At 44.7% G+C, this 72,089-nt stretch overlaps 3 protein-coding genes and 1 pseudogene across 3 annotated transcripts in view; all 4 read left to right on the top strand.

The window, feature by feature from the left end:
* Positions 1-1,218, top strand: part of LOC123076568 (uncharacterized) — a 9,122-nt gene extending 7,904 nt beyond the window's left edge. Inside the window, exons 10-12 of the mRNA XM_044498743.1 lie at positions 1-257; positions 358-593; positions 729-1,218. The exon at positions 1-257 is cut by the window's left edge and continues 107 nt beyond it. Coding sequence (XP_044354678.1) covers positions 1-257; positions 358-593; positions 729-1,034 — 799 coding nt within the window. The 3' untranslated portion in view covers positions 1,035-1,218. The remainder of the gene's footprint in view (positions 258-357; positions 594-728) is intronic.
* Positions 1,219-7,978: 6,760 nt separating this feature from the next.
* On the top strand, positions 7,979-13,991 carry LOC123076569 (B3 domain-containing protein Os03g0619600). Its single transcript, XM_044498744.1, has 9 exons — positions 7,979-8,081; positions 8,449-8,540; positions 8,953-9,027; positions 9,581-9,670; positions 9,779-10,238; positions 10,309-10,508; positions 12,681-13,014; positions 13,106-13,317; positions 13,421-13,991. The coding sequence occupies exons 1-9, from the start codon at positions 7,979-7,981 to the stop codon at positions 13,709-13,711; spliced, it is 1,857 nt and encodes a 618-aa protein (XP_044354679.1). The 3' UTR covers positions 13,712-13,991.
* Positions 13,992-19,605: 5,614 nt separating this feature from the next.
* On the top strand, positions 19,606-21,238 carry LOC123080648 (glucan endo-1,3-beta-glucosidase GII). The gene is made up of 2 exons (XM_044503575.1): positions 19,606-19,730; positions 20,125-21,238. The coding sequence occupies exons 1-2, from the start codon at positions 19,658-19,660 to the stop codon at positions 21,057-21,059; spliced, it is 1,008 nt and encodes a 335-aa protein (XP_044359510.1). The 5' UTR covers positions 19,606-19,657; the 3' UTR covers positions 21,060-21,238.
* Positions 21,239-30,661: 9,423 nt separating this feature from the next.
* Positions 30,662-32,148, top strand: LOC123080650 (B3 domain-containing protein Os03g0619600-like; annotated as a pseudogene).
* Positions 32,149-72,089: the final 39,941 nt, after the last annotated feature.

A 72,089-nucleotide genomic window follows, 5' to 3' on the forward strand; every position in this document is an offset into this window, starting at 1 on the left:
GCCATCTGGCTCGACTGATGCTGGTCGGCGCAACCTTTCTTTGGGCGACTTTGTTGGTGACAATCGCATTAGGGAGGGCGATATCTGCCTCTTTGATCCAATGACAAATGCTAAGCAGAAAAGATTCACAATGACAGTCCACATCCTTGGCAAATTGAGTAGTGGTCATTCCACTGGAAGAACAACTGACATTGGCTCTAATCGTGGAAGGAGAAGCACCAAGATGGGCAGTGTTAAGACCAAACCACCTATCAATGGTATGTCAACGCACCACTAAGATGTTGCCACTTCTAGGATGCATGTGTCACACTTCAGTTCATGTTATAATATGTTTGATTCATGTGAAAATTTGTACAGGTGAGGAGTACTCTTCACAACATGAAGAGTGTGGTGTATCTGATAATTCTGAAGAATGTTCTGAGCCTCCCTTCATGTTGCCTCACAGATCTTGTCTAACACCAGCACAGGAGAACAAAGTACTGGAGAAAATTAAAGACATTGAGTCAGACTCAGAATTGCCCTTTTATGTTGCTATCATGGGCAAGATCAATGTATGTCGGGGCAGCAGCCATTACATTGACCCTCCCATCCTGGTAAGTTCAGGGACACCATTTTGTGTCACAGCCTGTCAGTTCCTCGAGTCCATCAGCATCATTTGATAAGATAAATAGGAAGAAAAATTCCCCAAGTACATTCTAATATTTTCCCCTTGTTATGTATGTAAACAGAACTTTGGGTTTCGGTATGCGGCTAGGTATCTTGGCGAGAAGTTTGCTGCTGGCCATCATGGTGGCAAGTGTAATGCAATCAACTTAGTACTTCAGCGGGAGGGGAAGAGCAGACCATGGCCTACCAAGCTGCGATATACACATGTCATGCGAGCCTCGAGCCAGCAGATGAGGGTTATCAAAGGATGGCCGTCTTTCGCCCGCGACAACCGCCTGCGGGAGGGGGACCTCTGCCTCTTCAAGCTGATGGAGAACGAGGAGCAGTTGACGATGATGGTCTACATCATTCGCCGTGAGAAATGTTAGCCTGAAAGCATGTCTTGCATGCTTGCTGCTATGATGATTTTGAACTTTGGGACTGCAAAACTGTGTGTGGTAGTGTGTCTTATCTGCAAAAGGGGGAGCAGTACATCAAGAAACTTATATGTTCATCATTAGACCATTATATTGTTGGTTTCTTAGTTCTGTGAGGACTTTGTTAATTTGAGAGTAATTTGGAGGGCTCAAGTTTAAACAACCTGTGATGTGTTGCCAATTGCTGATGTTTGAAGGCACTGTTTTTGAATGTGGGTTCTCTCCAGCAGCATACAAGATACTGTGCTGGGGTGAAACCGGGAATGGGTGCCATGAAAGAATTGTGGCACACTAGAGTGCCTGTATCTTTAAAGTATGACTCTATTTAGTTTCAACCAATTGAGACGTGATCATGCATGCAGGCGAAAAAGTTTCTTTTCAGCAAGGATGCAGGCATCAATCAGCTATATAGCATATCCAGCAGAACCCTGAAACAGTTTTGAGGGGCTTTGGTGAGGGGGCATTGACAAGGCCACGTTGGCGGCTCGTTCTGACGGCACGCCTCGTCGTTCAGTAGTCTCAGAATCTCAATGTAATTTTTATTATGCTTGAGATGCTTTGTACTTCCGCTAAACATTTAAAATATATCTTACCCTTTTTGTTAAAGAAAACCTAGCATGCTGGCGCCCCCGGCTCCACCCACTCCTATGTGCTCCACGGCCTGCCCCTCCCCCTCCAGCGCAAGCCGTGCCGACGAGCTCGGCTTGCTAGACTCCAACCCGTCGCCCTCCGATTAGTCCTGCCATGGCTCCCCCACCTATCGACAGGTGTTGTGCGGCTCCCCTTAGTCCTTGCCCGAGACCTTGCTTAATTTGAGATCCAATGGAAGAGCAGGCCGCCGCGCATGATCAAGAGGGCTAGGAGATTGTTCTTAGCCGCCGCAGCCGTATGCAGCGTCCATGATGCTCTAATCCGTGAGGAGCCCGGTGATGGTACAGCCGCGCCCGCCGCAACGCGATGTGGAGGACGATCTCATCCACGTCGACCGTGTCGCGTAGAAACGAATCTCAGCAGTCATCGGTGATGGATCCGCCACAGGACGTGGCACTGCTGCTTAGTAGGATCGAAAGGGGAGGCGGGGAGAGGAGGTGAGAGAGTGGAGTGCAGTGTTGACTTCGATTTATGGTTCATCCGGAGTGGGATTATTTGTGAGGGCTGGCTGCGCCAGGGTGGGCCGGTCCGACGTGGTGGACGCGCTTGGACCTGTCCGGCTTTCCCGGATTTGGCAGAGTTTGAGGGTCCGTCGGCCCAGACGTCTGCGGCCGGTCTGGGAAGCCCGATTGGGTCACGTTTTTGTGACTGGACTTGGTAAGTTGGAGGAGTCCGACTATAAAGTATAGTTTTTTTTTTCACGGAGGCATGCCTCATTTGGGAGTTCGGCACAGGCCCTAAATTGTGATGGCCCGGCCCTGCACCGCATGCGGCCGTAAGTTAGTGAAAATTGTCAAATCTGATCCTTCTTCAAAATTTTAACAATGAACCTGATTTCAAAATTTCTCAGAAAATGACTTATTTGCACGAGGCCCCGGCCCGTGGTGCCATGCTGTGTAGCATAGCATGGTGCCCCAGGCCGAGACGTCATGCAGATGTGTCTATTTGATGAAAAAGGATCTTCTCTCCCGCGCTTTATATGTAAAGCAACCATCACCATAACATCCGAGCAAATCGATACAGATGCTCCATCACTGCACACAACACATACAGGCAGCGACACATCACCCTAACGACTACCAAGCATCCTAAAGATGCATGAAGAAGAACCGCATGAGCCGACGGAGACCATCACCAAGATGAGCGGTCCACCGAGGAGAGGTGAGACGGACAACAAGACGATGCCTTCAAGAAGGTCACGACCATTGATAGCCACCACCATCTGATCCTGAAGATCATGTTTTCACCCAGAGCATCATGAAAAGGAGTGGGAAACACCGCGACGGAGCTGTAGGTTGGACAAAGACGTCCACGAAAGCCACCACCGTCGCCCAGTACACGGACTCGGCAAGTGATGGACACCGGTGCTCATACCCCTCTATCGCATCCCAGCTCCGCCAACCACCCGCAGCCATGACGCCATAGTCATAGATAGCCACAAGGGAGCCCTCCCGCGCTGTGCACCAGGGTCTCGCCGCCAGAGCCCGACCGGGCAACGGGCGCACACATTGAACCGCTACCGCACTGGCCCCCCGCCAGCGAGCCACGACAAGGGAGGCCCTCCGCGACCCGCAGCACCAGGGGCGGATATGGACACGCCACCGCGAAGGAACAGCCGCCACCACCAACCTCCAGCTTGCACCACCGCCATGCCACCCGTCGCACGGTCGCCATGCCACCGTCGCCGGCCAACTCCAGAGCGCCGCTGCACTGCAGTGCCTGGCACCGAGCGTCGCATCCTGGCCAGAGACTTTTGGCATGGGTCGCATCCCCCGCACGAGGAAACGAAGGAGCCAGCCGCCGGCGGCGACGACCGGGCTTCGCCCGTTCGCGCCCCTGGTGGCGGTGAGGGGAGCAGGCTCGGCGACGACACTAGTGTCGGCCTCCCGGACGCTCGCGGGAGGAGGGGAAAGCGAGGTGTGTCGGGCATTTTGGATCCAATGAAAAATCAGATGTGGCCATTTTATGATACTAGCACAAATGCCCGTGCTTTGCAACGGGGTATAGCAAGTTTATATGACACCCTAAAAATTATCAACAACTATCGTCAACATAAATATACAGATCCTCTGCTATCCAACCTCGACTGGATAAACCTGTAGTGGTAGATAGTTTAACATGCGCTACATTACATATTCTGTCAGAAGTATAGCACCACAAACATCATAAGTGATCCAAGTTTTCACATGCACAAGTGCAAAAGACTGTAAAAGTGTATCCTTTAACCATACAAAAATTCCAGGGATGTAAAATTTAGAAGCTGCGACAGATTGACACTCACCTGCTGTTTTCAGCAAAAAAATGTTCTACAAGATATGCATAGGAACCTTCCATATGGATAGGGCACTTTGATCAATACTCTCAACTGCGACTGGAAGATATAGTATTCTTTACATACGTTAGGTATTTTTAAGTTAATGCAACCAATTTACAAGCCCTGTAAATCAAGTCCTTCTGTTTCTTCCATCAAGCCTTGTGTGCAATAATATGAGCGCATGAAACTCCATCGTCTATCGGTATTATACAATAAGCATAGCATAACCCGTGGTTGCAACAATATGAGCACATGCAACTCTCTCTTCATTTATCACCAACAAGATAAAAGCCTGGCACATAATGATCTGGTCTTCAAATATTAAAAATAAGTTATATTTTTTAAATTAAACAATTGAATTTTACATTCTAGTGAATGAAGCAGGATAAACTATGGCGAATGAAAGAAATTAAGCTGGAATCATGCTCATAAAAATTGTATAAAATAATATATGCAGATCATCCTCTTCCCTACGAGAAAAAACACTCTCATGAGATTTTTGAAGCTCTGTTCTCCTTGTCTCTCTCTCTCTCTCCCTAGTTTTTCCTCCAGCCCAGCTGAGCCTACCAGCGCCTGCCGGCCCATCTCCTAACCAAAGCCCGCGTAAACCCTTCTAAACCTAGCTGCACAGGAGCCATCACTCCATCCCCTCACAGCCACTCGATCCCAACTCTTTGCCTCAAAAAAAAAAACTCGATCCCAACTCTCTCTCCCTCCCGGTCCCCTTTGACGACTCTCTCCCTCACCCCGATCTCCTTTCGCGCCGCTGAGGTGGGGGCTCGATCCCGAGCGCCCGTCCGTCGCTCCTGCCGGCGTCCGTCGTCGCCAGACAGACCCCGCTGCCTCTTCTTCCCTTCCTGCCGCCGAGGACGGGGCTGGATCTCGTGAGCGCCCATCCGCCGCTCCTGCTGGCGTCCCTCGCCGCCGGCCGACGGGACGGATGGACCCCGCCGCCTCTTCTTCCCTTCCTCTCCGCCTGCTCGCTCCTCCAACCGGCCGTCCAGCACGCCGTCATCTTCTTGCAGCGGCACCGCCGTTCTCTGCTCCCTGGCGCTCTTTCCCGCACGCCATCTCCACCTCTTGCCCCGCCGTCTGCTGCCTACGTCGCCGACCTCCTCGTGTATCTCCTGTGAACGAGCGGCACAATTTTTTTTTTATATTACGATTTTGTTTATATAAATCGTAAAAGCGTATTATGACATAAGAAGAAAGCGTATTGTGACGATGAACCCGACAAAGTCAATCTGTGCTTTATTATTAGGGAGAGATATATTTTTAAAACCGGTCTATTTTGTCCTAAATTAAAAAAAAAGGCCCAAATCTGTCAATTTTCACCGCGAGTTGCTCCTCCCCTGCCAGCCGACGCAAGCATTCCACCTGCCGCACCTACATCAACACTCTGACTGCTTCCCCTCCGGCCGCTCGGATGATCGGCGGCGGGATAGACGCTGGGTGTCGTGCTCTCCGTCCTGGGCCCGCCGGCCTCGGATGCATCAGCCGTGAGGGCAGGGATCTCGCTTCCATCCCGACCCCGCGCTAGCTCGTCGTGCCCCCGTCCCCATCCCAGTGACTCCAAACGGTGATGATTCGGCTGCGCTGGGGCATCGTGGATAGGGACGGTCGACGGGGAGGGCCAAGGGTGGAAGCAGAGTCATGCGCGGTGGGCATTCGCATCCTCTTCCTTGTATTTTTTTCTTCTCCCCCTACCGGTATGTCCATGGTGGATTATCTCATAGTAATATAACTGTAGATTGGTTCTGGCTGGAATCCTTGCATAATACTAGTGGAATCTTCCGGATTGCAGGCAATGACACCCAGTAGCCGGAGTATGTGACTAGAAATTATTCACTGGTTCTATTACGGTATTAGCTGGTACTTGTCACTGCTTTAGTCCATAATTGGATAATATGGGAGGCAATTATATGCATCTTTTCGAGAAAAATAATCAACAATAATACTATTCATCATCCAGGGTGCAGAATAAGTTATTCTTCATCCTAAGTAACTTTACGGTCGTTTCATAAATAAATTACATTCGGAATACAAATAGTTATATTCATATTGGTTCACTACATAAAATTTGGCATAAGAAAACAAAAATATAGGTCATAAGACCAGAAAAGTTGCATTTTATGTATATTTTACACCATGTTTTTACATTTGTAATTTTACGTTACAAAAAATATTTTTACGGCGACTATATGTTTTCTTACGGATTTTCTTTACGTATGAAATAAGAAAAAATTTACAGAACATAAAGTTACGGTGCATTGATATTAAATTATAGGGGATGAAGAATAATATATCATATCATGCTCAATTAACAGTTGGACTCTGGATTATATAACTGCTGGTAATGTCTTGGTTGTGTACACAGTGATTTTCATTAGCTACCTTAGCAGGATGTAAACATCCGGAATCGGTTCTTACCATGATGCTTTCTAGATACAACTAATGAAGCTAGACACATCTTCTGAAACATGTTAGAATATAAATGAGTCAGCGGCATGTATTGATTGATGCAGAGATTAGAAGTTTAATCTCCTTTTCAAAAAAGAAGACACCTGCAATATCCTTTCAATCCGGAGTAGTTTTCTTAGAAAAAGAGGAAACACCTCCGGCCTCTGCATCTGGGCGATGCATATGGCCATTTTATTTATTATTCACAAAGACCTTATAAAGTAATATAACAGTAAGCCCGAGGCCACTATCTAGACGACACCTGTCGCTACTCCTATCGTCTTGATGAAGGTATGCCGAATATCCAGGCCAAAATACCAAACAGACATCGCACGAAAGCCTAACATCTAACGCCAGATGCCCCATCCAAGCCACATAGGCGGGACTGGGTAACACTCCGGTCCGGCGCACTCTCAGTGAATACCACATACACACACGCTACAAAGGGCCGTCACCTCCGTCTTCCATCGATCCATCCTCAAAGCATAAACTGACGCATCGACCTTGTCAGGCCTCTTTGCCATTGACGCCACCACGATGCCAGACAACGTTGACCTCCTGCGCGTGTCCATCACCACACATCTGACGCCAAGCCTCCACTGCTCAATGCGGCTGAGAACCGCCGCCATGAATATGTAGAAAGAAACACCGCTCCACCGAAGAAGCCGTCCGTTGGTCCCTCGAGCCCGAGTGCATCTCCAAGAATGCCGCCCCCAAGGGGGTAACGACACATGATTGCCGCGTCATCCGATCAACTAATCTAGGGTTTCCCCCGGAGGTATTGGGTGGGATTGGGAGCTTCACCTCGATGATGTCTTCATGAAGGAAACGATATTAAGGGCATGGTCATCACCGGCTCCGGCCAACGACCGAAGACTAAGTTTTCACCGTCCCAAGAAAACCACCTGACAACCTGTGCACTGTCTCGACCGCCTTCAAAGCCCCACATCTAGCCGCCTAGATCCGCGACCAACCGCAACAGCAATGCCACCGTAGGAGCCCTGGCGCACCGGCCACTGCCTGAGTGTGCCACCACTGGAGCCTGGGAGGAGGGCTCCCACCCCACCTCGCCAAACCGCGAGAGCCGCCGAGATGGATCCTGCACGCTCGTCACCGTCTCTGATCTGAACCAATCCATAGCAAAAACCACGAGATCGCCAACGCAGATCCGCCTTGGACAGGGACTGCACCACGCCATGCCGCCGCGGGAAGCCTGAGCTTCACCCGCCACAACCTTCCAGGACCGCCGCCCTGGGATCCAGCCGCCACCGACAGGCCGAGCCGCCGACCACTGCGACCAAGGCCGCCATGACCCTGCGAGCCCACCGAGCAGCCGGCGCCACCAGATCTTCCTCAAAGCCTAGCAGCTCCGCCGCCTCCGCCCAGCACCACGCCGCCACCTTGCGCCGTCGCCCGAGACGAACAGCAGCGCCGCCGCGACGCAGATCAGGGAAGGAAACGGCCCGACGCCATGGGTGACCGCCTCACCCGATCTGGCGCGGGAGGCAAGAGGGCCTCCGCCGCCGCCATCAGCCGCCCGGGGAGGGGGAGGATGGACGAGCCCGATGGCGGGGGTTAGGGTTTCCGCCCGAGCGGCCGTAGCTGGGGGCGACGCGGGGGGGGGGGGGGGGGGCTGCTTGTCAAATCAATCTGGAGTAATGTAAAAGTAACATTATATATAGTTGAAAACAGACAAGAAATATGCTACTTTTCACCCGTGAGCAAGCTACTTTTTCACTGACTTGTCTGAGATTCTCTCCACTTTTTTGGTAAAGAATATCGGGAAGACGAAGAGTGAGAATAGAATCTCTCTGAGTTGTCTGAGATTCTCTGAGTCGTCTTGGGAATATGAGAGGCCGAAATGCAGCGCAGGCTCAAATGACAGCTCTATACTGTTGGCCTGTGTGTGGCCTTGCAGTCCCTGGACGCTCTCTCCATAAGCAAGACCGGACCAGCATTCCCTTCTACTACAGCGCAGCAACCAGCTTCTTCTGGCAGTGACTCTCTTTGTTTGCAAGTTATTCATATCCTCTGTTCGTCCACATCTGCATGGAGCAGTAGTATTTGTTTTTTTAGTTTCATTGTTGTTTTGCTTTCTTTTTATTTCTGCTGGTTTTCAGAAGCTGGTTGGTAGGATATACAAAGCAGTCATGTTGTACTACCATGATATGAGTTTCAGAAACTGAATGTTCTATGATTGTTTACCATCAGTGTTTCTTTTCTGTTCTAAGAGATATCAGCGGTTGATTCATATTAGATCTGCATTTTATCCCCCTAGTAGCATCACAAATGGAGCCTAGTAGTCAATAGATCCAGTCAGAAAATTATTTTCCCTATGATAGATTTGCATTTTTTGCATACTCTCTCATGTAGTACATGGTAACCATGGTTCGACAGCACCAGCTCTGATTGAGCACACTGTTCATATTTGTTCGTCTTGTACAGCCGGGAGCGGACAAGACAGGGTGGGAGCGCCACCACGTACGAGGACAGAGGAAGACGACCGTCGAGGCGACGCAGGTAACTCAGTTGTAAAATATCTCCATGTCTGGCAGATTTTGCACTATCCAATTCATGCTGCTGCCCAAATCCAGCATGGAGTCTATATATGCTGTCAAAATCAAGCTCATGCCTGAAACATTTAAGTTTGCATATATTCAGAGTGCACACAAACACAATGGTCAGTTGCATTTGCATATGCGCATAACTTTCACTTGCAGATCCAGCATACATGCACAGCATAAATGTTCTTCTCACAACATTTAGTCCAAGTACGAAACGTTCGGTCCCAGCACCCATGGTCACACCTGAAATTCAGTCCCAGCACTGAGCGCACAAGCTTGCATCTGCTCATACCCCAAATTTGAGTAACAGAAGTGGGCTATATTTTCAATGCCCCAAATAACATGGGGCTTATGCTCATCAAATCTCCCAGAAATATTTAGGGCGTCATACTGACCACAAACGGCAGGACCTTCACTTTTGGATTTGGAAGAGGGCATCATAACTGATCTTGAATGATTTTAGGGTATCGTTAGTTATGCAAACACATGATATATGGTTCGTTTTACAGGACTTAATCAAGATGAGTGATCCATGTGAATGCTGCCAGATCAAGCTTAAGTTTCTAAGGCAGATCAATGGCAACTTCATGCACAGCCTGGTTAGCTATTTCTGCCTTTCCTAATTTCCTAATTCAGTGGGCTGTCCGATGTTTTTCGAGTTTTTTTGTTGCCTCAAACATTTTTTGCACCATTCCTTCTTGTTACAGGTCATACCAGAGTGGTTTGTGAACCAATTTGGAGGAAAGATCTGGAGAACTGTCAAATTAGAGTCCCCTAATGGTAACGTCTATGACGTTGGAGTTACCGAGAATATGAACCGAACAATTTTGAAGTCTGGATGGGCATCATTTGTTGATGCCAATAAAATAGAAGAAAATTATTCATTGATGTTTCGTTACCTTGAAAACGCCCGCTTCAAGGTTACAATATTCGATTCCAGTGGTAAGCAGAAAGCATCGTGCTGTGCTAGGATGGGAACTGCTGGTCCTGATGTTAGGAACCCAAGCACATTTGATGTTGAGAATTCTAGTAGTTCTTGTGGTGGTACTACTCAGTCTTCACCAAGCGAAAGATCAGATTCAGATGGAAGCCAAAAGGAAAGCTCGTACGGTTATAAAAAATCAGCAAAGAAGGCTGCAATATCAGATTCTTCTGAGGAATTATCAGGTAAGTTGTGTACTGGGATTATTCAGTTACCTCCACCACATGTCCTCTTACTGTTGAAACTTATTTACAGCTGAAGACAGTCTATCTAGAGGCAATTTGGTGGATTCATATGGTGTACAGGTGCATTTGAATGACTATGTCCTATCAGGGAAATGTGATCTTACAGTAGCACAGGAGGCAAAAATACAAGCACTTGTAGAGAAAATTCGATCTCAAATCCCGGTGCTTGTTGTACAGATGAAGAAGACCAGCGCAAACTTTGGTAATCTGGTATGGTAGTTTTATCATCCGCATTTCTTATGAACTGCTTACCTTCTCACTAGTAGAAAACAGGGCTTTGGTCACAGGGCAGTATTCACATTAGTCCCGGTTCAGTCATGAACCGGGACAAATGTGAGCATTCGTCCCGGTTCGTGCGGCTAAGGCATTAGTTCCGGTTCACCTGGACCCTTTAGTCCCGGTTGGTGCCACGAACCGGGACTAAAGGGTACGATGCCCATTAGTCCCGGTTGGTGGCACCAATCGGGACTAAAGGTTAGACCTTTAGTCCCGGTTGGTGCCACCAACCGGTACTAATGGGCTTTGAGGCATTAGTACCGGTTCATGGCACGAACCGGTAGGTCCCATTTTCAAACTCTACCCCCCCCCCCCCCCGTGGACCGCCTTTTCAGTTTTAGAAAAAACAAAAGAAAATGATGGAAATGTCAAAAAAATAAGATAAAATAAGTTTCCCATGTGATATGTGGTCTAGTTGTTGGAAAAATTAACAAATATGAATTTCGACTTTATTTGCAAAATCTCTCTGGAATTTGTAAAATGGGCATAACTTTTGCATACGAACTCGGATGAAAAAGTTTTTTATATGAAAAATCATCTACTCGAAAAGTTACATCCGAATTTAACAGGACCCCGTTAAACATTTTCAAAATCCTCAAAAACCTAACAGAAAAAAAGTTACGGGGCTTTTAAGATCTAGAGTGGAAAAAATCGAAAAAATTTCAAACTGTGGTCAAACAATGGTCAAACTAATTATTCTAGAATATTAGTGTTACTAAATAATTATTTTAGTTATTTTGAATTTTGGTCAAATCTGGTCAAACTATGGTCAAACTGTGGTCAAACAATGGTCAAACTAATTATTCAAGAAATATTAGTGTTACTAAATAATTATTGTTTTTTAAAACAATAGTTTCAAACTCAAACAGTGAAATGTGTCACTTCATGCTCAAGCAAAATTCCTGAGGGTTAATAGGATTGACATCTTACTATTGTTAGGAAAACAACAAGTGCAGACTTGGAAATGAGGGAGAATAGAACTCGGAAGTTAAGCGTGCTCAGGCTGGGGGAGTGGGAGGATGGGTGACCGTTCGGGAAGTTAGATGATTTGGAATGATGAGGGATGATTAGAGATTAGAGGATAAATTGAGCAGTGATGAGGGTGGTGATTAGAGATTAGAGGTTAAAATAATTCAGAACTTTGAAAATAAAAAAAAGTTCAAAAAAAATTACAATTTTTTTTCAAAAAAAAATCATAAAATTTCCTTTAGTCCCGGTTGGTAGTTCGTGTAAGAACCGGGACTAAAGGGGAGAGGCATCAGTAACGACCCTTTAGTCCCGGTTCAAACCTTACCAACCGGAACAAAAGCCCCTTTTTCTACTAGTGTCTGTAGCTACTCACATTTTCTAGTTATGAACTTATGAGCGATACTATTTTGGAAAGACGGTTTCGTTCGAAATATTTCGATATTTTCGAATTGCTTTTCTAAATAGGTTCGAATCTCTATTAATACAAGGCCCTTCGCATAGCCCAGTGGTAGGCAATTGTTCTACTACCTCTCAGGTTGAGGTTTTGCTACTCATTTTTGTATTGTTTTGTCTTCTTATTCATCTTTATGCCTGATGTAGAAAATTTCGCAAAACAAATGCATCGCTGAGATCCGAACCTGAGTCTACAAAGTGGATATATGGAAAGCACCATTAGATATATCAGTTTTTTGAATAGAATTATTGCTACAACACTAATGTATCCACTTGCTCAAATTCAAATTTATCTAAATTTTATTTCACATTTTATGAAATTTCGCAAATTTCGATGGTTTTAAGGTTGAGCGAATTTTTTCTTAGTTTCAAAATTCTAGATCTAGGTTCTGGTTCTAACCCCAACAAGCCTATGAAGGATACGTTTGCAATAAAATATATATCTACATTACTAAATCAATATAATTGTTGCCTTATCGGTTGTAGCCATGTGTATGACAGTCATAGAGTATTGTGTACTTCGTCTGTCAGATAAAACAGCTCAACAGATCACCATCTATTCTATCCCATTTTCAATTAGATAATACGTAAGGACTACGCACTCAAGTACTCCCTCCGTAAACTAATATAAGAGCGTTTAGAATACTAAAGTAGTGATCTAAACGCTCTTATATTAGTTTACAGAGGAAGTACTTCCCATGTGAAGCTACAAATATCATACTTCAGCTGCCTACAAAGAACAAGGAATGGAAGTGCAGATTTAATCCAGGTCGGCGCAACCTTTATTTGGGCTACTTTGTCCGTGAAAACTGTGTTCAAGAGGGAGATATCTGCCTCTTTCAACCAATAGCAAAGGCTAAGGAAGGAAGATTTACAGTAATTGTCCATCTTCTTCACAAAGAGAGCGTTCATCATTCCCCTGGTGGAACAGCAGGGATGACACACACGGCTACCGACGGAAGAACAGGCGCAAAGACATCCTTAACAGCCCGTGTTAAGGAGGAACCAACCACTGATGGTATGGCACTAAAATTTATGGGCCACATTTCACATGAAAAAAAGATTTTGTTTTCATCAATTCAGCCTGATTCTATTGAAAACCTATTCAGGCGAAGATATGTCATCATTGGGACCTAAAGAGGATGGAGACAATTCTGAGGGAGCTCCTGAAACCCCCTTCGTACTGCCAGACAGAGCCTCTATAACGCCAGCACAGGAGCAGAAAGTGTGGGAGAAAGTAGAAGCCATTGAGTCGACAGTACCAGTTTACGTCGCGATCCTGAACAAGTGCAATGTTGCTCGCAAATCCGGCATGATGATAGTAAGTTCAGTAAATACAAAATATGCCTATCAGTTTCTCAACAATAAATTTGCCTATCTGCATCTGTGTCACTAACATCCTCCCCGCATATGCACATAAACAGAACATGGGAAAGCAGTACGCGTCAAGGTATCTCGAAAAACAGTACTTTACTGGGCATCATGGAAAGAAGAATGTTATCAGTCTGGTGCTTCAACGGGAGGGGAAGAGTAGGACGTGGGACACGGAGCTGCGACGCAGGACTGATCGTATGATGATCTGTAAAGGATGGGTTGCTTTCGCCCGTGGCAACCACCTGCGGGTGGGTGACCTCTGCCTCCTCAAGCTGATGGAGAGCGAGGAGCCGCTGAAGATGATGGTTTACATCATTCGCCGTGAGAAGTGCTTACATTGAGTCCTGGTTGGGCACTTGGGCTCTTGCTATTCTGATTATCTCTAAATGTTTGGGAGAGGAAGGAACTTGTTTATTTATCTACTTTCAGAGGTTATCTCAATGGGTTATTAGTTCTGTGTGCACCTTGTTATCTAGACTCTAGAATGTCTTTGGATGGTCAAGTATGAACTACTAGTTATGTGGTTCTGAATTCTGATGAGTTCTGTCAGCACTTTGTTATGTAAGGTAACCTTTGGGGTTAAGTTAATTTGAACAACTTATAATTATGTGTTGCTGTGGTTTGAGGGCATTTGTTTTTGCATGGTTGATGCATTTTCGCTTGAGCTGCGAGAGGGTTAAGGCCTCTTTGGTTCGACTCTTTCAAGAACTGAGGGCCTACAAGCCACCACCGAAAGGACAAATTTGACATATGCGTGGAAAGTCACTACGGTACAAGCCACCGTTCCAGACCGAACATTGTATCGGTCAAGATACGCAGCATATATACCCGTAACCGTACGCATACGCACGCAAGAAACAAACTAGTCACTGCTGGGAGGCAAGGATTTTCATGAAACGTGTACAGAAAACAAAAGAAGCTATTTTGTTTTTCTAGAGAAAGAAAATGCGGACATATAGAATACACTAGATACATCAGGTGTACTAGAAACGGAGCATCCATATGGGAAAAAATAGGGACATAGAATCACTAAAAAAATAGCACGCTATAGCGCGGCTAATAGCACACTATAGCGTGTAGAAAATTATCTTGCTAAATATATTAATGTACAATGTCTTACTAATAGCAAGTTATAGCACGGTTTAGCATGCTAACACTCCGGACGACGCTATTCTGTATAGCGTGCCATTTTTTTCCTTGAATAGAATGCAATAGAAGCTGAGCATCCACACCTAGAAAATCAGAAAATCGGTTGTTCGGAGGGATAAGTCTTGTACTCTTTGGAATAACCCCCTGCGGTTATGTTCAACAAGTTTAGTTTTGTATGACTTCTACAAGAATGAGTGAATTGCCCACATGGATGAGCATAGTTTGCAAAACAAAATTTCATAAAGGAATGCTGTTTAAAACAATATTTTCCTTGAATTTCGTCCCCACCTCTTTCTCTCTGTTCCATAAAAATCTAGCCCGTCGTGAGACCATTGGGGCATTGCTACGAGGCCGTCGAGACAGTGCTATATTCCACTCTCCTTCGCCACCATTAGATCCCGTTGTCGAGTAGTCTCCCCCTACCTTGTAGCAGACTGCCATGGAAGCGCCTCCCACAAGCGGTTGTTGTCCAATTGGCACTATGCATTTCCCCATGAAAACATGGGGAGAGAGGCCGGTGGTCGTGCTGCAAGACGGGACAGTGACGCTTGGATGGCTGTTGCGAGCGACACCACACCCCTGTTGTGATGGGGCGGAATGGTTACTATGAGCCGCGCTGCGATGACATGCGATGCTGCTGCAAGGGCTGTGGTGCTGCAGACATGCATCAGTTGCTGCGAGCCCGTCTATTGATGATATCCCCGTTGTTGCTAGGCCGCCAGCGTTGCTTCGCATAGTGTTGCAATGAGCAAAACTAGTGCCGCAAGGTACAACTGGTGTTGCATGCCAATGATGTGAGGGTGCCCGTGTGCTACGAGACAACCGCCAACCATTGCTTGCTGGAACTGCTAGGACGACGTGGTCTACTGCGGGATCCACCACAGGCTGCTGCAAGGGGACTGTGGGGCTACTGCAAACAGTTGGGGTTTGTTACAAGCAGTGTGGTGCTAGCAATGTTGGAAGGCCACACACCATTGCTGGCGATGCAACGAGGTTGCTGTGAGCAGCACGGTCAACGATGTTTAGAGGTTGTGATGTCCCACACGGCTGCTTCAACGGGGGTTGGTGGCAATGCTACCACAGTTGACGCAACTACTATGAGTAGCTTTGTTGGCGATGTTGAGAAGGCTGGTGTGGCTACTCCGACACAAAAACATGTTGCTATGAGTGGCATTGTTGCGTCGGTGAGTAGGGGATCCAGGGCCTACATAGGAACCAGATAAAGAAGGACAACGAGACGAGGTGTTGCAATTGGGATCCAACGGCCATAGGAACTAGATCTGACAACTGACGAACCAGCTGATCCTAAGCAAGGATCATCCACTTGAAGCCTAGCAGGCCCATGATACTAGAAAGTTTTATCAAGTTCAACAAATAAGAAGAATCAATATTCGAACCATGTTCAACATTGATTTTGTTTCGAATATGTCATCAAAATGAAGAGGATGGTGGACACGGATCCCGAATCAGACACCAAGTTTTAAAACATATATCATTTTCTTTGTTCAGAAAAAATGTTAAATGCATGGATTAAATGAATGGAGAGAAGGCTGAACTGCAAAATTAAGTGAACTCTTGGAATCTGGTTGATAATCGAAAATCCAACGGTTGATAGACCCTGTAGTAGTACACCAGGTACGTATCCCTATGCCCCCAGAAAAATTGCTAGTACCAACCTTTTTTTAATGTAAGGCCTCTCTTTATTGCGAAATGGAAATAGTTACATCGTCTATTACAAGAGGCATGATAAAACTAGGAGGATCTCCATCCCAAATCAAGACATAATCTGAATCATAAACATGCCTAGCTATAGTATGACCCACCTTATTTGCATCCCTCGGGCAGTGTTGGAAATAAATATTCCCTATTCTCTGCGCCATCATGAAGCATATATTCCGCCCAAATTGCTTCTATTGCATAGTTGGATACGTTCCATAGAATCAGATTCGACGATATGGGAGAGCATCACATTTGGTCCACTAAAGCAAGCCCTTTTCAAGCACCCGCGCTTCTGTTGTAGCCAGACTTAAAACACTGAAGATTTTCTCAGCTGCTCCCACTACAGCTTCACCAGGATAATTGTAAATGACGCTCCAATTGTACCCCATGGTGGCTTCGTCCATGATATTTCATGTGCATTCACTGCTTGTTTGTCAGAATGGTTGGAGATGAGTTCCTGGTTAGCGAACGCTATCCTAACTGGCAAAGCTACTTGCTGGCCTTTCAAAAGTTCACGCCTTTTCCACTAAATGTACAGGGCGCCCACTGCGACAATTTCCTTCACGTCGATTTGCCCAATAGTCGACAACGATCATCGACTGTTACGAAGGATGTCCTCCAAAATGATGGACCCCGACTTGTCTGTAGAAACCACTTCTTCAATTATATCATGGATTCCGAAAGACTTCCAAACCTGTCGAGCTCGCTCACACGTGAATACTAAATGCTTGATGTTATCTGCTCTAGCTTTGCATACCAGCCATTGTGGAGACACGGAAATGTGTCTAGCTACCAACATTGCATAGGTCGGAATTCTTCCATGAGGTGCCTTCCAAGTAAAAATATCACCTTGCTGGAAACATACAACTTCCGTAGAATTTCCCATACTGTGTTCACTTCGCGATTCGCTGACTATCTTCCCTTCTCGTTCCCGCCCAAATTGATGATCCCTTTGAGAATAATATGCTAAGCGGACTGAGAAACAAACGATCTTGTTATGTTCCATACAATGACATCTTCCAAAATAGTAGCATTCATTGGGATCTTCAAAATTCTTTCTGCATCAATAGGTATAAAAATATCCCTCATTATGTCCTCATCCCAAGATCTCATTAAAGGGTTAATAAGCTCATCAACCTTTATGAGAAGGACATGGTCGCCTGGTGATTATCTTTCTCGTTGAGCTGGTAGGGATCCAATGATCCTCCATGTATCAATGTGAGTACCTGATCCCACTCTCCAGATATGGCTCCTCTTAAAGACTTGCAAACCAGCAACTATACTTTGTCAGGTGAAAGAAGAGCCCTTCTTTGGTCATACTTTTAGCACATTCCCATTTGGGTAATACATGGCCGGTAAGACAAGGAGACACAAAGAATCAGGCTTAGTAATAAGATGCCAACTTTGTTTTGCTAGCATTGCTAAATTAGAAGCATAGAGATCTATGAAGCCCCCCCCCCCCCCCCCCCACACACACACACAACTTCTTTGGGACACATAGACTTCACCATGCTGCTCAATGCATATTTTTTTTCATCAGAATCGCCCCACCAAAATAAGGCCATTACAACATTCATCTATTTGCAAACCTTCTTTGGAATTTTAAAAAACTGACATAGCAAAAACAGGTATGGATTGAATAACAAACTTAAGTAGTGTTTCCTTTGCCCCATCATCAAAAGCTTTTCTTTCCAGCCCTGAATTCACAGAATCATCCTTTCTAACAAGTACATAAAGCTTTGACTTTTATTCAAACCCACAATTTGGGCTTAAAAGAACATTGCACTTTGCATCACTAACTAGTTGTCACGAACTCTCGTGGTATTGGTCAAGATCTTGTCTCAATGAGGTTGCATTAATCAAATCTGTTTTCATAAATATAACAGAATCATCAACAAAAAGTAAATGATAGATTGATGGTGCATTTTTGCACACCTTCGACGCCACAAACCTCCTCTTTTTGAGCCATAATAACCCTTCAGCACAAATAAGGAATAAATATGGAGAAATGGGATCTCCATGTAGGAGGCCCCTCGAAGGCACAAAGCTTTCAGTTTCTTGATCATTGTATCACATGCCGCCTTGAGGATAACAAAGTCTGCATTCAAACCTAACCGAAGCATCATCCTTTCCAAAAAAAACCCACTCAACACGTTCATAAGCCATATGCATATCCGATTTTACAGCACAGTAACCTGTCTTGCCAACCTTTGTATTTTTCAATTTATGCATACACTGATAAGTCAACAGAATATCCTCAATTATCAACCTCTCAGGAACAAAAGCACTTTGGACAATCGAGATTACCTCATCAGGGATACCTTTGAAACGGAGAGTAATCATTTTTTAAGATAACCTTGTACGAAACATTGCATAAGCTGACTGGGCTATATTGGGAAATTTTCTAAGGCGTGGCCACCTTGAGAATAAGTACTATAACAGTATCATTCCATCCCTCTGGAATTTGCTTTGGATTTATTGACTCTAAAACTTCACTTGTCAAAGCATCAGCAATTTAAGTGCCAACATTTTCTTAAAGAAAGAGCACATGTAAGCCATCCGTATCTGGAGCCTTCATATCTCCTATTGAGCACAGTGCTTTCTTCACATCTTCTGCTGAGAAAGGCTTTGTCAAAGGTCAAAGCTTCATTCATCTCCAGTCGCAAAAAAAAAAGCTTCATTCATCTCCATGGTGTTCGGTTCAAGTATTTCCGTAGCAAACAATCCAGCAAAATAACCATTAATAATAAGGTTATTCAAGTAAGCCGTGCCGTCTCTCCAGTTACCTAAATCATCTTTCAGCCGGCCGATCCGGTTCTTCTTCCGCCGGGCCGACACAAAATTCTGAAAGTATTGGGTGTTGTTGTCCCCGAACTTGAGCCAGTCAATTGTACTCGGTTGCGCCCATTGAATTTCTTCCAATTCTAAGAGTTTTTCAGTTTCAGCAGCATGGTCTCTGTGTTTGTGAATGTTTCTGACGTCAAGTCTCCCCTATGGATTTCGTCCAAGCCTTGCTGTGCTTTTCTAAGGCTATTCTTTGTCCTCTTCAACGCACTACGACCCCGTCTGTGCATGGCACGACAGAGCATGGCCAGCTCGCTCAACTAGTACACCATCGAAGAAAACGGAGGCCGTTTCCACAACACCCGGACTTTTCCGTGGAAGAAAGGCGGAAAGAGACGAGTCGAAGAGGTCATACACGATACGTAGTACATGCATGTCGCCATGCCGTGCATCTTGGGCCACGCCGGAGTCAAAGTGTAGCTAGTCTGATTAGGTAGGCAGGGCGCAACACGACCACGTACACGCAGGCGGGCTGAGAACCTGTATAAAAGGGGGCGTAGTACAGGTGCGGCTGCATAGGCACACACCAGCCTAGTAGCATTGGAGAGCAGCAGATAGAGAACCAGCTAGCAGCAATGGGCAGGCAGGATGTTGCTTCCATGTTTGCCGTTGCTCTCTTCCTCGGAGCATTCGCTTCTGTTCCTACAAGTACGTACATTCTCTCATGTTCTTGTATTTTTCTAGTATCTGCTTTGCATGCATCCAACTACTATGAGTGTGGTCACGAGGCAAAGCAAATCCATGGAGCCGTTGAAGAGTTCCTCTCGTCCCAAGGTTTTTAAGAAATTTGAGTGGACACAAACATTTTTGTTCAAAAAACTGCAGTGCATGTGCAGAGGAATTCTTGTAAAAGGATTCCAATGACATTCTTATAGTATAAATCCTACGAGGTTTCGTATCACAAATCAAACATGTGAATTATTTAAGGCGACGCATGTACCACTTGGAGATATCATAACATGTGTACGATTCAATGGATGGTAGTCCTCCACGTCAACTCCTAGGATAGCTAAACGGATATGGCACTATTATCCGCATGCAGGTGTGCACTCCATCGGCGTGTGCTACGGCGTGATCGCCAACAACCTCCCGCCGGCGAACGAGGTGGTGCAGCTCTACAGGTCCAAAGGCATCACCGGCATGCGCATCTACTTCGCCGACGCCAATGCCCTCTCGGCGCTCCGCAACTCCGGCATCAGCCTCATCCTCGACGTCGGCAACGACCAGCTCGCCAACCTCGCCGCGAGCACCTCCAACGCGGCGTCCTGGGTCCAGAAAAACGTCCGGCCATACTACCCGGCCGTGAACATCAAGTACATCGCGGCCGGCAACGAGGTCCAGGGCGGCGCCACGCAGAGCATCGTGCCGGCCATGCGCAACCTCAACGCGGCCCTCTCCGCGGCTGGGCTCGGCGCCATCAAGGTGTCCACCTCCATCCGGTTCGACGAGGTGGACAAGTCCTTTCCGCCCTCCGACGGCGTGTTCAAGAATGCCTACATGACGGACGTGGCCCGGCTCCTGGCGAGCACGGGCGCGCCGCTGCTGGCCAACGTGTACCCCTACTTCGCCTACAAGCGTGACCCGCAGAACATCAAGCTCAACTACGCGACGTTCCGGCCGGGACCCACGGTGCGGGACGACAAGAACGGGCTGACCTACACGTGCCTGTTCGACGCGATGGTGGACGCCGTGGTCGCCGCCCTGGAGAAGGCCGGGGCGCCGGCGGTGAGGGTGGTGGTGTCCGAGAGCGGGTGGCCTTCGGCGAGCGGGTTCGCGGCGACGGCCGACAACGCGAGGGCGTACAACCAGGGGCTGATCGACCACGTCGGCGGGGGCACACCGAAGAGGCGCGGCGCACTGGAGACGTACATCTTCGCCATGTTAAACGAGAACTTCAAGAGAGGGGAGCTGGTGGAGAAGCACTTCGGGCTGTTCAACCCGGACAAGTCGCCGGCGTACCCCATCCGGTTCAAGTGATCCAGTCTAGTCTAGTCTAGCTAGCTTACACGTATGCGTACCTAGGTCTTCAATAAGCAGCACGTACGTACACACGTTTGACACGTACGTACATCGATCCATGGGAGAGGGAAACCAATGACTTCCTGTTCCTGGTGGTGTTACATCATCATATGAATAAAGAGATGGAAGCAGTTATGATTTTGTGATCCATATGCTTCCAGCCATGTTGTAACGTGCGCCTGCCTCGGCCACGATCGATGAGTCCACTATGCCGGCCACTCGATCGCGCGCTCGCCGTTCCGTCGGGTCAAAGGGACTTCCGTTGCGTGCGCGCTCACCCACGTACGTGATGGGTCTCACCGTTTCTTTAGTGGAATTATTTCGCACGAGCTGACGACGGAACCAACAGCAATCGCGACGATAATGAGATCGACGTCTTCGTGAACCGGGACTGGCACGCGCCGTCGTCTTAAGTTTGCCGTACGTGGCCCGCGTCGCCCACCTGAGCCGACGTATCTAACAAGAGTGTATGGTTGCATGTTTCACGTACGTGGGCAAAGATCATTCCTGAGGGGGCATCCGAACAGGCGCAAGGGCATCTTCAACACGTACCCTAGAACACACATATTGTAAAAACTAGGTTAACCGTATGCTTCTACTAGGGACGGATTCATGTTAATATAGGCACCAGGGATACAAGGTTGTTATGTCGTGGATTGACCTCCAAGTCATACCTCAACAACATAACCAATTACATGTTTATCTATAAGGCTAACTAACTTATCTCTAACGGTTTATACAATACCGTATGATACATATTTCAACACTTCCCCTCAATCACAACTATCCAAGTTGAGATTGTGTCTAAAAGATGCTAACTGCTGCACTGACAGTGGTTTAGTAAAACCATCTGCAACTTGGTCTCTAGTAGGTATAAACCTGATGTTCAATTGTTTGTTGGCTACTCTTTCACGAACAAAGTGATAATCAATCTCTATATGCTTTGTTCTGGCATGGAAAATGGGGTTACCGGACAAGTATGTGGCACCAAGATTATCACATCATAGAGATGCTGCCCGTGGGTGTGGAACACCTAATTCTGTCAACATATTTTGCACCCATATAACTTTAGCAGTGGCATTTGCTAGTCCTTTATATTCAGCTTCTGTGCTTGATCTGGATACAGTAGCCTGCTTACGAGCACTCCAAGAAACTAGATTGCTACCCAAAAATACTGCAAAACCACCTGTTGATCTCCTATCATCAGGGCACCCTGCCCAGTCTGCATCTGAGAAGACACTTACTAGCATAGAGTCTGACTTACCAAGCTTAAGCCCATGGCCCTTCGTTGCTTGGAGATACCTGAGTATTTTTTCACAACTGTAAAGTGTACACTAGTAGGAGCATGCAAGAATTGACAGACTTTATTTACTGAGTATGATATATCTGGTCTAGTCAATGTTAAATACTGTAGAGCTCCTACAATGCTTCTGTACTTGGTAGAGTCCGCTGGCTCAAGCTCCTTTCCATCATGAAGGGACAATTTCTCACAAGTGGACAACGGTGTGGGTGATGGCTTACAACCCTGCATACCTAATCTCTGGAGTATGTCCTGCACATATTTCTCTCGTGATAGCACAATACCATTTTGCATATATTTTACCACAATGCCAAGGAAGTAGTGGAGATCACCTAAATCCTTGAGAGCAAAGTCCATGCGCAAATCCTTAAGAAGAGCTTCAATTGCTTGGGAAGATGAGCTTGTGACAATTATATCATCAACATAAATAAGCATATAAATAGTGACCCCATTGCGACGATAAAAGAACAAAGGAATGTGTTGAGGATATAGACCTTAGAGTCACCCGCCAGGAGGGGCCGGGTTACTCATATGGTCATTGCCAGAAGCCCGGTGCTAAGCTTGAAGATGATGGGCCGAAGATGGGCTTAAGACCCGGATACGGCTTAAGGCCCGTAGTTACAATCATTGTTATGGTAGAACTTATAGTGTAAGGCAAGAACAGTTGAGAGTCCTTGTCAAGTTTGCAAACATGTTGTGGTAGGCGTGGATGCTAATATCCAGGAGGTTGCCGCATAAACACTTGCTCTTTCAGAACACCATGCAAGAACACGTTCTTCACATCTAGCTGCTGCATGCACCAATTTATAGATACTACAACTGAAAGGATTATTCTGATAGTGGCAGCTTTGACTACAGGGCTAAAAGTGTCCTCGTAGTTAATACCATACCTCTGTTTAAACCCTTTTACAACCAAACGAGCTTTGTACCTGTCAATGGTGCCGCCAGACTTTCTTTTTACCTTGTAGACCCACTTACAGTCAATCACATTTCTGCCATTGGCAGGAGGCACCCGTCGCCATGTTTTGTTTTCCATAAGAGCAGCATACTCTTCATCCATAGCAGCTTTCCATCTAGACTCACCAAGAGCCTCATCCAGAGTTTGTGGTTCACCTGTAGCACATAAAGAACCCCAGCGAACACAGCCATCTTTGTAAACTTTTGGTTTAGTAATACTGCTTTTAGACCTGGTATGACGTGATTCAGGCGGACGTGGAGCTGGCCGCGAGATTTGCTGTTGAAGGCGATTTTGCTTAGGTGAGATGTCGGATCCACCAGCCGCAGAAAGATCCGCCTCGATCCACGTGCAGCAAGTTAGGCGACAGCAGCCGGGCGTCCTCCCCAGAACTGCCATCTGGCAGTTCCTGAGAGGCTGCATGCGCGGGTGCAGAGGAGGGCGCACTACCGCCCGTGTGCAGCGCCCCACTCGCCTCTGGTGTGGGAGAGGGCCGACCAAACCCGCCTGACGCTGGCGCCGATCCCGGAGGGGATGCGCCTGGTGCGGCTGCAACGCGCGATCCCGAGGAAGGACTTCCACCAGAATCAGCGTCGGGATCGATGCCCGGATCCTCTGTGTCACCATCTGTTTGCTGCATAAAATCAAAAGAATTTTCGCCGATTTCTTCGCCAATTTCCTGCACACTTGCAACAGGGTTGTGAGACATAGACATATGATCATAATCTACTCCTCCCCCTGGTAGAAGACTCGGCATAGGTAGAAGGTGAGATGAAAGGAGGACTAATTCTTCGTGCGGGCCGTAAACACTAGAGCCCACGGCAGCCGCTTCCCAGCAAGCTTCTTCGGCTTCGGGGGAGCCTTGGTGGCGACGGTGGTTGGTTCCGATGTAAGTCGTAGGCACAGACAACCTTTGGCTTTTGCCCAGCGGTAGAGACATGCACAAGAGGGACGACTTGAGGGGTAGACGGAGCTGCAGGGAGGCTGGTGGTCGCATGGAGGATGCCTTTCATGGCTGACGGCGGTCGCAACTGCAGGAAACGTGGCCGGGAAAAGATCCTGCGCGGATGATTGACTTGACGGCGGTCGTTTTTTGGTAGTACGGTAGGTTGAACCTAAATATGGGTTATGGATAGCAAAATTTAAGCAGTTACCAATTTTTTTGCGTCCATGCAAATTTAAGCACTCATACATACGCGCATACACTCACCCCTATGAAGACACCATGCATGCGGATTTTGGTGTACTATTGGAGACGTTTTTTGCAAAAGAAAAAAATTCAGGAATTATTATTTTTAGTCTTTGAGGCCAATTCCTCCCCCTCGCTCGCCGGACCTTCTCTGCTCGCCGCCGTAGCAAACATTCCACCTGCAGCCGCCTACATGCTACATCCACACTCTTACCGCTGCCCCTACTCCTATGCCACCGCCTCGGGCACGCCAATACGCCACCACTGTCCGGCCGAACCCTCATCAGGCTCCCGCCAGTCGGAGCTACCGCCCTTCGCCAGGCGCGTCCTCGGTCTCATTTTTCGGGAGACCACACAACCGACGGTGGATAGATGCTGGATTGTGGGCACGCTCCCGGTGCCATGCCTCCGCGGTGCCATTTCCAAGCTCACCACAGGAGTCCTCGGCGACCCCGCCCGCCTCGGATGGATGGGCCGCCGCCCCCCATGATCCCGCTTCCACACCTGACCCAGCGCTCTCTCTCCTCGTGCCTACCTATGGCCTCCCCATCCCACTGACAGCAAATGGTGGTGACTCGGATGTATAGGGCGAAGGATGGCGGGTAGTCGTGCGTGGCAACCGCCTTCCCACTTCGAGCTCTTGGCCCCAAAGGTCCAAACTTACTAGCTACTCTGCAATGGCACCCAGTAGCCAGAGTATGTGATTAGAAATTCCTCACTGGTTCTGGTACAACATCAGCTAGTACTGCCACTGCTATAATACCTTTCTCTGTGGTGATTTGAGCATCTATGGCATTTTTTTGTGTTTGTTGATATCAAGGTTTTGGTTACCGAATGCGGGATTTTTACCCAGGGTGACCAGTAAACGTGGTTACCATAGTTACCACGAAATTTGAATGAAATTTATAATTTAATTTTGAATCCAATTTTTTTTAAAAATAGATATAGGTAGCACTTGAACTTATGCTTATCATAAAAGAGCTACTAGCTGAGTAGAACGTTGTCTACGCAAGTGCTGTGAGGTGCTGCCATACTTTACTATTCATTGAGCATTTGAATTCAACTAATTCAAAAAGTTTGATTTTTTTTCCTCGAAATGACCATTTACCGAGGGATGGCCGAAATATGTGGTAACCATGGTAAATCCTAAAATTTTAAGCGGTAACAAAAACTCTGGTTTGATATATGTCGTATGTTCTTTTCAGCATATCATGTTCAATTAATCAGTTGGACGCTTGATTATAGCTGTTGGTGTGCCCTTGGCTGGGTTACCCGATTGCATCATGAGACTGTCTTCAGTTTCCCATCTATTGTTAGCACTTTGTCCAAAGTGATTTTTATTAGCTTAAGGGGGCCTAAACTTCTGAAATTGGTTCTTACCATGCTGCTTTCTAGTTACTGATCAGTGGATGCACCATTTTGTGCCTACTGTGCGAATCCATTTTAGTTTATTCAGTTCGCACGACAGCAATGAAACATGTCAAAGGCTCAAAGCTATGTACAATGAAATGATTTTGAAATTGCTTAATATGGACATAAAGCTAAACACATCTTCTGAATGAGTTAGAATAAATGAATAAACAACATCCATTGATTTAGAACCGTCATAGCCAGCGAACATTCGCTGGGAGGCATGGCATTTGCCAACATTTTTTGTGGCAAGTTACTTGTCGGAGGGTGGCCAATTTTGGCAGAACAAGGATTTGTTGCAAAATTTGTGTGTTTGCTTGAAGAAATTGCCATGCTCTGCACAGTATTCTTACGGTGAAAAACGTTTGTTTTGCTATCCTGTCCCAGCGAACGTTCGCTGAATAACATCACGATTGATTTATGCAGAGGCCAGTGGTTTAATCTCCTTTCCGGAAAAAAAATCCAGCATGGGTTAGAAGTTAGAAGACACCTGCAATATCGTTTGGGTATGAGCTTATAGCTTGATGTTTTCAGGTTCAAACTCTCTATTGGAAATTAGACACCCAAGATGGGGTGTGTCAGGACATAGTGAAGGCCAGATACTAACGAAACCATTCTGTTGCTTCTGTTACGCCCCGTTTTTCGGACTCCCCGTGTTGGAAAAACTTGTTGAAAATCAAAGAAGTTTATATGGCTGGGAGGAAAATGGATACCAAAGTCTGGGAACATAACTAGACTATGGAAAGACTCCATTAATGGGCTGACCCTGTTTATGGAACAGTTTCCTCGCTTATTTAGTATATGCACGGACCAAGAGTGCACGGTGAACTGCCTACCTAGGGTGGACAGGAATACCTTCTTTAGAAGAAGGCTTGACCCTGAGCTTGTGGGTCACTGGGAGTCAATTTGTAACATGGTGAATGACCTGGGGCTCACACAGGAGAGTGATATTGTTTACTGGGGGCTGAATAAAACAGCTCGATATACTACTAAATCGATGTACAGGTGGTTGGAGAAGCCCCTTAGTGGGTGTAATTTCAAATGGATTTGGGAGGCAAAACTTCCTCTTAAAATCCAAATTTTCCTATGGCAGATGTTCCAGAATGCCATTCTTACCAGGCAGGTGATGAGATCTCGCCGTTGGCCTGGTAATCCGACTTGTTCCTTCTATCGGGAGATAGAAACAGCACAACATCTCTTCTTTCGATGTCGGTTGCCAAAATAGTATGGAGAGCGATTGGGGTGACGCTGGGTACTGATCTATGGCCACAGAACCTTTGGCAATTTTATTCTTGGTGCCATTCTTTCCTCCCTGGTTATGATAACTTTTATACTGTTGCCATTGGGGCCGTTACTTGGGCAATTTGGTTAGCCCAAACAGAGCCACTTTTGAGAAGAAATTGATTAAATCTCCTTTTGAAATCGTGTTCTCGGTCTGCTCTCTTCTTCTTTATTGGGCAGGTCTACAGAAGGAAGGCGAGATGATGAAACTTCATGCCGGAGCAGAGATGGTTCGCGCTGGGACCATGGCGCTGGTGAGGATATGTGATGCTACTACAAGAATTGGTGATTGCTGAAGCTAGATGCTGCTTTGCTATGGGAATATGGCATGATTAGTTGCTTCTTTTGAGTCATTATTTTCTCTTGGTGGTCTTATGGAGGCTCGTTATTTTCACTTGTCCTGATACCCTGGCTGCAATCAGTCTGTAATAGGGCTAGACTATTTTGGTGCTGCTAGGTTTTCGCCCCATAGCATTCGTTTCGACGACGGGAGGATGCAGTGGGTTTCCTAGTAGTGCGTTGAACTCGCTTTCCCCCTACCCCTCTCGTTTCTCCTGATACTATGTAAGACTGATGTATTTCCGTTCTCTGTAATGGAAAGGGGGTTAGCCCGGTTAAAAAAAAGGTTCAAACTCTAATGTGAAAGTAGCAATATCAAGAAAATACGCAAGAAATATTTTCAGTGCAGAAAAATCACATGTCGCCATGCTTGCAAATTTTCCACGCATGACCAAACTACTTCTGAGCTATATAGCGGCATGCAGTGTTGCCTCTTTGATTTTGGTAAACTGATGTTTTGGGGGAGATGAGAAGTCTGCATGCACTGTTGCCTCTTGGATTTGAGTCATACTTTTGGGAAATACTACTCCTAGTCTCTAGTTTTTTGCCAAATCATGGTAATTAAGAAGGTTGATCATGACATTAATCCTCCTCAGATTTATGTCCTGGGAATATGAGAAGACTGCATGGAGTTCCCATCATAAATGACTTTTGGTCTGTGTGTGCCCTTCCAGTGCCTGGACGTCCCTCTTCATAAGTAAGCCAGAACTAGCATTCCCTTGGGAGTACATTCTGCTATAGCACAGGCGCAGCACCCTTCAGTACCACAGCAACCTTCTTCTTCCAAGTTGCTCTCTTTTTGCAATTTAGTCATGTCCAGGGCCGGCCCTGAAGGGGGGGCTGGGGGGGGCGGCCGCCCCGGCCCCCCAAATCCAGGGGCCCCTTCTGACCAGGTATGCCGTACGCAGCAGCAGGTCAGATCACCTCGTATGTTTTTTAGATGAAAAAGTCACCTCGTACGTTGTCATGTTTTCGTCGTTGCGATCGATCCATCTCTCTCGTTGAGATACTGGGCCTAGCCCAATGCGTGGGCGGCATGACCAATGCTGCCGACGCCCTAGGCAGCGCACAACGTCCTCGTGTGCTTTTTCTTTTCCGTCGTGGATGCCCATCGCCCGCCGCCGCCGCAAAACTTCAGGACCCAATCGCGGCAAGGCCATCAGCCCATCACTGCTGACGCTAAACGACGGCGGCCAGGGAGGAGCACATAGGTAGGCTCGTCTTCAGGCCCTGGTAAGGATCGTTCGCTCTTTTTTGATCGAATCTTGTGGGATTGTATGGATTTTCAGATTTCTTCCATTGCTCTCGATGGAAAGAATTAGTTACCCTGAGCAGGATTTAAGTTTGACATCCGAAAATTTGGGTCGTGATGTTACTGTTCGATTTAGAGAAATTATGAGTAGGGGATGATATCTACTAAAGCAGGATTAACACTAAGTTACATCTAATTCGGTACGTATTAGACTTGTCAGTTCAGTTAACTTGCTGATCCATTTTGTGGTTTCGTAGTGATTCTGCAAAATCACTTTTCTCAAAAACATTCAGATGGTCCCTTCCTTTTAGAAAGTTTCAGCATATATCTCCAGGATCAGAGTTGATAGAAAATAATGCCTTTTAGATCTGGAGATGACATCTAGTAATATACTGAATCTTCTGTTCAACGGTTTTCTTATATAGTTTAAGACATTCAACTCATTATCTGTGTTATCTCTAGAGCTTAGAAGATGGTTCTAATGCTTCAGGAACAATATCTTTTATCAAAAGGAACATGTATAAGGAGGCATTGGATGTGTGAATGATGGCTGTGGTATGCTGCCTAATGTGATAGTTATTGTCATACTGTAAGAAGCTTGAACATCTTTTAAATAGCTATATACTCAATGGGAGCTTAAATAGTTTTGTAACTTAAAAAAATATTGAATGAGATTTATATTGATACCATAGTAAACATAATTGCATCTAGGAATATTAGAGGAAATTTTTAAGGTAAAATTTAAATTATTTGATTTTTGATGCAGTTTACTATACTGTTTATTAGTAATATTTCACATATACATACGGAGTATATTGAATATTATTTTGATGTTTATATTGAGGGCCCCCTGATTCTAGTCCCGCCCCGGGCCCCAGAAATCTCAGGACCGGCCCTGGTCATGTCTTTTCTTCTTCTATACCTGCATGGAGTAGCAGTATTTTTTTTATTGTTGTTTTGCTGGTTTTGCTTCCCTTTTTGTTTCTGCTGATTGTCAAAACTGGTAGGATACAGAAAGCAATCTTGTTATACAATGATAGGAATTGCTGAGACTGAATGTTCTATACTTGTTAACCATCAGTGATTGTTTTTCCTTTTTAAGAGATATATCAGTGATTGATTACGATCTGCATTTATTCCCCTAGTAGCATCACAAATGGAGCGTAGTGAACTAGTGATCAATAGATCCAGTCACAAAATTATTGCATGCATCTGAAAGGTCAAGACAGAGCTTCTTCTGCCAAGTTACTCTCTTTGTTTACAATTTAATATGTCTTTTCTTCTTCCACACCTGCACAGAGCAGCTGTATATTTTTTTTATCTTGGTTGCTTGGCTTTCTTTTTATTTCAGCTAAATTTTGAAAACTGATATGTAGTATAAAACAGTCAAGTTGTACAATGATAGGAATTTCAGAAACTGACTGTTCTATGGTTGTTAATTATCAGTGTTTTATTTATTTTTTATAGAGATATCAGTGATTTATTTAGATCTGCATGTACCACCCTTGTAACATCACAAAGGGGTCCTAGTGATCAATAGATCCAGTCAGAATAATATTGCATGCATCAGAAAGATCAAGGCAGAGCTTCTTCTGCCAAGTTGCTCTCTTGCTTGGAATCTACCAATGTCTTTTCTTCAAACACACCTTCATAGATCAGCAGTATTTGTAATTTTACTTTATTTCTGTTTTACTTTCTTTTTACACGATAACCAAAACAGATTTTCATGGCAGCATTAGATATGTGTAGCGTTCGTAGCATTTTGTTGCTTCTGTTATTTGTAAACAAAGAAAGTCGATGCTTACCCTCAAAAGAGTTTAGGGCATAGTTATGAATCTTGAGTGATTTTAGGGTATTACTAGTTGCATTCATCAGGAAAACATGTTGTGAGAGGGTGAAGGCTGCCTGTGATGTTAAAAGAACAAGCAGTCGCTATGTTGGTAATTCAAGCAGTTCTCATGATGGCGCTACTCAGTCGTCAGCAGCGGAAGGTTCAGATTCAGATGGAAGCCAGAAGGAAAGCTCGTACTGTTACACAGAATCAGCAAAGATGCCTGCAATATCTTCTTCTGAAGAATTATCGGGTTATAAGTTGTGCCCTCAGATTATTCAGTTACCCTCCAACACATGTTCTCTTACTGTTGAACCTTTTTCACAGCTGGAGACAATCTATCTGTAGACAATTCTGTGGAGTCAGATGATCTGCAAATGGATTCGGATGACTATGTCTTATCACCACGGTGCTATCTTACAGAAACACAGAAGGTGAAAATACATGCACTTGTAGAGAAAATTCAATCTGAAATCCCGGTGCTTGTTGTGTGGATGAAGAAGGCAAATGTAACCATTGGCGACCTGGTACGTCAGTTTTATCAACCGCATTTCTTATGAACTGCTCAGTGTCTGTCGCTACTCACAGTTTCTAGTATTGAGTACTACTCCCTCCGTTCCTAAATATAAGTCTTTGTAGAGATTCCACTAAGTGGACTACGTACGGAGCAAAATGAATGAATCTACACTTAAAATGCATCTATATACATCAGTACGTGGTTTATAGTGGAATCTCTATAAAGACTTATATTTAGGAATGAAGGGAGTATTTGGGAAAGACGGTGTTCAGGTTTGCAACATTATATATATAAATTACTAATCACTTAATCAATATTGTTGTTGCCTCATCAGTTGAAGCCATGTATATGACAACAATTTAGCATTATCAATAGTGTCTGTCGCCACTCACAGTTTCTAGTATTGAGTACTTCGGTTGCCAAATAAAACGGCTCAACATTATCACCAACACATTATATCCCTTTTTAAATTAGGTAATACATAAGGATTACGCGCTCAAGTACTTCCCATGTGAAGCTACAAATATCATACTCCAGCTGCCTAGTAAGAATGGAAGTGCAGATTTTATGTCAGGAAATCAGGCTTGCGTAATAATGCAGGTCGGCGCAACCTTTATTTGGGAAAATTTGTCCGTGACAACTGTGTTCAAGAGGGAGATATCTGCCTCTTTTAGCCAATATCAAAGGTTAAGGAAGAAAGTTTCACATTAATTGCCGTCTACTTTGGTAAGAGAGCATTCATCGTTCCCCTGGTGGAAGAGGAGGTATGGCACACATGGCTACTGACTGAAGGACATGCGCAAAGACGGCGTTAACAACCCATGTTAAGGAGGAACCAGCTACTGATGGTATGGCACACACGGCACATAAGACATCACAGAGGAAGCAGCTTGTTTATTTCCCTCCACCATACAGCGTGCTCTCTCTCTCTCTCTCTCTCTCTCTCTATCTCTCTGATATGACCAAACTTTAGTTATGACAGCTAACCCCTACCTTGAGCCTCGCCCCTCCCCCGCCCTCTATAAGTTCGAGTGGCTAGCGCCAGTGCCAGCACACAGCAACAGCACGCACAAAGGGCTGCTTATTGTTTAGGGTTAGCGTCCCTCTCTATTTCTTGCAATGCATTGTCGTCATTTTTAAAAGTTCTTCTCTCTTGCAGATCTAGAGATTTCGTTCGTCTTGATATTTTTCCGTCCAAGTGTGTCGAGGTTTTCATCCTCTCTCTTCCCTCCTCCTTCTCTCTTCCTTTCCTTTTCTTGTTCTTGGATTATGGTTTAGGTTAGCCTCCCACTCTCTATTTCTTTTTTTATGTATGTTCATCTTGCACTGCATTTGCATTGTTAGTCATCTCTAACAGTCCATCTCTCTCTTGCAGATCTAGAGATCTCTCTGTTGATTTTTTCATCAAGTGCGTTTCTCATCCTCTCTAAAGTGTTCCCTCTCTTTTCCCTCCTCTCTCTCTCTCTCTCTCTCTCTCGCTACAATCCTTTTTATTGTTCATCATTTTCGATTAATCCATCTTGTTTGCTCACCTCAGCGATGCCAAAGCCGAAGAAAGCCTGGTTTCTTCAAGCAGATAGTTCTGAAACTCGTACTGTACAAACTCCGCTTTTTTCCCTTCTCTTTATGTGGACGCATTATTTATCCACTTGACTTTGTTAATTGTTATTAATTAACGTAGATGCTTGAGGCAGATCGAGGATTCCTTAACGACTTGAATCGGACGCAAGACAATCTCAGGAATACACGAAACAATGCGCCAAACATGACGACGGTAATTTGGTTGAGCCCAAAAATGCAACATTTTTAGTGTTTAGGGTAGAAATGAACATACACTCTCTGCTTACTGTAAACTTTTTTACTTCACCAATTTACTCCCGTGTTCATTAATTATTGGTTTTCCTTACAAAAAAATATGCCAATTTATAACACTCAACCATTTAAAAATTAATTAGTGAGTATTTTTAACATGGTCAACCTCTAACACTAAAATAACGATTCAGATAACTCTATTGTATACATTCGACCTTAACAGACATGCCATATGTACGTAATCATTCTCTCTTTTTATATGGTCGGACACACACTTTGGGCTTTCTACTCTATGGTTGCGTTGCTTTGTTAAAAGAAATTTAGCAAAATTAATTTGAGTGTTGCCATGAAATTGTCAACTAGTACTATTTATTATTATTACATGCATTTTCACACTATACACCATATGGACATGCCAAACTTTTTATTTTTAGGGTATATTTGGAACTAAAACTGGGGTATTAATTAGGTACGTATGTTTTTCCTGTCTTAAAAGGAAAAGAATATATTACTCCCTCCATCCTAAAATAATTGTCTGAACCTTAGTACAACTTTGTACTAAACTTATTCTGGGATGGAGGGAGCATAATAATTGCCTTGTTCTTTTACATTTAGACCCTCACAATGCAATGCAATTGTATAAAGGTCCATTTCACTTAGGAGCAACTTAAAATTACTTACATATTTTTTTAATTGGTCATGGCAAGCCCACCAACCATTTCTTTTTCAAACCGAGGTTCGAAAGGCCACAAACCATCCATACTCCAACCCTTTGGTGGTTTTTTGGGCAAAGCCAGAGGAGAGGCTTTCAGTACCCACCCACAGATGTGATGTGATGCACCATGGCCTATGGCTCCATGTGGATGTCGTGGGAATTCAACTACAATCCTGAAGCACATGTACCATGTAGGCCATCTTTTTGTACATCAAAAAGCCTTATCAACCAAGAGTTTTAGCTAAGTTAATGACAACGAATGGTAGGGGCATAGAACTTCACAATCTCGTGAAGAAAACTTAGGGTGCTCCATGACCTCTCTTGATGGAAAGGGAACTTCATAGCATTGATGCTGCTGGTGGTATACATCCAGCGCATGTGTTGATCAGATGTGGAAGTAAGAAAGCTACCTAGTCCAGCTCGATCCAAACTAGAAAAGTAATCTGGTCAGGCACCCTACCAAAGCAGAGCAGCCTGATTGAGAGCAACAACGAATGGGAGGTGTATCGGATGCAAAGAGACCACGCCCCCAGCAACCATAAGTTATACTACGTCCATGTCTTGTTTACTATGGCTGTGTCACCCTGTAACCATAAGCTATACTCCCCCTAGCAACCATAATTTATTTTTGGAAAAGAGATCTACAGCCTGGGTGCATAGATCCTCCTTTTCCGAAAATCTTTCATATTAAGTTGCAAAAAAAATCTTATAATGTTTATGTAGTACGTTTCTAAGTATGACCCAAAGAAATAGTAGTACTTGCCTTTTTTTGGGGCAACACATAATATTGATCATAAATTCCTTTTTGTGCCAAATAAATGTATCATAAATTCTATCAAACATATTTCAAAAAATATAAAATTCTATACCTGCAGTAAAAGGCCGTGCGTACTTTCAATTTGGATCTTGGGCTAAACTACACATATTTTTTTGGATATTTAGGTGTATTTTTGGACGTTAGGCTTGTATAATTGTTAATAGCCAATTAGTTCCCCTATATTTTCCTAACAAACCACAAAAACTAGACCAAAATTTCTGCTAGACTAGATCTTAATATGCAATTATTCTTACCTAGATGTATATAAAAGAATGTTAGTTGTATAATATTAATTGAAACCACTAAATCTTGTCTATCCATAGAGTAAGCAAATGTATTCTAACCTCTAACTGAAAACATACATATGCATTCATGCAGAAAGTCTTGGGTGGGTTTGTTAGAACCTTTTACTTTGATGAAGAATGCAATGCTGATGTCATTAACGGCACAACGCAAATTGAGTATGATCTAGAAATGTTCAGAGAATACCCTATCACAGTAGTGGTCTTAGAGAACAAGGACAACTTTAGTGAGATTGGAGATGCAATTGTTGGGCATACTTAAAAACTTTCTGGCTATGGTGGTGACTTAATTGTGCAAGCATATTTCAGTGTGTTTGCCCATAAAATCCATAAATATATAGTGGCCTACGAGCGATTCACTCCGTCCTCAATTCGGGGAATATGCAATCGGCCATTTTTGCTGCTGATGGCCTACAGCTAGACATGACAGAATATTGGCGAAAAAGGATGAGGTGCAGTGCCTCATACAATTAATATGTTGACTAATGTCTAGAGATCAGGTTTAGAGATAGCTGATTCAGTCTTGTGTTCTTTTGGGATCGTCCAGGTCATTCATACACGGCTCGGTGCGAAATTAGACATGGTAGTCTCTCGAACCCTACCAGCTACGTGACTTGTCATGGAGATCTGAGGATAGTTAATGTGGGGCGAGTTTTTCATGACCGATACGAAGTCGGGAAAGACATGGAGGATCTTATGAATCTTATATCTAGACTATTCCCTGGTAGTTTGACTAAATACGAGTGGGTATCCCTTAAGAATATTCTGCTTTTAGAGCCATGAGGTACCATTCTGCCATATCCCACAACATTGCTTAGCAGTACATGACAATGTGAAAAATTAATTAAATAAAATATGGAAGTTGTAGCCATAATGCAAGAACTATCTCAAGTGTAGGTAGACTTTGTTACTCTTGGAATACTGTGTCCACAGTAACTAATTAATATTTGGGTATGCATGCAGTGACCCAGGAACAGTCCATAATTTCCTCTTATTGCCTTGGGGCACCCAATTTTATTGGGCACCATAGAAGAAAAACTAGAATGCTTTGTAACTCTCCACCAGGCTGTGATGGAGCTGGACGATGTTTTTGGGGAGGGAGCTAGGTTCTCAAATAGGATTCATCGTTACTACCCCAGTTGAGACGGTTCTTCTCTAGCGACCTCTACTAGGACAAAGTGGGTAGTGAGTATGATTTCCGTTTTTGAAGACTTGTTCCGTGGAAAAATCTCTACTACCGCCTCTTCACATTCCGACACGCCAGTTATTTGGAACTGGGAGTAAACTATGACTATGAGACCGCCATATGGGTATCCAATGAATGAGTTTCTATATGGCCTTCGATACAATGATTGGTCACCTAGGTATGGTGAACGATACATCTATATCAATAACATTAGGTTGGTTCAGAACCTGATAAAGCATGGAGTTGAATACTGTGAGGTATACACCTAAGCCACATGATTTATTTTTCTGATTCTTTGCTTCTCATTCTTTTCCAGATTCTAATAACTAAACTAGTACTCTCTCTATCAATATTTCAACAATTTGGGAATCTGAATAATCTCTTAACTGAGATCAAAACTCATTTTAGCCATAATATGTGTGCTTGCTACACCCTCTTAAATAAGAAGAAGGATTGGATTAATGAGACGTTGTTCGAGCCATATGGATGTAAGATTTAAATAGATGTCTTGCATTCATATATAAGTATTTTGCAAGTTCCAGTTGTACGTAGCTATATAATTGTTGGTTTATCCATGTTTCTATGTGTACACCTACAGAGATGATGTGAGATCAGGACGAGGAACTAGCCCGACCTCAATAGCAACAGGAGATTCTTTGAGTATGGATGCGAGATGGACAGCAATGGCTTGAGCCGTTAGGTTGGTCTCTTTGGTACTTGTGCATCTTCGCTTAGTACCCTTATCAGCGTTGTGTCGCTTGTATCGGGTCCATGTGACCATGTATCACTAGATATATATAACTGGAGGTGTGACAATGTATCACTAGATATATATCTAGCTCAGTGCACATAAGCTAGATATATATAACTAGAGGTGTACTAGTTCGATTCATGATCACATGGACCCGATACAAGCGACGCAACACTGATAAGGGTATTGAGCGAAGATGCGCAAGTACCAAACAGACCAACCTAACGGCTCAAGCCATTGGCGTCCATCTTGCATCCATACTCAAAGAATCTCCGGTTGCTGTTGAGGTCGGGTCAGTTCCTCGTCCTGATCTCACATCATCTCTGTAGGTGTAGACATAGATACATGGATAAACCAATAATTAGATAGCTACGTACAACTGGAACTTGCAAAACACTTATATATATAAATGGGAGACATCTATTTAAATCTTACATCCATATGGCTCGAACGACGTCTCATTAATCCAATCCTTCTTCATATTTAGGAGGGTGTAGCAAGCACACATATTATGGCTAAAACGAGTTTTGATCTCAGTGACGAGATTATTTAGATTCCCAAATTGCTGCGATACTGATAGAGAGTACTAGTTCGGTTATTAGAATCTGGAAAAGAATGGGAAGCAAAGAATCGGAAAAATAAATCACGTGGCTTAAACCTCACAGTATTCAGCTCCATGCTTTATCAGGTTTTGAACCAACCTAATGATATTGATATAGATGTATCGTTCACCATACCTAGGTGACCAATCATTGTATCGAAGGTCGTATAGGAAAGGGTACCCATATGGCGTCTCATAGTCATAATTTACTCTCAGTTCCAAATAACCGGCGTGTTAGAATGTGAAGAGGCGGTAGTAGAGATCGTTCCACAGAACAAGTCTTCAAAAACAGAAATCATACTCGCTACCCACTTTGTCCTGGTAGAGGTCGCTTGAGAAGAACCGTCTCAACTGGGGGTAGTCACGGTGAATCCTATTTAAGAACCTAGCTCTCTCCCAAAAAGCATCGTCCAGTTCCATCACGCCCTGGTGGATAGTTACAAAGCATTCCAGTTTTTCTTCTACTGTGCCCAATAAAATTGGGTGCCCCAAGGCAATACGACGGAAATTATGGACTGTCGTTGGGTCACTGCATGCATATCCAAATATTAATTAGTTACTGTGGACATAGTATTCCAAGAGTAGTTACATCAAGAACACCTAGTAATAGAAGTCTATCTTTTTGTATCGTAAAGGTAATAAAGTCTACCTACACTTGAGATAGTTCTTGCATTAGGGCTACAACTTCCATATTTAATTTAATTAATTGTTTACATTGTCATGTACTGCTAAGCTGTGTTGTGGGATATGGCAGAATAGTACCTCATGGTCTCTGAAAGCAGAATATTGTTTGACCCACTCGTATTTACTCAAACTGTCAGGGAATAGTCTAGATATAAGATTCATAAGATCCTCCATGTCTTTCTCGGCTTCGTATCGGTCATGAAAAACTCGCCCCATATTAATTATCCTCATATCTCCACGACAAGTCGCTGGTAGGGTTCGAGAGACTACCATGTCTGATTTTGCACCGTGCCGCATAATAGAGAAGTTCTATGAATGACATGCACGATCCCAAAAGAACACAGGAATGAATCAGCTATCTCCATACCTGATGTCTAGACATTAGTCAACATATTAATTATATGAGACAGCGCACCTTATTCTTTTTCGCCAATATTCTATCAAGTCTAGATGTAGGCCATCAGCAGAAAAAATGGCCGGTTGCATATTCCTCGAATTGAGGACGGAGTGAATCGCTCGTAGGACACTATATATTTATGGATTTTATGGGCAAACACACTGAAATATGCTTGCACAATTAAGTCACCACCATAGCCAGAAAGTTTTTCAGTATGCCCAACAATTGCATCTCCAATCTCACTAAAGTTGTCCTTATTCTCTAAGACCACTACTGTGATAGGGTATTCTCTAAACATTTCTAGATCATACTCAATTTGCGTTGTGCCGTTAATGACATCAACATTGGGTTCTTCATCAAAGTAGAAGGTTCTAACAATCCCACCCAAGACTTTCTGCATGAATGCATATGTATGCTGTCGGTTAGAGGTTAGAATACATTTGCTTACTCTATGGTATAATAAATAAAATGTGTTTGTATAGACAAGAGTTAGTGGTTTCAATTAATACTATACAACTAATATTCTCTTATATACATCTAGGTAAGAATAATTGGTTATTAAGATCTAGTCTAGCAGAAATTTGGGTCTAGTTTTTGTGTCTATGAATTTATATTACAATCAGATTTATGTAATATCATAGGAGTGAACTTGGGTTTGTTAGGAAAACATAGGGGAACTAATTGGCTTTTAACAATTGTACAAGCCTAACATCCAAAAATACACCTAAATATCCAAAAGAATATGTGTAGTTTAGCACAAGATCCAAATTGGAAGTAGGCATGGCCGTTTACTGGAGGTATAAAAATCTATAATTTTGGAAATATGTTTGATAGAATTTATGATAAATTTATTTGTCACCAAAAAAATTATAATAAATATTATGTGTTGCCCCAAAAAAGGCAAGTACTTCTATTTCTTTGGGTCAAACTTAGAAACGTCCTACAAAAACATTATAAGATTTTTTGCAACTTAATATGAAAGATTTTTTTAAAAGGAGGTTCTATGCACACGGGTTGTAGATCTCTTTTCCAAAAATAGATTATGGTTGTTGGGGGTAGTATAACTTATGGTTACAGGATGACATAGCCATAGTAAACAAGACATGGAGGTAGTATAACTTATGGATGCTGGGGGTGTGGTCTCTTTCCATTTGATACACCTCCCATTCGTTGGTGCTCTCAATCAGGATGATCTCCTTTGGTAGGGTTGGCCGACCAGATTATTTTTCTACTTTGGATTGAGCTGGACTAGGTAGTTTTCTTGTTTCCACATCTGATCAACACATGTGCTGGATGTATACCACCAGCACCATGAATGCTATGGAGTTCCCTTTGGAACCTCGGTTTGAAAAAGAGATGGTTGGTGGGCTTGCCATGCATAATTAAAAAATATGTAAGTAATTTTAAGTTGCTCCTAATTGATATGGACCTTTATGCAATTGCATTGCATTGTGAGAGTCTAAATGTAAAAGAACAAGGCAATTATTATGCTCCCTTCATCCCAAAATAAGTTTAGTACAAAGTTGTACTAAGGTCCAGACAATTATTTTAGGATGGAGGGAGTAATATATTCCTTTTTTAAGACAAGGAAAAACATGCGTACCTAATTAATAGCCCAGTTTTAGTTGCAAATATACCCTAAAAAATAAAAAAGTTTGGCATGTCCATGTGGTGTATAGTGAGAAAATTCATATAATAATAGTAAATGTTACTAGTTGACAATTTCGTGGCAACACTCAAATTAACTTTGCTAAATTTCTTTTAACAAAGCAACGCAACCATAGAGTGGAAAGCACAAAGTGTGTGTTAGACCATACAAAAAGGGAGAAAGATTAGGTACATATGGCATGTCTCTTAAGGTCGAATGTATGCAATAGAGTTATTTGAATTGTTATTTTAGTGTTAGAGTTGGACCATGTTAAAAAATACTCACTAATTAATTTTTAAATGGTTGAATGTTATAAATTGGCTTTTTTTAAGGAAAACCAGTAATAAGTGAACACATGAGTAAATTGCTGAAGTAAAAAGTTTACAATAAGCAGAGAGCGTATGTTAAATTCTACCCTAAACACTAAAAAAGTTGCATTTTTGGGCTCAACCAAATTACCGTCGTCATGTTTGGCCTATTATTTTGTGTATTCCTAAGATTGTCTTGCGTCCGGTTCAAGTCGTTAAGGAATCCTTGGTCTGCCTCAAGCATCTACATTAATTAATAACAATTAACAAAGTCAAGCGGATAAATAATGCATCCACAGAAAGAGAGGGGAAAAAGCGGAGTTTGTATAGTACAAGTTTCAGGACTATCTGCTTGAAGAAACCAGACTTTCTTCGGCTTTGGCATCGCTGAGGTGAGCAAACAAGATGGATTAATCGAAAATGATGAACAATAAAAAGGATTGTAGCGAGAGAGAGAGAGAGAGAGAGAGAGAGAGAGAGAGAGAGAGGAGGGAAAAGAGAGGGGGAACACTTTAGAGAGGATGAGAAACACACTTGATGAAAAAACCAACAGAGAGATCTCTAGATCTGCAAGAGAGAGATGGACTGTTAGAGATGACTAACAATGCAGATGAAGTGCAAGATGAACATACATAAAAAAGAAATAGAGAGTGGGAGGCTAACCTAAACCATAATCCAAGAACAAGAAAAGGAAAGGAAGAGAGAAGGAGGAGGGAAGAGAGAGAGGATGAAAACCTCGACAGACTTGGACGGAAAAATCTCAAGACGAACGAGATCTCTAGATCTGCAAGAGGGATGAACTGTTAGAAATGAGAACAATGAGCAGCCTTCTATGCATGCTGTTGCTGTGTACTCGCACTAGCGCTAGCCACTCCAACTTATAGAGGGCGGGGGAAGGGCGTGGCTCAAGGTGTAGCTGTCATAACTAACGTTTGGTCATATCAGAGAGAGAGAGAGAGCATGTTGTAGGGTGGAGGGAAATAAACAAGCTGCTTCCTCTCCGACCCATATTTGTTCGCCCGATCGAGGGGATGCCTTTCGAGCTGGCCGTCCTGGTGTACAAGACACAACACAGAAGACCTTCGACCTTGGCACTCACCAACGCGTCCATGGTTTCTCGCCGCCGCACCGCTGCTAGCCATGGGCACAGCCCTACCTTGGCCCTACGGTTCCCATGAGCCACAGAAGCTACACGCCTACCTCTGCTCCTCTTGCTCGGCGTGCGCCAAATTGCCTTACATGCCAGGAAGGAGTTTAATAAGCCTTTTTTCTCAGAGGTGGTTTTTCTTGCATGGTGGAATATTTGGAAAGTTAGGAATGACAGGGCTTTTAGGCATGTCAACCCAACTTTTAGGCAGTGGAGAAATGGGTTTATTCATGATATTACTCTTCTTTCACATCGGATCAAGACCAGATACAAGGAGGCTCTGCTCAAATGGATTGATTTCCTGCCTCCTTGAAGGCCATCTATTTTGTAACTTCTTTCTTTCCTAGTTGTAGTTTTTAGTGCTTTCTTTAATTTCTTAGAGTACTATAGCTTTTCTTGTATAGCCTTTCTTTCTTTTTGTTCCCCCTCTTGAGGAACTTTGTACTTATTCTTTGTTCTTTATTAATAAAATGTTGTGGGGTGTAAGCCCTGCAGTCTTCCAGGTAAAAAAAAACCGCTCAACAAAATGCCCAACAGAGTTAAAATGGGAAGGAAGAAGAAAATTGCCACATGGGCAAACACTGGTCAAAACTATGCCAAGTCAGCATAAAAACCAATTTTGTTGAGTTAGGGGACTAAACTAATCCGGTTTGAGTAGTTGAAGGCCAATGTTTACCGGTTTTGAAGTTGAGGGACCATTTCTATAGTTTCAAAAAAGTTTAGGGACAAATAATATACTTTTCCCTTTATTTATCTATCGTCCCTAAGTATCTTATTAGTTATGTGAGCGTTTTGTTATCTAGAGCAACTTTGGATCGTCAAGTTGGAACAACTTATTATGTGTTGCTGATATTTCTGTCAGCGCTTCAACTTAATTAGAACAACTTACTATGTTTTGCTGAGGTTTGAGGGCATAAGTTTTTGCGTGGTTGTTGTATTTTCACTTGACCCGCGAGAGGGTCAAGGCCTCTTTGGGTCATAGGAAGAATAAAATGAGGTTATACTCTATCAATAACTTAGGGCCAACAGAAATACAAGTGCATCAACTCGGTAAGAATTTGTCAACTCCTATTCTCCATTGATACAAATTTATTTTGGCAGCTACAGAAATATCTTGTATCGTTGGAGGAGGGAAAGATCAACGAACCCATCTCCTCCCGCGATGCACCCGCAGGTGCATGGGAGGCTAACCCTAGCAGCCGGTGGGGAGCCCCTCCTCGCCTCCTTCATCGCCGCCAAGGGACGTGACTGGGCGAAGCCCCGTCGACGCCGGTGGTGGCGGGGTGCTCTTCTTCCCACGCACGGGTGGTGTCGTGGTTTTGTCACGGCAGATGTCCTAGTGAGAGGACTTAGTCGTGGAACCATCGCAACGGGTTAGCTTAAAGGGGTTAAAGCGGGACAAAGGACACAAGGAGTTTATACTGGTTCGGCCCCTTGCGGTGAAGGTAAAGGCCTAATCCAGTTGATGTGGAATTGCTAGAGTTCCGATGACCAGGGAGCGAATCCGCTATGCCTGGCTCTCGAGTTGTTGTTTCTTGTTCCTAAACCACCGCCGGGTCGTCCCTTTATATACACAGGTTGACGCCCGGCGGTTTACAGAATCCCGAGGCCGGCTCATAAACGTGTCCGGCTCGGTTTCTACCCTTTCCTATCTTACAACACAAGTTACATATCATATGGCGGTTTATGTCTACGGGCTCTAATCCGCTTTTGGGCCCTGGGCCTTCGTGTTAGATCTCCTCCGTAAAGCGCCATACTCCTTGTCTTCATGGGCTTCAATATGAATAACTCATTATGGGTATAACCCGGCCCCTCCTGGCCGGTTTATACTCAGTAGTCAACATTAGGCCCCAGATTGATTTGAACCTGTTCATGCCAATCTTCAATACTTAGGAAAATTTCTCCTTTAGCACCTTCGCATAAACCTTGTAATCCGCCATGACGTCATCTTCCAAGATTATAGTAAACCGCCATGACGTCATATGTTATTAAAAATTGTATATATCTCACCTTCATTAATGAGCCAACGACAATCGAGGCGACAGCTCTATCACATATCCAATTTTTGGGCTCCTCGATTCTCGCGCCTGTCGCTTATCCCTTCGCCTTATAAATAAGGCCGAGGGTCATTTTCATCTTTCCCCCTCGTGCCTCTTCACATCGTCCCCTTCCTTGCGTCGACCTAGCGCTCGAGCTCTGCCGCCGCCGCCGACCTTCGCTTCTGCCCCAACAACGGCCGCTGCATCACCCTGACCGAACCAGAGAACCGCAGGGCCTCTCCGCTGCTCCTGTGACACTGGTAAGTCCTCTTTCCTTCCACCCTAGATCTGTCATTAGGGTTTCAGTGTTCATCGGAGTTCATCGGTGTTCATCACTTTGCCTTGGCTCTTAGATTCAAACCTTAACTTTTTTCCTCCGTTTAGTGATATCTGTAGTCGTTTTCCATTAGTGCATCTCTCTATAGCAGAAAATCCCATCTGGATCCCTTGACTGTTCAAGTATCAGATTATTTAACCCTGAATATTTTTCCATTTTCTGACACACGGTAGATCCAAATTTGTGATGCCAATTTATGAAATCTGTTTTTCCATCACTTAGTTATTTCAGATATGTACATTCCGTACCTGCATAGGCGGTTTAATTTTATAAAATGATAATCTAGCAGGTACCATTAGCCCTCTTTTAAACCACCGATTCCTTTAACCTTCCAATGTCAGACTCCGGTTTAACAATGTGTATACGCCTCAATGTTTTCTCCTTCTGATCTTGCGTCGCTTTATACTTGTCAGTCATGAATCTTAAACCGACATTGATCTTTTTCCAGCTTTTCATTGAAATGGCCAAACAATTTTATGCTTGTAACTGGGTCCCCTCCCAGGTTACTGAAGAGCAACTAAACGGATGTGTCGCAACCGGCGCTTTAGCAAAGAAAGAAGTCATCCACTGGAGGGCCCCTAGTCTAGAAAATCCTCCTGAGCCCAAGGACGGAGAAGTAATCGTGTTCGTTGACCATCTGGGTCGAGGCTTTAGCCCTCCCGGATCAAAAAATTTCCGTGATGTGCTTGCTAGCTTCCAACTCCATCCTCAAGATATTGGACCAAACTATGTGTCAAATGTTTGCAATTTTCAAGTATTTTGCGAAGCTTATCTGCAAGAGGAGCCCAACAGTTGAACTGTTTAGGGATTTCTTCTATTTAAACCGTCGTACAGAATTTACAGAGGGACCCAATACTGAACTTGGCGGGATGGCAATCCAGAAGAGGAAAGATGTCAGCTTCCCTCATGCCAAGCATCATAGTCACCCCAAGGACTGGAATCAGACTTGGTTTTATTGCCGAGACACGTCTCCAACAGATGAAAATCCTCTGCCGGGTTATCGTCCTCACCGGCTTACCAACACACATCCATTTACCCAATGACTTAGCGCCAAAGAACGATCCAAGTATGCACCACAGCTTTCAAAGCTTCGGGCCTTCATTGCGAACGGGTTAACAGGTGTTGACTTTGTCCGTTGCTGGATCTCCTGGAGCATTCTGCCTTTAAGCCAACGCCCCGATTTAATGTGTGAGTACACAGGGGACTTGAAAGACCCTCAACGGCATATTGACACACTAGTAGAAAAAGGTCCATTTGTCCCGGTTCATAAGGCCCATCTGTCCCGGTTGGGGAACCGGGACTAAAGGGTCGTTACTAATGCCTAGGCCTTTAGTCCCGGTTCTTATACTAACAAGGACAGATGGGCCTCCACGTGGCCGGTGCTACAACCCCAGGCAGGATGCCCTTTAGTCCCGGTTGGTGGCACCAACCGGGACCAATAGGCATCCACGTGTCAGCTGTTCAGGGGCTAGGGTTTTTGTTTTTTTCTGAAAGGGGGGTGGATTTGGGGGTTTTGTATGGTTAATTAAGGTGTTTCATATATTGTGTTAGGTAGCTAATTAATTAATAGAGAGAAGTGTCCTCTCTTATCTCCGTGCTTGGTCGACGCTACGTACTATACATAGAGAGGCCCTCGACACGCTAGCTAGTAAGAAAATGAAGGAAACCATTAAGTACAGAAGTTCGTCATGCATACCGAGAGAAGTGATCGACCTCTCCTTCTCCGAGAGATTGGTCGAACAACAAGTTTTCGTATTATCTATCCGACGCTACTGGCTACATACATATACAATATGTAAGATCTCTTACAATCCCCTAGCATTTGAACTCAACTTCCACATGGTATTCTCCGGCTTTATTGATGACGTGGTCAAGAAAGAATCCCGCCAATTCCTCTTGAATTGCTTTCATGCGATCTTGTGGTAGGAGTTCATTCCGCATCTGCCACGTCTAATTTGAAGAAGGGGGTTAATACATATATATGAATGAAACTCAACAGAAATGATGGTGTAATAAAATGAAATTGTGAATATTATTGCTTACGCACTTCATATTGTCTTTTAGAGTAGCCCCGCTTATTTTTCAAAGTCGCGTTGTAGATGAACTCGCACACGTAGTATCCACAGTAATCATTCCCTTGTTCCTGCCACAAGCACTTTACGAGAAATAGAGGTCAATCAAACTGATAATGAAGCATTATAAATGGCATTGATGAAAGTAGCTAGAATCAACGGGAGATGCGCGCAACTAGCTAGCTAGTAGTACTTACTTTCGGGTATGTATATCGCTACTCCTTCGGCAGTCCTGGAGCTTCTGCGGTGAACTGTTTCCAAACCCTGCAAGACAAAGAAAACAATTATTACTTGAGATATCAGGAAATGGACAAAAAGTTGCCGATATGGTGCGATAATGTCGATTGAACTTACTTGTTGAGAATTTTAGTCATGTCTGCATAGGTCTCGGGATCTTTTCGTCTCGAGTCTAAGACGGTTACTAGTCCCCACTCAAGCTTAATCTCCAGGAGAATATAGTGGAAGATGCGCACGCATGCATAACTCATCAATTACATTACTATAACCTCGCTCGAGTAATAACGGAAACCGAATATGCACACGACAGTAACACTCACTTGAAGTTGTAAGGAAAGAGTATTAAATCTTTGTTTTGATTTATTAACAATGATTTGAGCAAGTTGGCCTCGGCCTCTTCGGCGTTCTTTTTAACCTGAAATTGATCTATGAGATTTGTGTTAATGAACCAAATATCATACATTTTTGCTTTTCTGCACTCGACGATCTTCAATCTGCATAATATAGTGAGGATAATTATAAATACATGCAATGAAAGAGCTGAGCTATATATAGAGACTTAATGACAGAAGTAGTACTTACAGACAGTAGCAAGTGACCGTTAATTTATCGAGGGCCTTTTGATTGAAGAACTGGAAGAACTCCTCAAATGGAACATGCAACAGATCAGTTCCAATGAGGTCGTGCTCCTCTTTAACTCTCAGATACAAAGTATTCGTCCCCCCAGACTCTCTGCAGGTTTTCATGTACCAATCATCGTTGTTAGAGATTTTTCATCTTTGACGAGAGGCTTCCCGTACTCGTATCTGTGTTCGTCCACCTCCAAGAAATCATAATGTACATCGTCGGGCAGGTAATCTCCAAGATTGCTATAACCGGGCACCATCCCGGAGCATTAGCAACGATGTCGCTAGACACATTGAGCGGGGGGCACGATTGGTTTGCTTGTTCGCCGAGCTGGGCAATTTTTTTCCCAGCTGCTCGTTCTTTTAACCTTTGATCACTGATAGTACTTCCCGACCGCTCCGCTTCGAGATATGCCTTTTCAGTAATGCGCTCATAGTTGGTTTTCGGCGGAGACTTTGGTGGTTTCCTCAGGGCATCGATAGTGTGCTTTGCTTTCACCGGATCTACCTTCTTCTCCGGAGGTGGATGTCTCTTTGCTTTCAACCCTTCAAAGAAGTCCTTCACTTCGGTCCCGCACGATCTTCGCGTTTTCCTCCTCGGTCCTCTCGTATGGTAACTTCTCTAGAGGCTTGAGAGGTGGACCGTATCTGTATTGCCTCCCGCCTCTGGCTGTACTGGTAGACGCCAGAGCAGACGGAGCGGCTGCGGCTGTCTTCTTTCGTGCTTGCTTACGAGGCGGAGGAGAAGGACTACGACGTGCCGGAGCAGCCGGGGTGGCGGCGGGTCTCTTCCGCCCTTGCTGGCGAGGCGGAGAAGGAGGAGGCTGGTGGCTGCTCGGGCGCGCCGGCGCAGGCGGAGAAGGAGGCGGAGTGCCGCCACGCGTCAGAGAAGGAGGCTAAGTGCCATGATCGTCACTCGCCGGAGGAGGCGGTGGAGGAGGCGGAGTGCCCTGACTCACCGGAGGAGGAGGAGGAGGCGGAGGCATCCAGTTCGGAAGGTTGATGAGCTCCTTCCGCCATAGGCATGGAGTCTTCAGACAAGAACCCAACCGAGTCTCCCCTTCACCCGTAGGGTGGTCAAGCTGGAGGTCCTCAAATCCTTCTGTGATTTCATCCACCATCACCCTAGCATATCCTTCTGGAATCGGCTGGCAGTGAAAAGTTGCGCCAGGTTCAGGAGGTGCAACAGAGCCAACAGCCGCCTAGACTTTCAATTCCATCCACTGCGTCATAAGGTGGCAATGCCGAGACTCCGTGATAGCATTTCCGGGGTAGCTAGCAGGAGCCGTGAAGACAGGCTCCTGAAGCAGCTCCATGGAAGCCACGCTACTTCTCTGCTGAGATGGCGGGGTAGCTTCGGGTGTAGCTTCGGGAGGTCGCGTGCTGCGAACTGCCTCTCGTTCCTCTAGTGCTTGTACCCTTGCATGCAGCGCCTGTAGTTGGGTCAACTCCTTTTTCTTCTTCCTCTCCCGGCGTTTGTAACCGCCTGCGTCGGGAAATCCAGCCTTCCGCGAAAGGGAGCCTGGCGTGCCTTGTGACCGTCCGGGGTGCTCAGGATTCCCGAGGGCCTCTTTGAGCTCGTCGTTCTCTCTGTCCGGAACGAACGTCCCTTGCTGCGCCTTTTCGATATACTCCTGAAGCTTCTCGATGGGTGTGTTCAACTGCTCGTTGGTCCAAACGAACTTCCCTGTTACAGGGTCTAATTTTGCCCCAACCCCGAAGAACCCAGTCCTGCAACGATCTGGCCAGCGTCGCGTCTTTGGTTCGATCCCTCTATCAATGAGGTCATTCTCAGCCTTGTCCCACAACGTCCGGGCTTTCAGGTAGCCACCTGACCCCGTGCGATGGTGATGCTTCTTCTTTGCAGCATTTTTCTTGTTAGTCGCTGACATCTTCGCTGCTCTCTCTGATTTCTTTTTGGTGACAAATTCGGGCCACTGATCTTTGATCTTCTCAAATCGGCCGATGAATTTTGGAGTCTTGTCTTGGTCGACAAATGATGATTTCAACTCATTCTTCCACCTCCTGAATATCTCAGCCATCTTCTTAAGAGCATAAGCCTTGATCATTGGCTTTTTAACTGAATTCTCCGGATCCTCCTCTAGCGGGAATGTGAAATTTTCCTGCAGCGCGGTCCAAAGATCAGCTTTCTGCCTATCGCTGACATAAGACACCTAAGAGTCTTTGTCCTTAGGCTTCAACCATTGCTCGATGCTGATCGGGATCAGTCCCTCACTAGAACCCCACAAAGAGCATTAAATTTTTGCTTGGTCCGGAGGGGTTCAATCGGTTGGCCAACGCGATCAATTTCAATGATCGTGTACCTTTCATCCGCGCGGAACTTTCTCTTCGGGCCTCGTCTCGTTACCGAAGTGTTGCTCGATCCGGAGGGCTAGAAAAGAAGAAAAATAAGAGAGTTAATATGTGTACATACCAAAAACAATTAATGCATCAATTAGATATAGTCAGCACATGCTTAACTAATTAATATATATACCTGGCCGGACTTCGTTCGGTCACCGGAGCCTGCTTCTTCATCCTGTCCTTCCCCCTCCATTCGGTCACCGGAGCCGTCATCACGGTGTCCTTCGTCCTCCATTGTTTGATCATCGTCGTAGCCTGCTTCTTCATCCTGTCTTTCCAGACTATCGGTGCATGTGTCGTTGTGAAACGACAAGACGACATCACTTCCGTGTGCGATTATCTCCCCCAACACCACTTCTTTTGCTTCGTCTCGGGGGTGCGGATCCATAGTTTCTGCAAATATTTACAACATGGCAATTATTATTCAAACATGACAGATGGATATATTAGTGGCAAATGTTGAACTAGCTAGCTAAGCACAATAAGGAATCATATTAGTGGCATGGCCTCGACGCTTCTCTAGGGTTTGGGGTGGCCTCGGCAATGCTTCAAGGGTTTGGGGTGGCCTCAACAACGCTTCGAGGGGTTCGGGGTGGCCTCGACGACAACGCTCTTTTAACTTGGTAAATTTGGGTGGCCTCAAGAGAGTATGTCGATCGGGTAGGGGCGCGGCGGGAGGGGGTAGGAGACCGACATCGTTTTTTTCTAGGGTTTGGGTGTCCTCGAGAGTTTTGGTCGAGCGAGAGGGCCGGGGGGGTGCTCTTGTGGTATAAGTTATCACGGTCGAGAGGGGGTATAAATATCGACCGTCCGTCATGTCGAAGTTATCTGGGAGGGAGTTATATATATCGACAACGACGACATACATACATGGGAAAATAATGTTATCGGGGAGGGGGTATATCGACAACGACATACCCGATAAAAAATAAGAAGACGAAGAAGAAATAAAAAGAGGAGAAGAAGAAAGGAATAGAGGAGAAGATCGAAGAAAAAAAGAAGAAAAATAAGAGGAGAAGAAGAAAGGAATAGAGGAGAAGAAGAAAAAATAGAAAATGAAGAAAAAATAGAAAATATTCTATTTTTTCTTCTTCTCCTCTATTCCTTTCTTCTTCTCCTCTTCTTTTTCTTCTTTTTTCCTCTTCTTATTTATTTCTCCTCTTCTTCCTCTCCTCTTCTTCTCCTTTCTTCCCCTTCTTATTTTCGTTTTTCCTCTCCTTCTTTTTCTTCTTCTTCCTTTCCTAGCTAGATATATAAAACTTTTCTAAAAATGTAACTTTTGCATATATAAATTTTTTCCATGGATCATCATTTCTCATATATATCCATCTATAGCCACATACATATATAAATGGAAAAAATGCTCTGAACAAAAATACATATATACTTGGTAAATATTCTATGAACATCGTTTCTCATATATATCAATGCATACATCCATGGATCATCATTGCTCATATATCCATAGTCATATATAAAAACTTTTTGTATATGAACAAAAAACTTTCTATGAACAAAAAAACATTTTTGACATATTTAGCACATTCTAAATTTTCCTAACTCTTTTACAACCACAAAAATTACTCCAACTTCATGACAGTACCCACACTCCATTTCACAAAAAACCTTCTGATCCATAGTTCAAAATTTTCAAATTTCATTCAAATGAATTTTGAAACAGATTCAAATTCCTTGCTGAAAACCTATTCTAAACCAACCCATAAACTCTGAAATTTTGCCATCACCTTTGTCTTGCATCAGTACCTCACCACAAAAAATATCATAAATTCTAAAAATGCCCAAAGCCATCTAGCATTTGATCAAACATCCTCTATATGCACTGTTCATATCTGTAAAAAAAATCAGAAAATTGGACGGCGTGTTGCTGCTGCTCCACTCCTTCTCCTCTCCTTCTGCTCTTCAATGCGTCGGGGCCGGCGGCAACCATGGAGCAGGGGCAGAGAGCAAGGGGCGCTCGGGCGCAAGAGCGGCGCTCGATCGGGACCATGGGACAGGGGGGGTCACTTCGAGGGGGGCGACGATGGCAGGAGTCCGGCGACGAGGACGGCGAGCTCGGGGCGGCATGCTGTGACGGGGACGGCGTTCTCGGGACGGCACGCGGCGACAGGGACTAGGAGGGGTGGGCTCGGGGAGGCACGCGGCGACGAGGACGACGAGGACGACGGGCTTAGGGATGCCGGCGACGAGGACGGCGCAGGCTCGGGGAGGCGACGGAGTTGGCGGCGGCGGCGTAGACGGCAAAGTGGAGCAGCTTGACGGCGTCGTCGGCGGGGGGGGGGAGGCAACTCGCGATGAAAACTGAATTTTTTCACAAGTGTTTGTTATATAGTCCAAGTATTAGTCTCCGTTGGTGCCACCAACTGGGACTATTGCCCCCTTTAGTCCCGGTTGGTACCACCAACCGGGACCAAAGGTCTCTTTTCAGCAGCCCAAAGGGTGGGAGCGGCGGCCTTTGGTCGCGGTTGGTGGCACCAACCAGTACTAAAGGGGGGGCATTGGTACCGGTTGGTACCCCGAACCGGTACCAATGCCCACCTTTAGTCCCGGTTTGTGCCACCAACCGGGACCAAAGGCCGCGCACAACGGCGTGGTGGAGGGAGTTTAGTCCCACCTCGCTAGTTGAGAGGGGCGCGCAGTGGTTTATAAGCCCCACTGTCGCACCCCTCTCGAGCTCCTCTCTATTGCAGGCTTACGGGCCTAATTGTCACTGCTATGCCAGTTGGGCCTGCTGGGCTTTCTGCGGGCCTGAATCCTGGCCCATTGATGGGTTTCTAGTCGTATTCAGGCCGTGGTGGCCCAGTAGGTGGCAATTTTTTATTGTTTTCCCAGTTTTTTTGTTTTCTTTTTTGCTTTTTTTGTTTTGTTTCTACTTACAACAAAATACTTATTTAATTTATTTTATTTTATTTTGTTTCTAATTACTTATTTATTTTATTTTATGATAATTCATTTTGCTATTAAAGTTTCTAACAAAAAAAGTTCTTTATGAAAATTCTGTTTGCTTTTAATGATTTTGAACAGAAAATACTTTGATAATTTTAGTTGCATGAATTTTATATAATTTTAGTAGAGGTTGCTTATAATGTTTTGAACAGAAAATACTTTGATAATTTTAGTTTCATAAATTTCATTTATGTTATTAAAGTTTTTTATTTATTTTTTCTACTTATATATTTATTTATAGTTTATATTATTTTGTTTCTAATTACTTATTTATTTTATTTTATGATAATTCTTTTTGCTATTAAAGTTTGTAACAAAAAAGTTGTTTATGAAAATTCATTTTGCTTTTAATGATTTTGAATAGAAAATACTTTGATAAGTCACCGTAGATTGGGATTTCATTCTTTTGAACTTATTTGAACTCCATAGTTTTTCTGTGTTCAAAATGCACCATTCAAAGCCACATCATCAATTTTCAACCATTTCTGACTTCATTTGTTATTTTTCGTGCATTTACTGTTGTATTTCAGCTATAAGACCATGAAATTGAAAAGCACTACAAATGAACTCTGAAAAGGTTGAAAGTTGGCATGGTATCATCATTTCACCCACATAGCATGTCCAAGAAAGTAGAGAGGCTTACGGCAAAAACTGGATGCACTTCGTGTACAAAACGGACAATCTCTTTCGAAGTATCAGGGTTTCATACGGAAACTCGTTTGTTACAAAGGGATTTCATTTTTTTAACTTATTTGAACTCCATACTTTTTCTGTGTTCAAAATGCGCCATTCAAAGCCACATCATCAATTTTCAACCCTTTCTGACTTCATTTGTTATTTTCCATGCATTTACTGATTTTTTCAGCTATAAGACCCTGAAATTGTAAAGCACTACAAATGATCATGGATAGATAAGTGACCAAATTAATAGTAGTTCATCATCACATTAAAACCAAAGTACATACTTAGTTCAAATTGAACAACATATAGCTCTCCAGAGCATCTAGTTAAACCATACATTGAAACTATGTAAAACCTTTCAATGCAACAACAAATGCGATCATAATCACAACTAAGGTAACAATTGATCCAACGGCATAATGATACCAAGCCTCGGTATGAATGGCATATTTTCTAATCTTTCTAATCTTCAACCGTATTGCATCCATCTTAATCTTGTGATCATCGACAACATCCGCAACATGCAACTCCAATATCATCTTCTCCTCAATTTTTTTATTTTTTCCTTCAAGTAATTGTTTTCTTCTTCAACTAAATTTAACCTCTCGACAATAGGGTCGGTTGGAATTTCCGGTTCAACCACCTCCTACATAAATAAAATCTATGTCACATTGGTCCGCATAATTGTCATAAACAATAAATGAACCAAATAGTTATAAAAGATAATATATACCACATTCGAATCAGTAGACATGATGAGGGCCGACGGGGGCATATACCAGAACCATCGAACTATATAATAACAAGGAATAATAAAAGTAAGAAAATTTGACAAGTATCTATCTCAAGTAAGATTTTTTCTTTCAGAAAGAAGATAAGAACAAGAGGCTCACCACGGTGGTGCCGGCGACGAGATCGGCGCGGGCGATCGACGGCGGTGAAGACGGGGACGGGACGTGACGGACCGCTAAACCTAGAAAAATCTCGGGGAAAATGGAGCTCGGAGGTCATGTTTCGAGAGAAGAAATATTAACTAGTGTGGCTCGGACATTTCATCGAACACCTCATGTGCATAGGAGGTGAGCTAGAGCACCCAAATGCCCTCCCCTCGCCGGCCAGCTGCAGGGTGGAGTGCTCTGCTCACTGGCGATGGGCTATATATAGGCAAATCATTTGTCCTGGTTCGTGGCTGGAACCGGGACCAATGGTTATGGGCCAGGAGCGAGGCCCATTGGTCCTGGTTCGTTCCTAGAACCGGGACAAATGGGTCCAGACGAACCGGGACCAAAGCCCGCGAGGCCCCGGCCAGCCACCTGGGCTCACGAACTGGGACGAATGCACCCGTTGGTCCCGGTTCGTATAAGAACCGGGACTAATGGGCTGGCTAGGCCCGAACGAAAGCCCCTTTTTCTACTTGTGACATTCAACTAACAGAAACCGAAATTACTGAGGCTGTCAAGAAAATATTGAATGAACCGGAGGCTGTCTGCAGCAAGACAGGGCTAAGTCCTTTCGGCGCTTCCAATAAGCCGCCAGCTGTAAGAATCATCTAACTTTTGTTTTAACCTGATCCTTTTAAATATTCCCTCAAAATTTTGCCCATCTTTGACAGGGTGATGATCCGTTCTGGAAGAAGAAACCACAGGATAAACCGGCAAAGACACCTCGCCCCAAGACTAAGGTTATTAAAAAACCTGCCAAGAAGAGAACCGCTGAATCCTCTGTACCAAATGTTGATGATGATCTGGATAATCTGGAGTCAGAGGTAGAACTTGATTCTCTTGGTTCTTTTTTCATACACCTCATTGACAATGACTATTATCAGGATGATGCTGAAGGCAGCCAAGCTGACGATGTAGAGGTAATTATTCTTTCCTCCGGTTCAGATCAACTGCCAACACAGAAAATCCGTCAAGCAAACTGGAAAGTAAGATTTTCTCACCCCCTAGCTCACTTGGACCCAAACTTTCTTTTGAAGAAGCAGCAACACGAAGCTCACTGCACAACCCGACACAGCGGCCAAGTAGTTACTTCAGCCGGTTTACCGAACACTCCAGTCTGGAAACGTCGATCCGAGGTCTCATATACTTCTGATACTTCTTATCCTAAGGCAGGTTATTTCTGACAACCTCTTAATCTGTCCGATTCAAATTATCAGGTAACACCTCACTCATCATCTGGCGAGTCAACGGCCACACAACTTCCAACCCTCAAAACAGTTCCTGGAGAGTTATGCTTTAAATTTACCTTTAACACCTTATATTTGCCCGATGTATTGATCTTTATACTTGTTCTTCTCAGTGCCAAGCCTAGACCCAGCAAAAAGGCCAAATTAAATAAACCAGCTGATGACAATGTGGTCACTGAACCGGAGAGAACTCCAGAACCGGAAGAAACAAATGCTGACGCCATGCTTGATGATCTGCCACCGCAAGATCATGACTTTGTTGTTGAACAAGTGGAAGTTGATCCAACAGGCCATGCTGATAAACCGACAAGCCCGGTCCGAACTGCTGATAAACCGTCAAGTCCAGTTAAGCTGCTAAAAAACTGTCAAGTCCAGTGAAGGCTGCTGATGACAAGGAGGATGATGTTATAATTACTGGCTTCGGCCACACCACCCCTGGCAATCCTGTCGCTTTATCAAAGCATAGTGCCAAGGAAGAAGTTTCTGCTATGAACAAAGGCAAGTGGAATACAAATTTGTCCAGCTACACCCACCTCAACGCCCAAGACATTCAGTCTGGCTTTTTGAACCGTCTGTACACAAGCCGTGACTATGAAGCCGGTTTAGTGAACCTAATGAAAGAGCGATATGAGGTAAATGTTGTTTAACTCTGCATAACTGTTTCTCTCTTGTGTCCAATTTCTAATATCAACTCTAGTAGCCCCCAAGGGCCGGTTTATGATATCAATCTACACCGGGACATTGTAATACTTCAACTATGTTTGCGTAGCCCCCAAGGGCCGGTTTACCTTTTCAAGATGAACCGGGAATTTAGAATATTAATCTTGCAACTTTCGCCTGTGTAGCCCCCAAGGGCCGGTTTATTCTTTCAAGATGAACCGGAACTTATATCCTGCCAAATTTCTTTACTGAGTATCGTTGTACACCAATCATCCACTAAGCTGATTAATCGGAGAACACCCATAATGTTATTTTGAGCAAATATACATTAGCCCCCAAGTGCCAGGAATAATACTTGTATTGAGCTTGGGACTTGTAAAAATTTCTGAGAACAAGGAAATAGGCATTAGCCCCCAAGTGCCAGGAATAATACTTGTATTGAGCTTGGGACTTGTAAAAATTTCTGAGAACAAGCAAATAGGCATTAGCCCCCAAGTACCAAGTGTATAACTTGTTATGGGCTTGGTACTTCAAATATGTGTTGCCAACTCATGATATGTATGTCTCTTACAGGCTGAGCTGAGCAAAAAGGAATCCCAAACCGTTGATCTTCAAGAAAACATCAAGTCCCAACAAGCAGAAACCTCTAAAGCCAAAGATGAGCTGATTAGTGCCTTAGCAACCATGGAGATGCTGAAGGAGAGTTTCAAGAAGGAGCGGGCGGATTGGGATATAGAGAAATCCATATTGCAAAAGAGAGCTGATGACGCAGAAGCAGCCCTTAAACCGGTGGTAGAGGAGCTGACTGGTTTAAAGTGGCAAATAGATGCCATGACTTCTGCTGTTTTCGGTAACAAACCTCTTCATAACCCTTTAGCATGGAATGTCCATAAATCTGCCGGTTTACTGTTTATTGTGTACAATGCAGGATCACGCATCACTCACCTTGGCTCAGATGTGCGGAAAAAGTTGAAAGCTGCCTATACTCGCATAGAGCAACGGTATACCGGTGCACAACGGATCATCTGCATGGCTTCCCACAATAAACCGCCCCCGACCTTGATCAAGGAAACGCTACATAGATTGTCGATTATGCCTGCCTGGTTTGAGGAGCTAAAAAGATCAGCTGCAAGGGCAGGCGCTCTGACAGCCCTGACTCGGGCCAAAGCGTGGGTACCTGATCTTTATCTTGCTGACGTGTGGAATGGCTATCCAAGATTAAGGGAGGACAGATCAGATTTTGATAATGATGATCTCCGAGCTTTGATGAGGGAAATGCGCCCCTTGGCTAGCAAGCTGGCCGAAGAAACTGATCTTTCTCATTATCAATCGATCTATGATGCTGATAATAAGAGAGTCAATCCGCCAACCTATGACACTCCAACACTTATTCCTCAATCCGTAAGCATACTTACGCCCCTGATGTTGAACCTTCCACCCTTATAAGTGATGAAGCTGTATTCAAGGCCTTAACTGGAATCAACTGGGCAACCACTGACTTCCCCAGCCACTGGGTGGAGAGGAGGATGAACCGGTGCAGGATGATCCACAACCTTCAAGTCAGCCTGACGATAACGCATGAACCGGAAGTCGGTTTATCTTTCTGCACACTACAACACTTGATTGAAAAACAATTATCCTTTTGGGCATCAAAGCGCCTTGTAATAGGCTAGCTTTAAACATTTGGTTTGCTATGCCGTCGTGCATATTTATTTTGCATGACATTGTTAATCCGCCATGCTTAGGATATATTATGTCTGCTCATAATCCGTAGCAGTTTGTTCAAGCTGTTCCTGCATACAATAAATTGCAAGTGTCCTGGCGGTTTACCGCCGGACGGGTCATGATGCCCACACGTATAGCCAGGATTTATAACCAAGGCTGTATTTAAAAATAATAAAATATGAAATAGATGATACCTGTGACATTGAATCACATCGTTGGTTTACCAACGTTTTGTAGTAAGGGTGATAACCCAAATATTGAGTATGGATAACTCCTCCCATGTTTTGCCGGTTTATAATAAAACTGTACCGGGTTGTAATAAACACCGGAGTAACCATATATAATACTGGCAACTTATAGTCGAAACCAGGCCGGGTCAATAAGCACTGGATTATAACTGATCATGTACTGACAACTTGTAGTTGAAAGCCAAGCCCGGTCAATAAACGCCGGTGTATCATAAGATATTATAAACCTCATCAAAGGAGAAAAAACGTGGCAAATAAAAAAAGAACATGCGAGGCTTTTCATGGGCTGCTAGGCCCAAAATCGAGGCTTTTCATGGGCTGCCAGGCCACTGAGTTAAACCATTTTACAAAGCCTTTTAAGATGGACCTCACATTAACCAATCGTCGTTTTAACTTTGACAAGTTCAGGGTCGTATAAGTTTGACTTGCCAAACGTTCGGCGGGTCATACCAGGATTACCTGGACGGAGTGGCTTACTTAAAAAAGGCAGGATAACCCGGGGTTTTAGGTGAATACACCTGGCTTCCAAGCCTGGCTTGATAGCCTATTACAAGGGTGTAGACTCTTTGTTCTTTGAGAAGCAAAGAGCCCCCAAGCAATATTTTGAGCTTTGCTCAGTGGGTGCCTATGTTTGAGTTGTGCTTTTGCAACACTCTCTTTGGCCCCGAAGTGATTTCCTTGGTGGCCTTACGCTGATCAAGAGGTGTAGCTATGGTTCGAATACGACCAAGCCCCCAAGTGATTTCCCAGGTGGCCTTACGCCGATCAAGAGGTGTAGCTATGGTTCGAATACGACCAAACCCCCAAGTGATTTTTTTATATATGGCTTTATAAGCCGGATCAATGGGTAAACAGAACTCAGCTTTATAAATAGAAGCCCCCATGTAACCACACATGATGTAAGAAAAACAACAAAGACCTCGCTTTAGCTGAGGCTCTGGTTTATTATATTGATCATAATATATACATTGTCATAACTATGTACATAAGAAGAGCCTGTGGCTCAAGTATAGTAAGGCCGAAGATGAGCGATATTCCACGGCCAGTGGGTCTCCTCCTCCGATTTACGTGAGTCTTTGTGCTCTCGAACATCGATAAGGTAGTATGACCCGTTATGCAGATTCTTGCTGACCACAAAGGGTCCTTCCGAAGGCGGGGATAACTTGTGCATATCAGTCTGATCCTGGATGAGTCGGAGCACCAGATCGCCTTCATGAAAAGTTCGTGTTCTAACCCGGCGGCTGTGATAGCGACGCAGATCTTGCTGGTAAATCGCCAGACGAGCTGCTGCAATGTCACGCTCCTCATCTAACAGGTCAAGTGCTTCCTGTCGGGCCTTCTCATTGTCAGCTTCGACATAAGCCGCCACACGAGGCGAGTCATGACGGATGTCACTAGGGAGAACCGCCTCTGCTCCGTAAACTATGAAAAAAGGCGTGTAACTCATAGATCTGTTGGGTGTGGTATTGATGCTCCATAACACAGAAGGTAACTCCTCCACCCAACAACCCGGCGTCCGTTGTAAAGGAACCATGAGCCGGGGCTTGATGCCTCTCAGGATCTCTTGATTGGCTCTCTCCGCCTGACCATTAGACTAGGGGTGAGCAACTTATGATACGTCAAGCCGGATGTGCTCACGTTGACAAAATTCTTTCATAGCACCCTTGGATAGATTAGTGCCATTATCAGTTATGATGCTGTGTGGAAAACCAAACCAGAAAATCACCTTCTTGATGAATTGAACTTCCATGGCTGCATCACACTTACTGACTGGTTCTGCCTCTACCCACTTAGTGAACTTATCAACCGCCACGAGAAGGTGAGTCTTCTTATCCTTGAATCTCTTAAAGGGCCCAACCATATCCAGCCCCCAAGTCGCAAACGGCCAAAGTATTGGAATCATCCTCAATTCTTGAGCCGGTACGTGAGGACGCCGTGAGAATTTTTGACAGCCGTCACACGTTTTGACCAAATCTTCAGCATCAGCATGAGCTGTCAGCCAATAGAAGCCGTGACAAAAGGCCTTGGCTACCAGAGACTTTGAACCAGCGTGGTGACCACAATCCCCTTCGTGGATCTCACGCAAAATCTCACAGCCTTCTTCAGGAGATACACAACGCTGAAACGCCCCTATTACACTGCAATGATGTAATTCTCCATTGACAATGGTCATTGACTTGGATCACCGGATTATCTGCCTGGCCAAAGTTTCATCCTTTGGTAACTCGCCCGAGTTCATGTATGCCAAATATGGGACGGTCCAATCTAGGATAACATGAAGATCCGCCACCAACTGAGCCTCCGGATCAGGGACAGACAAGTCCTCCTCTGTAGGTAGCTTGACCGACGGGTTATGCAAAACGTCCAGGAAAACATTGGGTGGAACCGGTTTACGTTGGGAACCCAAATGGCTTAAAGCGTCCGCCGCTTCGTTATTTCGCCGGTCCACATGATCAACCTGATAACCCTTGAAGGGACCAGCCACAATATCCACCTCTCGTCGATACGCCGCCATGAGCGGGTCCTTGGAGTCCCAAGTACCAGACACTTGTTGAGCTACCAGGTCCGAATCACCAAAGCACTTAACCCGGCTTAAATTCATCTCCTTAGGCATTCGAAGACCATGGAGTAAAGCCTCATATTCAGCTCCATTGTTAGTGCAAGGGAACATTAAACGGAGAACATAACAAAACTTATCACCTCTTGGGGAAGTTAACACAACTCCAGCCCCCGAGTCCTCCAATTGCCTGGACCCATCAAAATGAATGGTCCAATAAGTGTGATCCGGCTTCTCTTCTGGCGCCTGCAACTCTGTCCAGTCATTGATGAAATCTACAAGCGCTTGGGACTTGATTGCCGTCCGAGGCATATATTTTAACCTGTGAGGCCCAAGCTCAATGGCCCACTTGGCAACCTGGCCGGTTGCTTCCCTATTTTGGATTATATCTCCCAAAGGGGCAGAACTGACCACAGTGATGGGATGACCTTGAAAATATTGCTTAAGCTTCCGGCTCGCCATGAACACTCCATACACCAGCTTCTGCCAATGTGGGTACCTCTGCTTGGACTCAATAAGCACCTCACTGATATAATAAACCGGCCGTTGAACCGGATATTCCTTTCCAGCCTCCTTGCGCTCCACCACAATGGCTACACTAACAGCCCGGGCATTAGCAGCGACATATAACAACAAGGGGTCTTTATCAACAGGAGCAGCAAGGACAGGTGGCTCAGCTAGCTGCCGCTTTAAATCCTCAAATGCTTCATTGGCGGCAGCACTCCAGACGAAGTCATCCGTCTTCTTCAGCATCTGATATAAAGGGATGGCCTTTTCCCCAAGGCGACTGATAAACCGGCTTAAAGCTGCAATCCGGCCTACCAAGCGTTGAACGTCATTGACACACTTTGGTTTAGCCAGAGAAGTAATAACCTTGATCTTCTTCGGATTAGCTTCAATGCCCCTGTTAGAGACCAGAAAACCCAAGAGCTTGCCTCCCGGTACACCAAAGACACACTTCGCCGGATTAAGCATCATCTTATAAACGCGGAGACTATCAAAAGTTTCCTTGAGATCATCTATCAACGTCTCCTCCTTTCTGGACTTCACCATCATCCACATAAGCATGAACATTGCGCCCGATCTGATTATGAAGACAATTCTGCACACAACGCTGATAAGTCGCTTGGGCACTCTTGAGTCCAAAAGGCATAGATACATAGCAGAAGGCTCCAAAGGGAGTTATAAAAGCTGTCTTTTCCTGGTCCTTAACTTCCATTAAATCTGATGATAACCAGAATACGCATCCAGGAAGCTCAAACGCTCACAACCCGCCTAAAAGTGCTAGTTATCGACTAGAGGGGGGTGAATAGGCAATTTTTATGAACGTCTTCAAAACATGATAGTTTCGAAGACAAACAACAGAAATGAACCTATTGATATGCAGCGGAAGGTAGACTACACTAAGCAAGCCATAGTCAAGTATGCAATGAAGTGAAAGCACAAAGACTAATAGCAGCTAGGTAGTAAAGATCAGGATGGAAGATAGTATGAAGCCAAACAACAAAAGTAGTCACACAGTGAAGTCAAACAGGTAGTGCAAACAGGCAATGACTTCACAAAGACAAACTATAAGAAAATAGAGGGAGACGATAGAACCAGTCGCTTGGCGAAGACAAGGATTTGTTGGACCAGTTCCAGTTGCTGTGACAACTGTACGTCTAGTTAGGGAGGCTGAGATTTAACTCAGAAGACCGTGTCTTCACCTTGTTCCCCTTGAGCTAAGGACACCCAGTCCTCGCCCAATCACTCTGGTAAGTCTTCAAGGTAGACTTCCAAACCTTCACAGACTTCGTTCACCGGCGATCCACAATGACTCTTGGATGCTCAGAACGTGACGCCTAACCGGCTAGAGGATTCACAGTCCTCAAGTGTAACAAGTCTTCAGGTCACGCAGGCAGAAAGACTTCAGTGATGCCTAACACTCTTTGGCTCTGGGTGTTTGGGCTTTGTCCTCGCAAGGATTTCTCTCTCTCAAAAGCTTCGGAGGTGGGTTGCTCTCAAACGACAAAAGCCGTGCACTAACTCTGAGCAGCCACCAATTTATGGTGTAGGGGGTGGGCTATTTATAGCCACTAGGCAACCCGGCCTGATTTGTCCGAAATGACCCTGGGTCACTAAGGAACTGACACGTGTTCCAACGGTCAGATTTCTAACACACGCGGCAACTTTACTTGGGCTACAAGTAAAGCTGACTCATCCAGCTCTGGATAAGATTTGCTCTCATTGTCTTTGCTCGAAGACATAGGATTTTGGTTGAGCATCACTTCAGTCACTCTTACTTTGTTCACTGGGACCCCACTTAATAGTATGGTGGTTCCTACGACTCAACAAAGAAGAAAAGGAAACAATGAAACAACTAAGTCTTCGCGCTCCATAGTCTTCACGCAATGCCTTCTCTTGTCGTAGTCTTGAATGTGAATATCTTCACATACCACTATTGTCTTCAATGTCTTCATACATTTTAGGGGTCATCTCCGGTAGGTAAATCGAATCAATGAGGGACTACTACCTGTGTTATCCTGCAATTCTCACAAACACATTAGTCCCTCAACCAGGTTTGTCGTCAATACTCCAAAACCAACTAGGGGTGGCACTAGATGCACTTACAATCTCCCCCTTTTTGGCGATTGATGACAAACTGGTTGAAGTTTTCAACGGGGATAAAAGTATGTGAAATTGTAAAGGATTTAGGTATTGTCTTCATAAGTAGCAAAAGGCTCCCCCTGAAGATGTGCATATAAGCAATTTGCTTTTGGAATGCAAATGCACATGGCAGGTTGTACTTGTGGAGATCCTCTTCAACTTATGAAGACCATTCGTCATGCATGATTTGATATAACAAAGATAATGACATGCATAATGAAAAATGGACGTCTGCAAAATGACTAAGTGCGGAATTTATCATCGCACATGCGGAATTTATCATCGCATCACAGAATAGCAGAAAACGTAGCAGACGACCATCAAGTTTAAGTGTTACAACTCAAAGAACCAAATGTATCAAAAGCGAGAGTTGTAAACACTAGGCAAAATATAAAGCAACCGCCCATATGGACCCGCTTGAAGACTATCAACTCATATGCTTCTCCCCCTTTTGTCAGTAAGGACCAAAAAGGTTTGAAGACATAGAGCCTCTACTCGTTCCCAGAAGGAGTAGGAGAAGATGCAGGGTCGGCGCCGGGGTTTGGCGGTGCAGACGAACTTGGTGCAGTGTCGATACGCGCTGTAGTTGGAGGTGGTGAAGTAGCATCATCTTGAGCATCGATTACTCTGGCATTCACCGTTGCAGCGGAGGAGGAATAATCAGAGTCTTCAAGAGACGGAGTTCGACGCAAGACAGCATTCCTTGGAGGAGTGGAGTCAAACTTGAATCTTTCAGTGAAGCCATCGTCTTGAAGATCTGCTTCAGCACTCAGCAATGTCAAACTCTTCCAGGACCTCCGACAGGTTTCATGTGTAACAAAGGCATTATTGGTGGCAAGATTGCGAATGCGATTGACGTCCACCAAGAGGCTTTGCATCTGCCGCTTGAGCCAGTAGTGATGCTTATCATGTTTCTGATGCAGGGCAACGAGAAGTTCTTGGTCATTAAGAACACGAGATCGCTTCCGAGGCCTTTGAGCAATAGTGCTTTCAGTGGCTTCAGTTTGAGCACGGTGAGGTAAGCGTGTATTGCCAGCCAAAGGATAAACACGAGTGACTGCCTGGACTCCTTCAATGGGTTGCGTGAAGCTTTGGTGATCAGCATTGTGAAGACAAACAGGCTCCTTGGCAGGCTGTGGGTATATGGCTTCAACTGACATATCAACCTCTGGCAGAAAGATCAGATGGTTGCGAGCAGAGGGCTGATAGTTGACAGCTGAGTGTAGCTTGATGAGGCGCATGACCCATGGAGCATAGAACTTTAGTCCAAAGAGATCAGAGCCTGATGCAGCCAACTGCCTGATAAAGAAGTCTTGAGCATTGAAGCTGATGCCGTTGAAGATATAAAAGACCAAAGTCTTCATTGCTCCTTCAAGTTTTGCTACTGAAGAATGTCCTTTGACAGGCCATAGAGTTTGCTTGATAATATGATAATTAGTGCGGGGCAGATACTCTAGGTCTTCGACAAAAAACTCTTTTGGGTAATCAGCGTCATGTGGCAGAGGCTTCATCATGCTCATCATTTGGCTCATGTTGGGCTCTGGCTTATGGAAGATACTCTCCAAAGCATTGCGGTGAAGCTGGCAACCAGGTTCATATAATTCCCCTGGAGCGGGCAGGCCGGTTAGCTCAATGATGTCAAAAGCTTTGGCTTCATGATGGACATTGCCTGTCATCCACTCAAGGACCCAAGTCTTCGGATCCCTGTTGTATCCGCGAATGTGGAGGGTAGCATAAAATTGAACCAGAAGCTCTTCATTCCAATGCTCCTTATCAGTCACAAAGTTCAGCAGTCCAGCATCATGGAAGCAGTCAAGGGCTTCTTCAAGGCATGGCAATCCAGCAATGACTTCACAGTCAAGACGCATATGAGGGAAGATGCGCCCTTGATCATAAAGAACACATGAATAATAACTGCGCTGCTGATAGCTCCAGAACCGATCTGATGAAATCCTTGGCTTGGAATAGGGGTTCTTGTTGCTATCAAAGAATGTGTTGTGCGCAATGAAGCCATTTGCATTGAAGGACCCTGGTGAAGTGGCAGTACCTGGAAACCTAGGCAGTCTTGGCTTTGGCTTCTGGACCTGTGGCCTATGCTCGACATGATAATCAAATTGCGGACCAGCAGCAGCAGGAGGAACCAGAATAGGCCATCTGACAGTGACCAGCTGACCATAGTTGTATGCTTGCTCAATAGTATGTGGCCTGGGAGGCGGTACCGGAGCAGTGGCAGTGGCAGTGACTTCAGGCTCCTGATTGGCATCAGGTGCAGCATTGACTTCAGGTGCTATCACTTCGGGCACCACATTGACTTCAGGCGCCACATTAGCTTCAGCCATGACAACGTCATTGGCTTCAGTGTTGGTGTTGGTGGTCGCCTCAATGTTGTTAACCTCCACTTGAGTAGCTGGAGGGTCAGACACGTTCTCCTCGAGAACAACTTGGTTGGTTGGGGGTGTAGCAACACGTTCTTCTTCTTCTCTTGGTTCTTCTTGGTCAACGGCTGATGCAGCCGGAATATCTTCAGCCATGTTGTCTTTAGACTCGGGGTTGTTCACAGTTGGAGAGGCTTCAGGAAAGACTTGACGTGAAACAGATTGGCGCTCTTCTCCTTCTGGAACACTTGACAGAGTGACCTGTGGCCTTGGTCCTTTGCGAAGCCTGCGGAACGCTGGCAACGCTTGTGGAGATGGAGTTGGTTGGGCCACAAAGTCTTCATCTTCGATCACCGGAGTGGTGACTTGAGTTGGGGGAGTAACTCGTGTTTCTGATTGACGGGGGGAGTCTTGTGGGTGATCGGCCCATTAGTCATCCGGAGCAATTGGCGTCAATGGACGACCAATGCTGATGAGTTCGCTGTTTGTAAGAACAGGCGATGATACCACGTTGTGCTCGATCTGAGGAAGGACTTCATCATCTTCAACATTGTCATGATGACCAATGTCTTCAGCTGCGATGGGATCAACGGCTGGAATGTCTTCAGCGTCAGGAGCCTCTGTGGAAGCAGGCTCATGAACTATCATTGGACGTTCTTGTTGTGCAGATTCAGGGCGAGCAACAGGAATCGGCTCGACGACAAGGGGCTCTATGGGAGCAGCCCGATCTCTCTTCTTGGTCTTGCGCTTCTTGGTGGGTGGAGCATCATTAGTGGTGTTCTTGGTCTTTCGCTTTCTGGCCTTGGCTTCAGCTGCCCTTGTCTTTTGAAGCTCTGAAGCCACTGTGGGGACCTTAGGCTTCACGCCTGTCATACTGGCTGGGAAGATGATGCGAGGTTCTTCCCGCCTAGATGGTTCAGCTTGGTCCACAGATGGCTTCTTCTTTTGCTTGGCAGCCATCTTAGGGTCGATGCCAGGACGCGCAAGTGCCTTGCGCTTCTCAGCTTCATTGTAAGCTTGAACACACTTGGCAGCTAGAATCTTCATGCGCTCACGAGAACCTTTGGCTTCTTCATGTTTCTTGTGAAACGCTTCCTTGAGCTCATGCAGCATGACCTTGGAGTTCTGGACGTCTGCCACGCTGAGCTTGGCCATGTGCTTCTTGAACAGAGCCTTTTCATAATTGATCTTGTGTTTTAGCTCAACAATTTTCTAAGCAAGAGCCAGCTCAGGAGCAATGGCGCCATGGAAGGAGACGCTTAGGCCAATGGGAAGTTGCAGATCGTCAAAGCTGAGATTGGGGGTGTCAAACCACTCTTCAATGAAGTTGTTCAAAACTTGCACATCAAAGAGAGGCAAATCATTGAAGATTTCCGCCTCTTGCTTGCTCTTTATCAGCTGCTCAAGAGCGTCATCAGCAAGATCGTCGTTGCTTGACAGATCAATGGCGTCATTCTCATTCCTCAGAACAGCAGCAGGGGTCAGGGCTGGACCAGTGGTATGCATAGGCTTCTTTTTCTTCTTCTTAGACTTGGAGATGCGTGAAAGATCTTCAGACTGCACACTTGGTGCAGGAGGAGCAGTGGCCAGAGGCTTCACTCGCGAAGCTTTTGGTGCAGGGGAAGGCTTCGAAACTTTAGGTTTCTTCAGCTTCTTTGGCTTCGGTGGTGCACGCGCTTGTCAGAATCAGCGTCGTCTGCAGGTTCATCCACGGCTGTCCCTTGAACCATAATATGAGTGATGAGACCTTCTAGGTTGTAGAAGGGCCCAACAAGATTGGGTTCAGCTTCGCGTGTGCCATCTGCACGAGGAGCAGAGGGGCCTGGATTGAAGTCTAATCCCCGCGACTTCTTGTTTTCTTTGGAAGAGTTCTTGGCAAACTGGAAGTTGCGCTTGAACAGATTGTCGTCACGACACCATAGCAACGAAGATGGGTCGGCATCTTCAGGCTGTGGTCCACGGACCATGCAAGGGTAGAAGCCTTGTTCAATGGCTTCGGCTCTAGACCTGGGTGGAAGATTTTTGTACAAGATGTCTCCCCAGGGTCGCTTGATGGCATTCTTCTCAGCATATTCCTGGGTCACGAACCTGTACTTGTACCATTGTTCTGCCCAATATCTTCGAATCCATTGGATTCGGGTTTTTCGCTGATTGTAGTCCTCCTCTGGATCTGTCTTGTACAACTCATAGAGGTCAGGAGGCAAATCTCTTGAGGTGTTCCCACGGCGCTGTCTGCCACCCTTCCTTGCAGACTTCTCTGTTGCCATGAAGTTCAGACTGAATGGCTTCAACACTGTCAAAGGCTTCCGTCTGCTTGTCAGACAGGAACTGGCTTCGGGAGAGTTGATGTGATGCTGTAAGAATTCTGCAAATGAATGCAGACTATGAGAACCAAGGGATTCTCCCACGGACATGTACCTGTGACAGCATTAGAGATGCGAGGGAAGGGGAAGAGGTCATATGCATTCTCAGAAGATTTTGATGATAAATCATTTAGAAGACATTGACCTCATAGCGCGAAGACATTCACTTATATGTTGAGAGTTGGTTCCAGATTTGTACGAATCCAAGAATAAGTACAAGTGAGGAATCTAACTACATGTGAAGCATAACTGAATATACTAGGCATCATATGAGATGCAGACAGGATAGATCCGAATTTGTGGAGGCAGAAACCACTTTTGGTAGAAAGGATGAATCTATAGGATCAAAAAGACGGTAAAAAGAGGGTTTTAATTTACCACAGGATGAACTGCTAGACGGAGTAGAAGATGAGGCCGAGCAGTTCGATCTTCCGTGCCCTAACTTGGCGACGGAGGACACCTACGGCGGCGGCGGAGAAGACGATGTCCGCGGCCGGCGTGAGGACAGCGTCGGAGAGGTCGCGGCAGCTAAGCGCTTCGTCGCTGGCGTCGTCGAGAGCTAGCAGTGGCGCTAGGGTTTGTCGAGGTGGAGAGGTGGAAGAAGGATTTTGACCGCGATTGGACAGGTATTTATAGGGAAAGGGATGGCACAGCGCAATTACGCAGGTGCCCTTGGCGGTTCACATCTGAGGGACACGTGGCGAACATGCAACACATTGGGAGTTGTCCCACGTTCCCACGCCCGCCTGGACTGTCGGATGGTCGTTCCGGCTTCTCCGGGTTTCAGGCAATAAGAATTGAACATTTAAAACAGATTTAATGTTTGTCTCTGTATCTTCTGCTGACAAGGACGCAGAGAGGACATTCGACAGTTTCAACAGAATGTATATGATTTGGATAGATAGAGTTTGAGGTAGAAAGCATAGAGAGGTTAGGGTCCGATCACATTCACTTAGTTCAAAAGATTCAAACGAGAAGACATAGCTATAAGTGAATGCTGTAGAGGACAGAACACTAATATATGTATATATCAGAATACAACCAAATCAACATAGTGAAGATAATCATGAAGACATGTTGAAATTGAAGACAAACCAAATGTGAAGACATAGCAAATGTAACGCCATGAGAAAACACTTCAAACAAAAGAATTTGGTGGTGGCGTTACCCACCGTATAGGAAGTATTAGACCCAGACACGGCGCACAATTATCATGGCGCTCCGAAGTCAAATTCCGCGTTAATGTATTCACACCTAGAATGTAAGTCTTCATTGATTGAAGATATACTTTACTTCGTGTGTTGCACATCTAAGTCATCAACATGCATAAGTGTTAGGATGTGTGCCTGATCACAGGACATTTGAGGATTCCAAGATATTTAGCTCACACCGTAACTTGCAAAACCTTTTCTCATCCAAGGGCTTTGTGAAGATATCTGCCAGTTGCTCTTCAGTGTTGATGTGTATGATATCAATATCTTCCTTCATGACATGATCTCTGAGAAAGTGATGACGAATTTCAATGTGCTTTGTCTTCGAGTGCTGAACTGGGTTGTTGGCAATCTTGATGGCGCTTTCGTTGTCGCAGTAGAGTGGTACTTGTGGATGCCATAGTCCTTGAGTGTATGCTTCATCCATAGAAGCTGAGCGTAGCAAGATCCAGCAGCAATGAATTCAGATTCAGCAGTGGAGAGTGACACACAGTTCTGCTTCTTTGAAGACCAACAGACAAGTGATCGTCCCAGAAAGTGACATGTGCCTAATGTAGACTTGCGGTCCACCTTGTCACCAGCATAATCAGCATCTGAGAATCCAACTAGATCAAACTCTGAGCCCTTTGGATACCATAAACCTAATGTTGGGGTGTAAGCCAAATATCGAAGAATTCGCTTCACAGCTAAGTGATGCGATTCCTTTGGTGCCGCTTGGAATCGAGCACACATGCAAACACTAAGCATAATATCTGGCCTAGATGCACATAAATAAAGTAAAGAACCAATCATGGAGCGGTATACCTTTTGATCGAACTCTTTACCATTGGCGTCAGGACCCAGATGACTCTTGGTTGGCATTGGCGTCATGTAACCTTTGCAGTCTTGCATTCCAAACTTCTTCATGCAATCTTTGAGGTATTTTGCTTGAGATATGAAGATGCCATTTCTTTGCTGACGAATTTGAAGACTAAGGAAGAACTTCAGCTCACCCATCATGGACATCTGATATTGCTCTTGCATCATGTGTCAAAACTCATCAATGTATTTTTGGTTGGTGCAGCCGAAGATAATGTCATCCACATATATTTGGCACACAAACAGTTCACCATCATATGTCTTCGTGAAGAGTGTGGGATCCAGGGAACCAGTTTTGAAGCCTTTGCTCTTCAGGAAGTCTTTAAGCGTGTCATACCAAGCGCGAGGGGCTTGTTTGAGGCCATACAGTGCCTTGTTTAGCTTGTACACCATATCAAGATGTTTTGGATCTTCAAAGCCAGGAGGTTGTGCAACATACACTTCTTCTTCAATCTTGTCATTGAGAAATGCACTCTTCACATCCATTTGATACATCAAGATGTTGTGATGGTTAGCATAGGCAAGCAATATGCGAATAGCTTCAAGCCTAGCCACAGGAGCAAATGTTTCATCGAAGTCAATCCCTTCAACTTGAGTGTATCCTTGAGCAACGAGACGAGCTTTGTTTCTGACAACTTGACCATGCTCATCTTGTTTGTTGCGATATATCCATTTTGTGCCTATTATGTTGTGGTTGCGGGGGTCAGGACGCTTGACAAGTTCCCAGACATTGTTCAGCTTGAACTGTTGAAGCTCTTCTTGCATAGCTTGAATCCATTCAGGTTCCATGAAGGCTTCAGCAACTTTCTTGGGTTCAGATATTGAGACAAAAGCAAAGTGCCCACAGAAATTTGCTAGTTGTGTTGCTCTTGAACGAGTGAGTGGACCAGGCGCATTGATGCTATCAATTATCTTCTCAATCTGTACTTCATTTGCAACACGAGGATGAACTGGACGAAGATTTTGCTCTTGCTGATCATTGTCATCGTTGGGAGGATTGTCTTCGGGCTGAGCATTGTCTTCAGGTTGATTAGGTGCAGAGATGATAAGTTCCTCTTCAGGCTGTGCTTCAGACGGTATGATTTCTCCAGTTCCCATTAGCTTGATGGATTCACTGGATGGAACTTCATCTAGCACATTTGGCAGGTGCTCTCTTTGCGAGCCGTTAGTCTCATCGAACCGCACATCCACAGTTTCAACCACTTTATAGTGAAAGAGGTTGAAGACTCTGTAGGAGTGCGAGTCCTTTCCGTAACCAAGCATAAAACCTTCATGTGCTTTCGGTGCAAATTTTGAAGTGTGATGTGGATCCTTGATCCAGCATCTAGCACCAAATACTCTGAAGTAACTGACATTTGGCTTCTTACCAGTGAGGAGTTCATAAGATGTTTTCTTCAGAAGCTTGTGAAGATAAACACGGTTGATGACATGGCATGCAGTATTAATAGCTTCAGGCCAGAACTTCCTTGGTGTCTTGTATTCATCAAGCATCGTCTGAGCCATCTCAATGAGGGTTCTGTTCTTGCGCTCCATGATGCCATTCTTCTGAGGTGTGTATGGAGCGGAGAACTCACGAGTGATTCCCAATGTATCCAAGTAAAGGTCGAGGCCGGTGTTCTTGAACTCAGTGCCGTTGTCACTTCTGATATGCTTGATCTTGACGCCATAGTTGTTCATGGCATGGTTGGTGAAGCGTCTGAAGACATCCTGCACTTCAGTCTTGTAGAGAATTATGTGCACCCATGTATATCTTGAATAATCATCAACAATGACGAAGCCATAGAGACAAGCAGTAGTAGTGAGAGTAGAGTAGTGAGTAGGCCCAAATAAGTCCATGTGTAGTAGCTCGAAGAGTTGAGATGTCGTCATGATTGTCTTCGAGGGATGCTTGGCCCTAGTCATCTTTCCAGCTTCGCAGGCACCGCACAAGTGATCCTTCTTGAACTTGACGCCCTCGATGCCTATGACATGCTTCTTCTTGGCGAGAGTGTGTAAGTTCCTCATGCCAGCATGCCCTAGCCTCCGATGCCAGAGCCAACACACTGAAGCTTTTGCAAGAAGGAATACGGCAAGCTGTGGCCCTGCTGAGAAATCTACCATGTACAGATCATCTTTCCGGTACCCTTCAAAGACTAGAGACTTGTCAGATTCCGTTAGTACAAGGCAACGATATTTTCCAAATATCACAATCATGTTCAAGTCACAAAGCATTGAGACAGACATTAAGTTGAAACCAAGGGATTCAACAAGCATCAGTTTATCCATGTGTTGATCCTTTGAGATTGCAACTCTACCTAGACCCAATACCTTGCTTTTACCAGTGTCAGCAAATGTGATGTGACTCTTATCAGATGGACGTAAGGTTGAGTCCATGAGAAGACTTCGATCACCAGTC

The sequence above is a fragment of the Triticum aestivum genome, chromosome 3D (assembly GCF_018294505.1).
Source record: "Triticum aestivum cultivar Chinese Spring chromosome 3D, IWGSC CS RefSeq v2.1, whole genome shotgun sequence".
Taxonomy (NCBI): domain Eukaryota; kingdom Viridiplantae; phylum Streptophyta; class Magnoliopsida; order Poales; family Poaceae; genus Triticum; species Triticum aestivum.

Excerpts from the sequence above, each read along its gene's own strand:
- LOC123080648 (XM_044503575.1), top strand. The coding sequence starts at position 19,658 with ATGGGCAGGCAGGATGTTGCTTCCATGTTTGCCGTTGCTCTCTTCCTC. Across the intron at positions 19,731-20,124 it reads ATTCGCTTCTGTTCCTACAA|GTGTGCACTCCATCGGCGTG; the intron begins GTACGTACATTC and ends ATCCGCATGCAG.
- LOC123076569 (XM_044498744.1), top strand. The coding sequence starts at position 7,979 with ATGGGTGACCGCCTCACCCGATCTGGCGCGGGAGGCAAGAGGGCCTCC. Across the intron at positions 9,671-9,778 it reads GCAACTTCATGCACAGCCTG|GTCATACCAGAGTGGTTTGT; the intron begins GTTAGCTATTTC and ends TTCTTGTTACAG. Across the intron at positions 13,015-13,105 it reads GGAGGAACCAACCACTGATG|GCGAAGATATGTCATCATTG; the intron begins GTATGGCACTAA and ends AAACCTATTCAG.